Source organism: Lepisma saccharinum, chromosome 2, assembly GCF_977018435.1.
Source record: "Lepisma saccharinum chromosome 2, izLepSacc3.1, whole genome shotgun sequence".
NCBI lineage: Eukaryota > Metazoa > Arthropoda > Insecta > Zygentoma > Lepismatidae > Lepisma > Lepisma saccharinum.
In genome coordinates, this window is record NC_139230.1 from 135,715,240 (window position 1) to 135,787,328 (window position 72,089).

Here is a 72,089-nt window from a genome sequence, read left to right on the forward strand (position 1 = left end):
CAAGAATTAATGTATCAAAGATAGGCTTTTATACGGGTGGCGCGGAGCCGACTGACACATTTGATATGCTCATAGATGATGAAAGAAAGGAAGGAGAATAAGGAAAACCGTATGTAATGGTACATTGAAGTATGCAATTTTATTACTAACAACTAACAAGTTCATTTTTTGAAAATTACATCAGATAGGTGGCCTCCTTTGGCATGAATGCATTGTTGCAGACATCTCTGGAAGTTATCTCCGTAGTTCCTCATCAATAGCCGTTACTTCCTCAACAATGGCTTCTTTCAGTTGTTGAAGAGTCGTAATATGCCTTCTGAACACACGGTCTTTCAAGAATTCCCAGAGACTGCTGGCGTGCCGAGCATTGTGGACTACGTTCACTCTCTGCAAGTTCTCGGGCGTACGCACTGTTGTTGGAGCTCCATGTTTCACATCCAATACACTGTCAGTTTCTTGAAATTTCTTCACCCAAGGCAATATGATATTCCGAGACTGTACGACGTTACCATGTCGGCTAACAATGAATTGTTTTCTGAACAATTGCAGCACTTTAACCACTGACTTCGTTTCGTAATAACTACGAACACAGAAAACGCGATGTTCAACGCTCCAACGGTCCATTATAACTGTTGCTGTCTTCATATGAAATGGCATTATATCCTCTTCTCATTTCCTCCGCAATCCACTTCAAACTATCGCGCATGCGTAATATATTCAACTTTCAAATGTGTCAGTCGGCTCCGCGCCACCCTGTATCACAGCAGAAACAAAATTCCGTCTCACCTTGTATCCTAAATCGCCAATAGTTTACGACACTTACATAGCAATTTAAGTGTCGCAAAGTAACTGTAGAAGTAACTGTTAAAACGTTACTTCTATCGTAAAAAAGTAACTCAGTTGCAGTTACTCACTTTTAAAAGTAACTAGTTACAGTTACATTTTCTCAAAAAAGTATCTGTTACTTGTAACTAGTTACTTCCAAACACTGGTATTTCATACCGTAGTAGCATGACAAGCCACAGCCTGCGTTCGATTGGTGAAATCCTCAAAGTGACACGTGTCGCGTGTCGCTTGGCTGTGCAATCTTCCTGATATCGACCATCCCTAGTAAGGACTCGTTCGATATTTCATTACAGACATGATGAAGAAAAAATAATTATTACTTTAAAAAATAAGAATGGGGGCCATGTCTTCGATAGATTGAGTTGGTGTTTTAAGTCCACTTTATGCACAGTAAGGCTAATCGGGACTGGACCTACAGTTTAAAGTGGGATCCGAACCAGTATGTGCTTCCACCGGGTATGTAACCCGGGACCCCTTGATTACAAGGTGACGACGCTACCACTGCGCCATCGGGGAGGCTAATGGGGGCCGTGTCGCTTGCTACTTCGGTGTGAAACTCCTGATTCGCTTGTGACAGTCACTTGTCGTGTCGGTCCGAAAGCTTTCTCAGGAAGTAGTGTTGCCCACGGGACGAGACGGGACAGGCTTTTAAAAATTCGAGACGAGACGAGATTGATCATGTGTCCCGAGACAAACGAGTATTTTCGAGACGAGACAGCATTTCACAGCATTTCCATGTCTCGTGGGCAACACTATCAGGAAGATTAGGTATCTATCGCGACAAAATTATTTATTACATAATTATTTCCCCTGGAGATTCAAGAACTTGATGACGCTCCATGTGTGCCTCAATCTTGTGCATCATAAATATTCACGTAAGTACGGAATTAAATATCCAAAAGTGTGCTTAACGTAGAAGGACCAATGTAGGATACACATATCCTTGGGGGTTTCTAATTCGTTTCTAACGCCTCGTCGTACGATAGTTGGTTTCACATAACCATGAAACATCCATTCTTATGAATATCGTGGGAAAATTGATTGATTGATTACGTGCTTTAAGTCCACTTTATGCACAGTAAGGCTAATCGGCTTGAGTTACAGTTTTAAGTGGAATCCGAACCACCATGTACCTCCACCGGGGAATATCGTGGGAAAAGACAATTGCCCTTGCGTTGCAGTGAAGCACTGCATCGGGCTTTCAGGTAATTTCTTAGTTCTCAAACAACACTCATGGAGGGAAGGCATGTTCTTTCTCTCCTCTAAGCTGCACCAAATAGACAATTAAAGATTAAAATTGGTAAACGCTGTAAGTGCCACAATAATTCAAACACTGTTTTCCACGTTAAACTGTGAAATGTGCCATGCTTTATAATGTGGTAAACGTGAAATGTGGCTGGTAGCCCTCTAAGTAGTCCAAAGGGCGTGTACAGAGGTCACTAGTGTGCACGTTCTTACGGGCTGATGTGCGGAACGATGCGATTTTTCCAACACTTTCGCTTTTGGCACTTACAACGTTTACCACTTTTAGTCTTCAATTGTTGAATGTTGTTTTTAGGGAAACTACAGTCGTACAATATTTAATATATTGTCAATAAAGGGTCAAAGAAAGACGTTTTTTAAAAGAAGGAAAGAAAGGAAATGTAGGCTGAAAAACTATTCGACAAAGGGACCAGAAAAGCAAATGTTTCAAAAAAAGGGAAAAGAAGTGAATGTGGGCTGAAAAAGAGGAAAAAAGGGAAATGAAAACCATGTGATCTTGTTGGTGGAAGATTAATACTGCTGTTATTTATTTCATAATCCATGTTGAAAAATAAGAAAAATTGGAATTCCCTTTAAAATCCGGTCTCTAGTTATCATGAAGTTTATTGAAATAGGATTTAACTCCGCCTCGAGAAAGTAAATTACGAATATCCATATGTTTAGTATTTCTGCTATCGGAAGAAAATACAGGCAATACAGGGGTGCCCACAGGGTGCACTATGGTGCAGACTGCTCCATCGAGATTTTTGGGGGATTTTTTTCTTTTTCAAATAACATAAAATTCAACATTTATATATTTTTCTAAAATATATCTAAAAATTTTACACCTTAAATGCACCATATGTAATCCATTAGATGATTACAAGAATGTACTTAGGGGCAGGTGTGCTCACAGGTGGGTTTGTGGACGCCCGTTGCGTCCACCCAATTTGGGGAGGAGAGGATTTTTAATGGAAACTTGACGTGAACAATATAGCATTGGACACAAGTTACCATTGCTGCTATTTAAATAGCAATTTGTATACTTCCAAGGGAAATGTATAGGGAAATACGAATGTATTAACGGGAGGTGAGTGGAAGGAAATACCTAACTCTTGAATATCAGTGTTAAGTCTTAGCTTATAGAGGGAATTTTAGTTAGGGGGGATTGGGTTTTAAATTTAGGGGGTATCCAATTCTTGTATATTACTATTATCTAGATTGTTGCGTAAATTCTGGTGACTGAGAATTATTTATTTTGGAGGAGGCAACATCCACTCTTCAACATAAACAGTAAGTCTAAAATTGGCACGGAAATTTTGGTGGGAGGATTGAGTATCAAATTTAAGGGGGGAGATATGAAGCTCTTGATAAAGTGTTAAATCTTAGATTTTCAATGGATTTCTGTAGTGGGGGAGAGTTCGAATATTATAGTTAGCGATATGGTATCCACACGTTTTTGGCACCGAACGTGCGACAAGAGAAGCTGGAAAAGAGTAAATATCGCGGGGTCATAAGAAAGTATTGACATCCCATTAAAATAATATCTTGAAAGCCTGCAAATAAATGGATGTAAAAAATTTCTTGCTCGCTTCGCTGGCAATCTTACGTTACAGAAATGCGTGTTCCACAATGATTTCTTGTCATAAAAATGTGCTGTGTAAGCTGTGGTTCAATATATACGTGAGTAATTGGTTTATTTCTTCAAAATATAAAGTTTCTAGTTCTTACTAGGAAAAAAAAATTTACATTTTGTTCATTTTGTAACGAGTGCACTCACGGTCCCCGAAATGACGTGTCAATCATACCCCGGCACGGAGCCAAACGTCGTTATGTGTACGGGAAACCGGTCGTGACTCACGGTCCAGTTATCAAGTTCGGTACTGAGACGGTCGTTTATTGTCATACTATTGCGAGGCGGAGATTAATACCTTGAAATGTTACACTGTTTTGTTTACCTTTGATATGTAGATTCGAACATTCATAAAACACTAATTGCATAATATCTGGTACCTGAAAACGTCAAATAACAACACTGACGAACGGTAAAAAGTGAATATATATTGTAACAACAAAAAAATATTGCAATCAACAACTGTTTACAAAGCCTCCTCAAACGCTCTCTCATTCACTCTATCTCTCTTTCACACACATGAGGTATTTTTACATGTGAAGTATAGATACAAATCATGGATCTCATTAACATATCATTCCTTTTAATTTTAAACCTTAATGTGAATTTAGAGCATTTGTCTGCCAGCTCCTGTGCTCTTTTAAATTAACTTAAGTGCCAGCCCTCGGAAAGCGGTTAACTAAGACAATTGGGTCGGCGTGGTTAAATCTTTCGTTCGAATGAACGTATGCATCGAGTCGTAAGCACGACATTATGCAAGTTTCTCGGACGGGGGTATTACACACAAGCCTCTCTCGTCCAATGAGAACAACTACTCAATTACATAGTGATGCAAAAACTTAATTGGCTCCAGCTGCCGGAAATACACAAATCAATCGTCGGCGCGAGCAAAAATTACATCAAAAACCACTATGCAACAAATAATACTACTTCATGCGCACGACCTTGCAATAAAATTTACGCCTTCCACAATTAAACAGGACTCATCAGTCAAGTATCGACAAATTAAATGGCGCGACGGGGCGGTCGGTTACACGAGAAATGGAGCACACTTTGACAATTTATACTAAATATTAAAGAAATGAAATGGAGCTTCTAACCCTGAATGCAGACAATTAAATTAGAACATCTGAACATGAAATTACCCTTTTTTATAACAATACCAAAAATTATCAGACGCGGGGGTTAGGTTCGGGGTTTCCTGAGTAACTTTGCGAATAAGTGAGACTTCGGCGTTAACTGTACGGTGTTGATACTAACGACGCACGTTTACATGGACATGAGACCCTCTGAAGTATACTGTACCAGACTCTGCTACATGGCGTGGTCATTCATCTCTCCTGGACGCGGGACTTTCACACGGTTCCTTTGTGGCGAAATTGTCCTCCGAGGTCGATCGCGACGAAGAATAATTGCGACGATCTGGTGTACTTGCACCTCCTTAGTACTTCGGGCGTTCCTCTTGTCACTAGCGTCGGATGTACGTGGCCACGCGCCGGTCAGGAATCTCTCCAGTGTCGGGCATCAATTGGACGTCGATCTGCAATCATCTCTCTCTGGTGACATGCCTCGTTTGGGCGTCGTTCTGGAATCGTCCTTCCCTCTCTCTCTCTGGCAACGAGCTTCGGTTGGGACGTCGATCTGAAAGCGTCCTTCGGGCTTTGGGCAGTGTTTGGTTTTTGCGTCGTCTGACTGGCTTCGGCGTCGTTGCAGGCGTCAGGGGAGTCGACGGACTCCCTTCTCGATCTTCTTTAGCCCTCCATTATTATGTAGTCCACGCTTGGCAAAAACAAATCACCGCGTAATCTTCACCAAAATAAGGCGCGCACTGGTAACTCTCTATCTGCAAGTCGCTCACAGTACGTAAGGAAACGAAGTCCACGGACGCAAAACAATGATCACGCGAGAGTGTAGCGCGGAGATGCTCTCTCTATGAAATCCGGGTAAAACTGTGTCTGGAATCATAGCACTGCCTATATATAAGAGATTCGAATTCTTCCGTTGAAAAGGACGCTCTAGTGGCTTGGCTTCTGTTTCAGAGGGATGGAAATGACCTCTCTCCATTGTCTTGAAACGCGGTCAAGGGCGCGTCGTCGATCCTTGCAGGCTTGGGCTCCAGCTGATTTTCCTGGTCATCCGTGAACATGGGTTCGAACGCCTGCTGCGACTCAAGCCCGGTAGCGGCGAAAATAATCTTTCCTTATCTCCGTGTTGGTGCAAATATGTCATGTTCTAAGCTGAAAAAGGCAGTTCCGCTGTCACTCAAGAAAAACTCGTCCCCAACTCCCGACGTCTGGCTCGGATACAAGTTTATTCACAAAATAAATCAAACCTCACACTTTCATGTTTGTGCATAAAATGAATCAATAAACAAAAAATAATTTATATCGAACTGCGTTTCACATGTCACTAGATACCGTGACAATTTACATCTTTGAATGAATGAGCACAAGAAATTAATAGTAAAAAGTCAATACATGTCTTTACTAAAATTCATATAATTATAATTGCCTATTGTATTTCCAAATATGCAGCATATTCTCTCTTAACAGAACTCATATATTTTTTTTCATATAAATTTAAGCAGATTAAAATTCATAATGCATTTTACGGTGTTAAATATCTTAAGAGTTATCTTTATATCCATACCATGTAGTTTGATGTAGCAATTCATCTCTTATCCCCTGAATAATGGTAAACCTTGCTCATATTATACGCATAACAGATGATCGAGTCTCCACTTGGCACTACACAGTATTTAATGTAATAGTGACATGTTAGATATAGAAAAGGACGGGGTGTATTAAGTGAAGTGTTCATTAAAACTAAATAAAAAGAAATATATCCGAAAATATTGTCCTACGTTTGTGGATTATGACATGAACCTCGGGGGGGGGGGGGCGCTTCATTGGCTTTTGGGGAGAATGAGTCATTGGCTTTTGGGGGGGATTGCGCCATTGGCCTTGGGGGTATGGACAACCCTGAGGCAATATACTGGGTGCCCCACATAAAACTGGTAAGACTTCCGATTGGTATACGAAGGGCTACCTGTTATAACAAGTGTTGGGAGCGCCCTGCGCCGACATCCAGATATCACACTTCTCTGTCCCATGTCAACAGAAAAATCTGGTAACACGGACGACAGGACCGATTTCACTACCGAGGGAAACATTCGCCAGACCGTTGCGACACTGTCTAGAGAGACTGTACAGACGTGGCAACACAAGACCACGTGAACAACATCCTACTGTAAATAGAATACGTACAGGAAGGAGTACCGATTTTATGTGAGCTACCCTGTATTTTGCTATGCAAATGATAATTAATATGGTGTAAAGGACGTAAAATAAACTTAAAGAGAACATATACCATAAAATAAACGGTCTTTGTGATTTGATACAAAGAAGAATTATGCATCCCCATGGTGTTGTGATACCGCTGTCGTCTTGTAAGTGGGGACTCTACGATGGCGCAGTGGTAGCCTTGTAATCAAGGGGTCCCGGGTTCAATAGCCGGTGGAGGCATATAGTGTTACGGATCCCACTTTAGACTGTAGGTTCAGTACCGATTAGCCTTACTGTGCATAAAGTGGACTTAAAAACACCAACTCAAACAATCAATCAATCTAATCGTCTTCTAAGCGATGTGTCCTGGTTTCGACCCCAGGGTGAGGCGAAAGACCAAATGTCGCAATTCAAACTTTAAACTGCAGCTTGGCATATACAGTGGACTTAAAACAACCTTACAAACTTTTGAAAAGAAGAAATAAACATTTATCAAGATAATGAACCTCCATGTATACGTATTTGTTGGTGATTTTAGAATTAAATCTTGATATATATATAAGTCCACAAATTTCAACATGAAACTTTTTCGACGAGTTCATTTGAATAAATAGCTTGATTCTGCAAGTTTTGCTCAAGAATTGGTATGGGCTTTACTTATAACTATTTTTACGTTATTGTATGTTTTGAATAATACTATAGACCAAATTCCTATAATTAGATCAATATAAGTTGCATAAAATATTATACATTTTTGTTCGCGACCGTATGTTTATTAATAGTGAAAATGAATGCGTTTCTCAAGAATGTAATACCGATACTTAGAAGGAATATCATGAACGAAATTGTCAGTATTTTTATAACGGAATTCTGGAAATTACTCGAACCAAGAGTAATCGGAATTGCAGTGAAAAATGTACAGTGTTGTGGTTCGTCAACACTGGTCACTTGGTTCTCGGTAACGTCGATCTGCCACATCATTATCCTTGTTGTCAATTGTCACAATGGATTTTCTCGACTAAACAAAGCAACGCAGCTATGCAGGTGACGTAATTATTCTTAGGCGACTATTCACTGGTGCATAATAGAATGATCGAGATTTCTGGTTTCCATTACACCTTGGTGACTCATGTCAATCATTACTTTTGTACCTGTTATCAGGCCATACCTGCAGACGCGCACTCGCAGTTCTGAGACAGTGAGCGGTGGTGTAACTTGTCTGGAAGTGTCTTCGTCGGCGAACACAGGAGAATGGATCCACAAGGTATTGCTATTTAGTCTGTTAAAATAATTATGGAAGTTAAAATTCTATGGACTGCACTCCCAAACTCAGTAGCAAAATTTATTTTGATTGAGACATTGCAAAAACAAGTGTGTTGTGCTACAACAAAGACAAGCTACGTATAATCAACAAAGTTTTGAGACGACGTTATGTTGATATTCCTGTTCATTCCCTGACTGGAATTTCTTGCTTTGCGGTTTATACCGACGGAAGTGATCCTCCCATTATTGTTCAATATTTTTATTGTAAAACAAAAGGTATCCAAAACAAACTTATTGAACTAAAAACCACAACAAATGAAACTTCTGGAACCATTTCAAGATATGCTAACAGCTGAATATTTGCTTTCCATTTCAGTTCGTAATGCAAATATTGAAAGAGTATTTTGATTAATATCAGCACAATGGACTGATGAGAGAAATAAAATTATCGCAGAGTGTGTAAAAGTCTTAGTACTGGTTCAGTATAATTCCAAAGAGTTTGACTGTTCAGGTTTTTAAAAGTATATTGAATAAACCTGAAATTTTGAAAAAAGCTTGGGTCCTTTGAGAAGTGCGACTGAAAACACGAGTACTCACAAGTGTAATGTTTATAGTATTGATTTCAAGTTTGGGAATTTTGTTTTCGGTGAAAAAAAAAAAACATTATTTTTTAAAACTGAAAACGCGTCAATTTTACCTTATTTACTAACTTGTTCTAGTAATGTCTGTTATTTACTGTGTCTTACATTTTGTGACAGCTTTTCCTACTTTTCCCTTATAGTGATTTGGTAACCTTAACCCTTAGTTCGCCGCCGTAACACATATGTTACAAAAAAAGTATGTCTCTTGTAGCCGCTGTAACACATATGTTACAAACAGCTTTATATACAATTATCGAGGGTTTGACACACTTATATTTGTATATTGAGGTTGAAACACTGACAGTTCGTTCGGGAACATGTTTTGCAATCGTGTTTCGAATATTTCAAATCTCCCCCCTCCTTTCTCGGAATATGTCACGTGTTTGGGCTCACCCAAACACGTGTTCGCTCTTCAGTTGACAGACACAATAAATGCTTGGTATTTACGATGCTGTTTTCCTCCAAGCTTCCAACGCTGTCATTAAATACTGATAAGGCACACATTCTTCTTTGTGTTTAGACCTGATGATCCAGCTGAAGTAGTGGCGCGGGGGGGGGGGGGGTAGGGCAAGGAGAGAGGGGATTGGATGAGGTTTGACGGTGTCAGCTTTTTGTCGCCTCTATGTTAGAAATGCAATGAAGCATGACGATAGCCAGAGGCCAGAAGCATGAGTCTAAAGCGTGCGTCTATCCAGAAGTATAGACAAAACAAACGATTGCAAAGGCTCCCTTCCCTCCTCTGTTAGGACTAACAAAGGCATCACCATAAACAGTTCGTATCATATAACAGCTCATCGATTTCCCTAAGGCACAATCGTTTCCTTCCGGACATATTTCCACAAAGAGCCGAGTCAACAGGGAAGAAAGATTCACAGTAGCTACACAAGATGCAAGTGCGAACGAAAAAAGCAAAAGTTCTGGTTTTCTCCCCAAAGTAGCTGGAGAAGAGGGGGAAAAGTCCACATTTTTATGATTTTTTCATTGAAATTCGGGGGATGCAGCCCCCGCCCGTAAGCCCCCCGCGGTTGGGGCATCCAAATTTTACATGGTTGCATGCACTGATGTTCCGCCTGCAAAACAAAAGTTATCCGAAGTAGATCGGTCCCATAGTGTCAGTTATAACAATTTTATGAATAATATGCAAATTGGCTAAAATTCGCTCGAGTTTTACGTTTTGCCTTATTATTCAAATTGTATTGCACCCACGAACATGAATCAAGTTTCATTCTGTTGCGGAAGGTCCATTCTTTGAAAAAAAAGCAAAAGTTCCAGTTTTCTCTCCAACGTAGCTGGAGAAGAGGGGGCAAACTACACATTTTTATGTTTTTTTCATTGAAATTCGGGGGATGCAGCCCCTGCCCGTAACCCCCCCGCGGTTCGGGCATCCAAATTTTACATGGTTGCATGCACTGATGTTCTGCCTGAAAAACAAAAGTTATCCGAAGTAGATTGGTCCCATAGTGTCAGTTATAACAATTTTATGAATAATATGCAAATTGGCTAAAATTCGCTCGAGTTTTACGTTTTGCCTTATTATTCAAATTGTATTGCACGCACGAACATGAATCAAATTTCATTCTGTTGCGGAAGGTCCATTCTTTAAAAAAAAGCAAAAGTTCCGGTTTTCTCCCCAAAGTTGCTGGAGAAGAGGGGGCAAACGCCACATTTTTATGATTTTTTCATTGAAATTCGGGGGATGCAGCCCCCGCCCGTAAGCCCCCCGCGGTTGGGGCATCCAAATTTTACATGGTTGCATGCACTGATGTTCTGCCTGCAAAACAAAAGTTATCCGAAGTAGATTGGTCCCATAGTGTCAGTTATAACAATTTTATGAATAATATGCAAATTGGCTAAAATTCGCTCGAGTTTTACGTTTTGCCTTATTATTCAAATTGTATTGCACCCACGAACATGAATCAAGTTTCATTCTGTTGCGGAAGGTCCATTCTTTGAAAAAAAAAGCAAAAGTTCCAGTTTTCTCTCCAAAGTAGCTGGAGAAGAGGGGGCAAACTCCACATTTTTATGTTTTTTTCATTGAAATTCGGGGGATGCAGCCCCTGCCCGTAACCCCCCCGCGGTTCGGGCATCCAAATTTTACATGGTTGCATGCACCGATGTATTGCCTGCAAAACAAAAGTTATCCGAAGTAGATTGGTCCCGTAGTGCAAGAGTTATTACGATTTTTCTCCATTATGTATACGAATTCAAATTTCCCGCTCAAAGCCTCGGCGACACTGGTCTTACTTTCGTCAGACCGCGCGGCGTACTAAGGGCTAATCATGAATCGATTAAATAGATGAAGGAACAAATATATCCATATATTACCCAGGATTCGAACTTTGGGTTTCTACTTTCGTAACGCACTTTACTTGTCCATGGAGGCTGGCGTGTTAAAATAACACATTTGTATACCTAAGCTAATGGCGACGGTGAAGATGTAATTTAGACTGAAACAAGATGATGAGGCAGGTAAATAAATCTTTATTCGGTTAAGGAGTCACCTCCACCATGAAGATTTGTATACTTGGATTTCAACCCACCGATGAAGCGGCTTATATTTACAGCGGTTGGTGAAAATGTTTTTCAGGGCTCTGCAATGGTTTAGCGAAGGCTTCTTAAATGTTCCATGATCGTGGAAAATTTCTCGTGCCACCATCATTTTCGACAAAAGAAGAAGAAAAAAAATCTACACATAGTCGCATACTCTTCAATTTCATTTCGAAGAATGTGGTGATTTGATTTAATAAATCCAAGCGATGACTTACATCTCTTAGTACTATTCTCGTTGATTATATGAAAATAATAAAATCTTATAAAATTGCGACCTCCAAATGTATGCCTATTCAAAATTTTGTGCTTGGAAGAACGACAGATTGATGATGTGAGGCTGTTTGGCTGATTTATTCACAAAAAAATAATAAAATTATTCCAGATTCACAAAGGAAAAACCATTGTCTGTTCTCCGAGGCCCCACAGACTTTTCAGAACAGTTGATTTATAGCCATGTTATATGTTATTATTTTGATTGAGTTGGTGTTTTAAGTCCACTTTATGCAGAGTAAGGCTAATCGGGACTTGACCTATAGTTTAAAGTGAGATTTGAACCAGTATATGCCTCCACCGGGCATCGAACCCGGGACCCTTTGATTACAAGGCGACGACAATGTCATATTTTATATGGGACATAATAAACCGTGGCGCAACAGCCCATAAAACCAGGGTCTTTCTACCGACTGCCGGCCTCACTCCCATCTGCCGAGGTGGAAGATCATCCAACCAGATACAGGGTGACGTGTGGTCAGCACGACGAACCCTGAGTCGTTGTTGTAAGTTTCCGTAACCGTAGCTCCCCAATTTCCACATCAGCTAAATGTGCCTTCATGGCACGGTGCTATCTGAACTTGGAACTTTACCCTTCTTTTTACCTTTACCTTACCTTGTGTAAGGATGAGGATGAATGATGATGTGATGAAATTTATGAAGGGACACTCAGAAAGAACGGAACACCCATGTTCACACCAAGAATTGAACCCGGGAATTTTGGTGGTGAAATCGAGTCAACCACTTAAAGCGTTCGGCTTCCGAGCAAGATGTAGAAATTCAAGAACTCAGAAATTATAGTTTCGCATGACTATGGCACTTGCTATACGCCTGAAGTTGTATTCGTGTTTCACACTGCAACATAAAAAAGTAGAAACTGCAACTACAGTCGTACATACCAAAAACCTTAAAAGACGTGAAAACGTAAAACCTTTCGATTTCATTGTTTCATTGTTTGAACAAAGAAAATATGAGATTCGTTTTCACCAGCATCGGAACTATTCCATATTGATTAATTGCTTGATCGATGATCGATTTTAAGTAATTTTAGGTCCCTTTTATAGCAACGATTGGCTAATCGCGACGATGAGGATGAGTAATGATAGGATGAAATTGATGAAGGGACACTCACAAAGAACACCAATGCCCAGGCCGGGATTCAAACACCCGCCCCTGTCGCCGTAGCGCGCTGTGCTAACCACTCCACCACAGAGGTCGGCTTGTGTCATATTCATGGGCGTCCGTAGGATTCCTTGCAGGGGAGACAAGAAAATATGGTTGATTTCGTTTATTTTACTTCGCTTTTCTGCCACTCTTGGGTAATCCCGAAACTGAAGATGAATGATGAAACTTATGGATAGGAAGTCATACAGAACACCCATGCTGGAATTTGACCCCGTTCCCTTATCGTCGCAGCGCGCTGCTCTAACCCTTCCGCTACGGAGGCTGGCCAAGAAATTATTTATTTCCTAGGGAGTATTCATTTTACACGGGAGCACCGGCCCACTATGCTCTACATCCAGACGCCCATGCTCATACCATGAATTGTATCAGGGCTTTTCCAATAGTACAGATGCCACGCTCTTGGCTTGTAATCAAAGGGGTCCGAGTTCAATTCCTGGTGGGACCACAGTAAATCCTATTCTACTTTTAACTTTACGTACACCCAACTGCAAAATAATTTTTTATTCATTCTGATTTTCGCAATGTGGTGATCGTGATTTGAAACAGAAACGTCAATAAGCAGAGGACAACATCTGCTTCGCATCAACAGAATTCCATTCCTTACATACGTAGAATTCAAGAAGAATGAAAAAAGTGTTAGACAATTTGCCTACTGATATTTTTGCCCTTGGCTGTACAGTCGCAATTTGCCTATCTATGCACAAACTGAACTTAAACTTTGATCATATCACATTCACAAAATGTTAGCATGTCCTAACCCCATTTCTTTACCTTCAGGTGGAAACTCCACGTCACTCCCCGAAGCCCTCATGGGCCATGGACCAAGGATGAGCTTCGGAAGCCTTGCAATGTGGGTGGGATTACTGGTTCTTGCCGTCATCCTCACCTTCATCGTGCTGTATTTGGTTGGCGTCTGCGAACAGGTGTGCAAGTGTTTGTGCCTGAAGAAAAAGGTATGGTTTATTAGAAGCTTTAATATATGTACCCTTTATGAAGCGTGAAATTAAGTAAAAATATAACTTCGACTTTTACTTTGATACACACAAAAAAAAGTTTAAACAAAATAACTTATACAACGGCTGCATTGTTTCGCTTCAGATAAAGAGGCATATCCTTAGCATATGATAAGTTTTTCACAACCAGATACTTCACAGCCGATGCCAAGAGTGAACCAGAGTGGGTCACGGCCCACCCAAAATCAAGCTGTTCCATCAACCCCTCAAACCTATTATCATTCTGGATTCCAGAATGGTTATCCCTCCAATACATATCTAACTAACAACTAGATAACTAAAACTAACCTATAAACTAACTAAAAAATAACTCAAATTAATGTATACTAGCAATACGTTTAATTAAATACCTCTCAAACTAATACTCAGTAAATGAATAAACAACTGTAAAATCTGTTCTGGTCACCAGAACGGGTTTCTACAATACCTAATATAAACTCAAAATTATTAAATGTATGTATAGAATCTCCCTGTATTTTCTTTTCTTATTGTATTTGTATTTTATGTATGGAAATTGAAAATAAATACGAAAAGAAGGAGAATAAAAAATAAAAGCGGGAACCGTTTACATTCAAGAAACTGACGTCCTGGTTTATTTAAAGGCAACAGGACATAAGCGCATATCCTCGATTGTATGCGGATGGAGGCGGGCTTACTTCGGGGGTCCCCCTTCTCCCACCATGTCTCATCGGCTGACCTACCCTGTCAAAATATAATAGGCAAATTTCGAGACAAAAATAAAATTAAAGTGGCTTTGAAGATGTGGCTTAGTTAATTTTTGATAGCCATCCCAGTGACCAGAGGCGTATCCAGAAATAAAATTTGGAGGTCGAGCTATGGGTGCCCTTCCCTAATGCATGTCATAAGCCCCATAAAGTTTTAAATTAAGACAGTGTTATAACAGTGATATATTAAAAATACTATCCTATTAAATAATAATAATAATAATAATTACTAGACACGCACACACTGACAAATAGTGGTTTTTACTGCCTGGTACATAATGCAATATATTGTTTCTAGTATTTCACCACTGCATGTATTATTCTGACCAGAAAAAAACTTTACTTACTGTACCAAAACAGTTTCTCATGGTGGAGTTCGACATGGCTGAAGATAGGGCTACATTTACCGTATGACTGGCAGAGTGCGCACACATTCCGTTTGGGTATTGTTGATTTATTCATGACTGCACACCATTAAATCTGCCACTCACATCATAACCTTGACTCATGGATTTATTCATGCCAAGACCAAGTTTGTGACATTGTTCAAGAAGAACTGATTTTCAGCTGACATATCACTACACAGTGTGATACACAGGGGTGCCCCCACCCCCAAGGCAAATGGAGCTTCCCCCCCAAAATCATGTCATGCGTCCCCCCCACCCATCATATAATTTGTCCATCCCAAATCATATAATTCGTGCCCTGAAACTATATCGTAATCCCTACAAAGTAATTAATTACGACAGCGTGACTACCGAAAGTAACTTTTTCTTTAGCTTTTTGTTCCAAATGACGCACCTGCTTTAAATTAAGCAGTATACCAACACTAAGCATTATATTTTAAGAAGTGGTGTTATTAATGAATATCGAGAATATCGCTTTAAGTCTTGTAATGCAGCTATAGTATAAAACTTTACATTCACCTCAGTAAAACGCCAAATACAAGGTAACCAAAAAAGTTCTTGCCGTTTTAGACGTCCCATTAATCATGCGCTCACAGAGAGGAAACGAAATGACGCACGTGCCTGCCAAGCAATCGGGAGTTAGTCTGACCATCGACTGTCAGAAATACATGCACGTTGCGCACACACAGCAGTCATATCTCGTCCAGTGTCGAAGAGAAATGGAGGTATCGAAGTAGCTTGTTCGCGTGTGTTTGTTGTATGACTTTAAAGTGGGCCTGTCAGCTGCCACATTAAGTCGCCGCATTTGCCAGGCATTTGGGGAGAATGCCGTGAACGAACGCACTGCCAGGCATTGGTTCCAGAAATTCCGTTCGGGAGATGTGAGCCTTTCGGATGAACCTCGCAGTGGACGACCTCATGTGTTGGATGACGAGGCCCTGAAAGCAGACATCGAGGAGGACAGTGGTCTAACGTGTGATGAACGTGCAGAAAGGTTCCATATTTCCGTTGAAACAGTCAGACTGCACCTGCATGGGATAGGGAAGTCATACAAGTTAAGCAAGTGGGTACTCCACACATTGTCGGCAGCCAACAACGAGCGACAGCCTGTTTGTCCTTGCTCACTCGGCACCTGAACACACCCATATTTGATCGCTTGCTCACTGGTGACGAACCCAGTAGGCTTAAACAAAAGTATTTATTATGCCATAAAATTCTCGAACTGCATACACGAAATTTGGTCCTGGCCTAAATAATCACTCAAAACTTTGATTTTCAGTTGATCTGTGCATCTTATTTCTTATTTAATAAACCGCTGCAATACCCAGTACTGCTGAAATATTCACTTTAGAGAGAGACCTTCGATCTCTTCGGCCCTCGACCCGAACTACTCGTAGCACTACACCGAGGCTCCGGAAGTTCTTTGTCGTCAATGTCTTCAGCTTTGGGCCCGAACTGGGGCTAGTAGTAGACTTCGTTACTTTACGGTATTTAGTCCTTTTCATTTTCTAATCACTCAGTTTTTATAAAGCAACCAATGGACACTGACTGATCACTAATCTAAACCGATTCTGTTGTACAGTGTGTCTCAAAAGTTTTAGGACAACGACATTTTTAACTAGGCAACCCAAATTACGTAAGGCGCTGGTGGGTTGCGTGTAGAGTTAGGCTCAATTTCAGGGTTGCCATATGCACAATAGACATTTATGAAATACGCAAAATGAATAAAACCAAGTATTATTGTATAAAAATCTGGAAAAAAATCAGCATTACATTTGACGCAAATAAGAAATACTTTCTGAAAGAAAGAAAATCGATTTTCTAGTATTTCATCGCTGATGAGTCTACACATAGGAAAAGAGGAGAGAGGAAACGAAAAGGTACAACAAATGAGAGGAGAAAAGAGAGAGCGAAAGGGGAAGAGAAAAAGTGAAGGAGGGAAGAAAAGATAGAACAGATGTGGATAGGAGAAGTAATGAGAAGAAATGGAAAAGATGCGAGGAGAGATGAGGAAAATGGAGCAAAGAGGAGGGAGAGAGATGAGAGGAGAGGAGAGGAGGAGACAAGAAGAGGGGAGTTGATAGTAGAGTAAAAGACAGAACACGAGAAGAACGAAAAGAAGAGGAGAAGAGTGCAGTGGAGTGTGAAATCTAAGACAGGAGAGGAGATAAGAGGAGTGGAGAAGAATGGGATGGAGACAAGAGACGAGAACAGGAGGGAAGGCGATATGACATAGGAGAAGAAGGGAAGATAAGAAGGAGAGAAGAAGAAGAGAAGAGAAAGAGAAAGAGAAAGAGAAAGGAGACGAGAGGAGAGATGAGGAAAAATATCGTCTCAGCGTCAAGAATTGATCCATTGATCAAAATATCGACATGAAACATTCAATAATATTTTAAAATGAACTGGAGAATGTATTAGATCGGAGCGAAATGCCTTTTGGCTGAGTTCAGAGCGAGACAAAATCTGCCACGTAATATCTTTGATTCTACCTGCGATTATACCACTAAAAATATGAATGTAATTTTCATATTTATAAGAATTATCCAATTCTTCTCCACTTCTCAGTTCCTTGAAATTGAGGTTTTGTTATTTAACATTTTCCCTCCCCCCATCGTTAATTCCAAACAGAATCATTCCGTTTCACACTGCGTGGACAATGAACGCAAAGGCATATGTCTAAAACTTATGACAATTTTCTGCCACCGGAAGGGTTTGAACCTACGACCATCAGGTTGGTAATCTACAACGGCAACCACTACCCTACAAACTTTCTTTATTGACAATAGCTAGGAGGGGTAGACCAGTGTGAAATGTAGATGCAACTCTCTGCCTACATGTAATGTGCAAAGAATACTTGTTTGTAACAAAGGAAACGAAGGTAGTACAAATCGGCTTAAACATGTAATGGAGAATCGAATTTTTTTATTCGAAGGTAGCTGCTAATACAAGAAAAGCAAATGAAAAAGTTTTCATAATGTTCAATTCTCCATTAAATGTTTGCGCTGAGTTGCATCTACATTTCACACTGGTCAGCTCCTCCTAGCTATTGTCAATAACGAAAGTTTGTAGGGTAGTAGTTACCGTTGTAGATTACCAACATTCCGCAGTGTGAAACGGAATGATTCTGTTTGGAATTAACGATGGGGGGAGGGGAAATATTAAATAACAAAACCTCAATTTCAAGGAACTGAGAAGTGGAGAAGAATTGGATAATTCTTATAAATATGAAAATTACATTCATATTTTTAGTGGTATAATCGCAGGTAGAATCAAAGATATTACGTGGCAGATTTTGTCTCGCTCTGAACTCAGCCAAAAGGCATTTCGCTCCGATCTAATACATTCTCCAGTTCATTTTAAAATATTATTGAATGTTTCATGTCGATATTTTGATCAATGGATCAATTCTTGACGCTGAGACGATATTTTTCCTCATCTCTCCTCTCGTCTCTTTTCTCTTTCTCTTCTTCTCCTCTCCTTCTTATCTTCCCTTCTTCTCCTATGTCATATCGCCTTCCCTCCTGTTCTCGTCTCTTGTCTCCATCCCATTCTTCTCCACTCCTCTTATCTCCTCTCCTGTCTTAGATTTCACACTCCACTGCACTCTTCTCCTCTTCTTTTCGTTCTTCTCGTGTTCTGTCTTTTACTCTACTATCAACTCCCCTCTTCTTGTCTCCTCCTCTCCTCTCCTCTCATCTCTCTCCCTCCTCTTTGCTCCATTTTCCTCATCTCTCCTCGCATCTTTTCCATTTCTTCTCATTACTTCTCCTATCCACATCTGTTCTATCTTTTCTTCCCTCCTTCACTTTTTCTCTTCCCCTTTCGCTCTCTCTTTTCTCCTCTCATTTGTTGTACCTTTTCGTTTCCTCTCTCCTCTTTTCCTATGTGTAGACTCATCAGCGATGAAATACTAGAAAATCGATTTTCTTTCTTTCAGAAAGTATTTCTTATTTGCGTCAAATGTAATGCTGATTTTTTTTCAGATTTTTATACAATAATACTTGGTTTTATTCATTTTGCGTATTTCATAAATGTCTATTGTCTGAAATTGAGCCTAACTCTACACGCAACCCATCAGCGCCTTACGTAATTTGGGTTGCCTAGTTTAAAATGTCGTTGTCCTAAAACTTTTGAGAGACACTGTACAGATCAACCGGGAAATTGAAGCCGCGTATTTATATCCTCATTATATAAAGGTAAAAGGTAAAGTGCTCCCCTGTGCATAGCACCACGCCATGAAGGCGTATAGGGGGTGTGGGGGTAACGCCCCACACTTTCTTGATCCGGTCGTGAGTGGGGGTGATGTGATCAGCATCACGCCCCTGACCGCCTTTACCCCCCAGGGTTTCCCCCAGGTACCCATGTTATTCGACGCTGGGTGGGCGCCGGAGCCGCTTCCATCGTTAGAAAAGTTCCCGGATTTGAACCGGCCGGGGATCGAACCCGGGACCTTTAGCATGGTAGTCAGACGCGTTACCGACTGAGCCACCGCGGCCACCTCATTATATTCTAGAAGGTTCTGCAAATAAAACGATTCGTAAATATTGCCAGTAGTTCGAATCCTTCTCTTATTAAAAAAACAAGGGCTCCCGGGTTCGATACCCGGTGGAGGCACATAGTGGTTCGGATCCCACTTTAAACTGTAGGTCCAGTCCAGATGAGACTTCTATGCATAAAGTGGACTTAAACACCAAATCAATCAATCAATCTTATTCAAGAGCGTTCCTTTTTGCTCTCACCCCTTCCAGAGATTAACAATTACAACGAATCGCCCTACGTATGGCGCCACCTTTGTTGTGAAGCTTCCAAATGCTGACAAGTCTTTACATAGTACTCACGTTAGCTGCTACAACACCGAAAGCGCAAGAAAATTTAACGTGCAATATTATCAACAACAGGGTTATAGAACATTCTCCGTCTTACCTTGATAAGTATTTCTCTCTTCAAATTATCGTCACATTATTCAAGAACCTAATTTTATCTAGCATAAACAGATTTTTTTTTGAAGGGGGGGAGGCTCGAGCCTCCTGATCCCCAACTTGGATACGAGCTATTAACAATAACAGGGTTATAGAATATTCTCCGTCTTGCCTCGATAATTATTTCTCCCCCTAAATTAACGTCACATTATTTTATTTCACACCACAAGAAACAAAAAAATCTCATTTTATCTAGTGTAAAACGAAAACTTTCGGGGGGGGCTCGAGCCCCATAAGCCCCCTTTTGGATACGTGCCTGCCCTCCAGAACCCACGTGTCAATTAAGGCGTAATATGTAAGAGTTTGATATCCCCCCTTTCGATAATGCCCTTAAACACTTTCTTTTCTTTATCTAATTGATTAAATATTGTGTACTTAAGTTGTAAAATTTTTACATATATTTTGGAAAAATATATTAATGTTGAATTTTACATTATTTGAAGGAAAAAATCCACCCAAAAAATCTCGATGGTGCAGCCTGCGCCATAATCCTCCCTGTGGGCACCCCTGGTGATACATAAGAACATTTAGTGAATAAGAATTTTTTTCATCCATTTATTTGCAGGCTTTCAAGAATATTAATGTAATGGTGTGTCAATACTTTCTTAGGATCCCCAGGTATTTAATCATTTCCAGCTTCTCTCTTGGCACGTTCGGGGTCGAAAAGGTGTGGATACCATATCGGTAAATACAGTCTCCAAAATTTAATGTTCGAACTCCCTCTCTACTACAGAAATCCCTTTACAATATAAGGTTTAACACTTTATCAAGAGCTTCATATTTCTCCATTTATATTTAATACCCAATTCTACCACCAAAATTTCCAATTTCCATGCCATAAACTAAGACCTAGAGTTGAATACTGCCCCCCCCCCCCCCCAACGTTTAATTCAGAATCCCCTCCAGAACCCACGTGTCAATTAAGGCGCAATATGTAAGAGTTTGATATCTCCCCTTTTTCGATAAGGTGTCGCGAAAGTTCCGCTCAGCAAAATATCCGCTGAGTGAAATATCCGCTCACACTACCAAGAACCATTAATGACCCTTCCCCACCCTAAAAAGAATCAAATATTTATGTATTATATTTATTTATGATTCCAATCACACTTTTTCCAGACTGTGGACTGGCTAAATAAGTGAAATATCTTGCAACTATTTAGGCGTGTTTAAAATCTGTTTATAAAAACTTCGTCATTATTTTCTTGCTAGAAAGCTTCAACTATTTAGGCGTGTTTAAAATCTGTTTAAAGAAACTTCGTCATTATTTTCTTGCTAGAAAGCTTTGTCATATCATCGGTTTATCGAGTTTACTGCACCTTTTGTAAGAATGATATCGCTCTGAGACACAATGTAATGTTGCCTGTTTCTTCGTACCTCTTTACTGTGTTCTCGATTCTTGCATCCAGCTTTTGGTATGCAATTTTATTTCTCTTTCCCTCAAAATTTAACTGTGATCTCATGTATACGAAGCCTGAATTTACCGCTTCTGTCTTCAAGCAAAGAACCACGTCTCTGATCCTGGTATTTGGTCGTCCAAGTAGGTTGTTTAGACGATTATGCCATCCTTCAACAGCATTCGTAGTTCGGTGCCGTCTCTTGCTATTTTTGCAATTTCTGTAAGTGGCAGGAGGAAATGTAAATTACGTACTAGCTCACCTGATGTAAACTCTTCTCTACTTCGAGGCGCGCTTCATCCGGGGCTCCACATGAATGTTCGGTGACACTTAACACTTCACTGTCCCTACTTTTCAATGTCCCGTGACACTTCTTCGATTGCTCCCGGAGACATTGCCAAGTGGTGAGGCCGTTTCCTGTACTCCTGGGGCCCGTCAAGCATCTGAGTGACGCTCGCTGAGCAAGATGTTCGCTCGTTGAGCAGACAGATCATTTATTTGACGCTGTTTGCTCATTGATCAAAATATCAGTGCCTTTGAATAATCTGTGATCAATGTGGCTGCGTCGAGTGGACAAGATTTCGGTGTTTGAAAAGCTGTTAATTATGGAAATAGAATAGTTGATGTGAACAAAACTGTCGAAATTTTCATTTTCACACCCTTGCACAACTTTCAAAAACTACGGTGAATATTTAATATCTATTATTTGAAATAAACAACACTTTCATTTTAATACCATTACAAAAACTGGAATTTTACATCACCTTCTGTTACTTGATCTTCTTCTCTAATTACGCTATATCGCAAGCCGTTCATCATAAATATTTCCTCATTGGTCGCCACTCGCAGCTTGCCACTCCGCCATCCTCATACGGTTTTCCTCTTCTTCTCTTTGCCTCACGAGATCGAAACACAAAAACGATATATTCTGTGGCGAGCAAGGTTCAAGTTCGCTCAGCGATCAAGTGAGCAGCGCTCGCGGAGCAATGCCTATTTGACCGTCAAGTAGCTGAGCGATCACGTTGTTCGTTGAGCGCTCAGATACCTGACGCGCCCCTGTACTGCCGGTACGCGTAGCCTTCATAGTTCGTGCGAGGCTTACCCTTAGTAGTTGTAAGAATCTCCACAGTGCATCACGCAAAAGTCACACCTGAAATGAAATAAATAGTTGGTGGCGAAGGGCTACATGCTCTCAGATGTGAGTCATACGCAGGTGCGCTTCTTTCCTCCAGGAACCTGAGCACAAATTTCGCAGCATTCAATTTGAGCACATTTTTCACACAATCTTTCGATAATGCCCTTAAACACTTTCTTTTCTTTATCTAATTGATTAAATATGGTGTATTTAAGTTGTAAAATTTTTACATATATTAATGTTGAATTTTACATTATTTGAAGGGAAAATGCCCCCAGAAAATCTCGATGGCACAGCCTGTACCATAATCCCCCCTGGTGATACATAAGAACTTTTAGTGGATATTATTTTCAGAATCCACAAACAATACACACAGAGAGAATTGTTCTGTATCTGCTACATCATGTGTCTCATCGAGAAGTATTATGAATCAACCATAGTATTTTCAATATTCTTTTGGGAGGGTGGTCCGGACCCCCTGGATCCACCCCCTGGATAAGTCCTTGCCATTGACCCACCCATACCAGAATGTCTGGTGTCACCACTAAGTTACATAGACTAATATATCTTGTCCAATTCTCTACTATTTAGTTTAGAAGCATAATTTAAGTACGTACAATAGAACCTACTAAATAATATTGCTAGGAGGTAACACGATATGTGTAAAATTCAGCGGAAATACCACACAACCGCCTACTCGAAGCAAGACAAGGAAGAAACGTAATGTTTTGTTTTAATAAACCACTTGTTTATTACTTTTTCGTGGTATATAATAGCAAATTAAATTTGGACAATTTGAATAAGTCTTGAATCCCATTATAAAATTAATTGTGCAATAATTTATGAAATAAAGACTAACTATATTATTCATCTACAAGAAAGGGACCGCATTCGACAGCAATTATTACTTGAATATTAACAATAATAACCCAGGTATTAAACAGAGTTCTTTACAGTCGCATAACAACATTATCTTTTCCAACAATGAGATCCCACTTTAAACTATAGGTCAAGTCTCGATTAGCCTTTCTGTGATAAGTGGCTTAGAACATAAAATCAATCAATCAATCAATCACTTTTCCAACAATGTGAATATAACGAATTGCATATTTCGAATGATTAAAGAAGACTATCTGAGTTTGTTGCTAACATTTATTTCTTGATAAATATCTGAACGAGCTATTCATCAGAAGCAACTAGTGTTTCGTATGAACTATAAAAGTAAGGGAGTACTTGGCAACAAAGTTTCCAAACAAAAACAAACAACATCAAAAAGAAATTAGAGCGTGTTAGCATTTTGTTACAGATATATGAGTTTACGTGCCATAAGGGAGGTGAAGTTTTTCTCCCTTAGGCCTTAACCCCCCAATTTTCTGGTGTCCATGGCAGTATTCGATGCAAGTTTGCTTAGGAAATAGGAACCAACCCCAAATACTCTAAATATACTGACTACATTTTATGTTGTGCGCAATAAATCTAATATAATGGAGGGGAGGGGTTGTATGGTGATTTTAGAGTACGAGGGGAAGTCAGTAAATAGGTCACAAATTGATATGGGGTAGCTGAAAATAGTGGTGAGTAGTTTCCAGTGATTAGAACGCTACATTTTAAAAGTAGCTTCGCTACAACTACAGCTACTCTTCCAAAATGTAGCTTCGCTACAGCTACAGCTACATTTACCTAAAAGTAGCTCGCTACGCTACTCCTGTGCGCTACTCGCTACTTCGCTACTTTTGCGCTACTTCTGCAAAAACTTGAAAGAACCACATGGATATTCAAAAGAAGCCTGTAGTATGATAGTTGTACTTACTGGAAAATACGTAGATTCTGTTATTTATTATCATGATTCCCGTCATTCGATAATTTTGATAGCATTCAGTTACTTATTTTTACTACAGTGTTTGAGAATAACGTACCTATGCAAGTGGCGTTACCAAAATTAATAATTACAACTATACACAAATAAAATTTGGTAAGATTGCGTAATTATGTTCACAAATCAATATATTTTTCTTGAGAATAAATATTTAATTTTTTAAGAGACTGATATGAAGGCAGTTTTGAATGAAAAGTATCCTGGGCTCTTTTGTAATCACAGGGCCGCAGGTTCGATACCCGGCGGAGGCACATAGTGGTTCGGATCCAGTCTCGATCAGTATATCTATCCATAAAATGGACTCAAAACAAAAACTAGGAAAGACGCCAAGTTGGAAGGATAGGATCCTCCTACTTCTCCATTCGCCACACTGTTCATCTTTCATTATTCTTCCTCATGCTCACAATTAGCCGAAAGTGACAGAAAGCAACAATAGATAAAATAATAACTAAATAAACCATTTATTCTCATCGTCATGATTAGCGAAATACATAAATTTAGCAACTGAACATTAACTAAAGAAAATTGTCATTTCTACAGGAAAGTCAATAACTTGCACGTAGTTTTCACAAAATCATAAAATGAGGAAACTGACTTGCAAACCCGAGTGTTCTAAACGTATTGAAATTTTAAAATCTGTGAACAAATATTATGATGAAAATAACTGTAACTCAAGAAAGTGTATGTCTATCGTTCTTGTAACAATAATTTCTTGCTGGTGAGACCCTTATACACTGACAAGTATCAATGCTGTTAACGTACTGAGCCATTGATTGCTGGCACTATTGCTTTGTCATTGTAGTGGAAAATGGATCGCTCGTCTTTGCACTGCAAGTTGTGTTTTAGACAATAATTAATGACATTTTAATATCCACATGATTTGTTCCAGGGGTGACGCAAATGAGACATTTTGTTTTCCAGCGGTGCAACAAACGAGGCATGTTTCTCCCCAAAATAGCGATGCAACTCAAAGAAACGTATCTGTTAGCCGGAATATATTCATATATGTCAGTTAGTTACTTGAATATTTGAATTATTTAGATACTAATGAAATATATTAAGCAGATATCTATAATCTACAATATCAAGATATTTATAATCTAGATTATCCGAATTTCCATGTAATAGACTGTCTTTGTGAACCTCCTGCAAAAGTAAGCATTATTGTCAACTTTTTTTACGCTTTTGCCACTTTCAAAATTTACCTCAAAATGCTGAGAAAAAATGTAGCTGTAGCGAAACTTTCACTACAACTACAGGAATTTTGTAGCTTCGCTACAGCTACAATTTTCAAAATGTAGCGTCGCTACATCTACAGCTACAAATTTTGTAGCTAGCTACAGGTAGCGCGCTACTTCTGACAATTGGTAGTTTCTGAAGCTGTCATTCGATGGCAGCACAATCCAACTTGATGATATTCAGTTAGCAGTCGCTAGATAGCAGAAGCACGCCGCTTGAGCAGCTCAGTTTAAAAATAGCGACAGTTCTCGAGGAGTGTGCGTGCAGGTGGTGCGGGTGTGAGGAGATGACTCGAGCCGACAGGCGAGTGACGATGGACAGCATAGCAATTTCAAGAATTTCCGAAAAGTGTCCGCACGGTGTCGCCAAACGTTTCGCGGATGATGAAAATGTTGAACGTGAGGTTAACCTGTTGTTGGGACAGCAGCCCAAAGACTTTTATGCAGCCGGTTTTGGGGGACTATAAAGCGATGTATCAATGTTGCAAAAATAAAAACGGTTTCAAGTTGTTATCTTACTTAGTATTTTTTTTTTTTTTTAAATAAACTTTCCTGACTTACCTAGGTATATTGGTGCTTAACATTTTGTAATCGTTGCCTATATGGCGTTGGTAGAGTGTTTCCTTACTAACTCCCGTGGTCTGTATAATATTAGAAACAAATAATTTTACGTTTACTTGAAATTCAAACGCGTAATTTTGCAATTTTCAATATTGCGTTCTGTTTGTAACATTTTTGTTTGTGCATACTTTGGTACATAATGTTACCATTTCTATGTAAGATCGCCGGAAGTGAGCCGGACCCTGTGGCCGAGTGGTTAGCACATCGCGCTGCGACGCCAAGGGCCCCGTGTTCGAATCCCGCTCGAGCTTGGTTGTTTGTGAATTTCCATTCATCAATTTCATCACTCGTCCCGATCTTCGCAAATTAGCCAAGAGCCACAAAACGCGAAGTAAAATAAACTGAATCAAATAAATAAAATAAATCATAGGAAGTGAATTCCCCCTTGGTATTTGTTGCTTGTACCGGGTGGTTAGAATTCAAGTTTTCCGAATCAGAGTCCTCTGGAGCACGTTAGCTTTCGAAGCAATGGACTGTGGTGAAACTTGGTAGCGGGCGGAGCCAAGCGCGGCAATAAACTATCTGAGAACGGCACCTTTACAAGCGCGCGCTTTTCAAACTTGCCGCGAAGTAAAAAAAAAAAAAATAGTAGCTCGAAAACTAATTGCCGTAGAAAGATGAAATCAGTTTTTTTCTTTGAAAATGGCATGGTTTTCAGCGGAAGTGAAATTTGTACATTGTGCCTCCCAATAATGACTGCTAAAAAAAGGAGGAAGAAAATTGATTTTTTTTTAAAAAAAATGTCATTCGGCACACTCGCGTGGCCACCACAATAGACCGAAGTATTTACTTCGGTATGTAGCAGTATGTGTCCTCCTCCGTGGCCGTGTGGTCTAAGGTACCTTGCTTTGGACCGCGACTGTGGGACGGCATGGGTTGGATCCCGGGTTCAGTCTCGGGAATTTTCGACCTGTGTATAGGGCCGGTGGCAACCCACCATCGTAAGGAAATTGGGCAGCTTCGAATGAGTAAGCGTAATCTCGTCGCGTAGACCTACTATAACGACTGGGGATACGTCGGGCTGACCACCCGACTATTTCAATACTGGTTGAAGATCTCCACGTTAGAGGTGACGAAGGAAAGCGTGGGAGGGAGACCGGCAGTCGGTAGGTATGCCTAGGCCCTTCATGGGCTGTTGCGCACAGCAGTATGTAGCAGTCATACATTCTTACAACCATGCAAAGTTAGATGAAAATACACTGTAACTTCTTGGGGGGGGGGGGGTAATAGTAATAATCCAATAACTTTATCTTTTCCTTGAATAATGACCGACAAAGCTTCATGAAGTACTCGAAAGTTACTGTACTCATTCTAGAAAATGTTTGTGGGCATGCAGTTTTCCAAAAAAAGTGTATATAGGCTGGCTTCCAGAGATCTTGCTGCGATTATTGAATGCGCCCAGTAACGTCCTTTAAAACGGTTTTAGTAACGCCGAAGATGTAACAAACTCAAAAGATTCCGGTCAGGAGCCATCTCCGCTTTCAGGCTTTGTCCAGCACTTCTTGCGTCCACACCAAGGTATCGGTGAGAACTCCAATTTTATCTGCGCGTGTGCAAAATTAGTGTCGATGTCGGTGCCATTGCCCATAACTACTCTGACAAAATATAGGTACGTGTGCAAGCGCTCTTGTTCACGGCTCAGACGAGAAGTTTCGCACTGCACGAACGGGGCCCACGAAACCTCCTGCCCCGCTCACCACCTCGTTTTTGCCCTCATACAACCTTACAGTGCCGCTGCTCGCCCTGCAGACCACGCGTGCATATTACAGGGTACTCTTTCAAAATTACAACACGTTGATTAGGCCTTTTTTATACGTTGATCCGAACAACATTTTCCCGCAGGCTTATTAATATATTCTTCATTTTCAGGAGAGAAAATTCGTCGAATCAGTGGACGACTTCTTCTACGTCTTTTACAAAGCCAGAAAAAGAGTCTGGAGTCGAAGTACCATAAATGAAGAGGACACTGAAATTTGTGAAGAAGTTTGAAGTTCCTTCAATGTTAAAATGTATATATTGGTATAACAGCATTTCAATTCAAAATTTGTAGTAAAAATGAAATGATGATGTTATTGTACCTGTGCTTTTTTGCTGCACTTGTATCAATCTAAATAAATAAAATAACATTGACATATTAATTTGCTTGATGACAATTCCTATATTTATTTTAAAGGTACGATTTCCTTGCTTAAGATTATACTTACTAAATCCAAAGAGTGATTTCATCACCTTTACTTGTCCGTAACCAAGAATATATAACCAACGTAGTGTAATATAAACATAAATGATACTTCAGTCATGTCATGCACGGAAGAGCAAAAAGATTATAAAGTCTGTGTTGTAAAAGATGCAGGTAAAAGACCTCAGAAGACCACGACGAAGGTGGAAGGACACTGATGATATGATCTGACAAGGATCGTAAGAATTGGATCGCTGCGACAATAAAACTACTGGTTTAGGCATGCAATAGAGTCAATTAGTACGTTGACAATTAATACAGTGAAGAATTCTTATCTTGTACGTACAGAGTAAGGGCCCCCGTTTGGAAATGTTGAATATGAATGGAATTCCACGTTAACAAAACGTTCTTCATCTAATAGTGGAGGCGAATAACCGAAAAGTATGTGTTTGTTTGAGTTTTAAGTCCACTTTATGCACAGGTAGGTTAATCGGGACTGGACCTACATTTTAATCTTGGATTCGAACAACTATATGCTAAACAGAGTATCAAACCCTGACCCTTTGATTACAAGGCGATGACGTAACCACTACTCCATCGGACAGGTCCTGAAAGAATTGTGTTTAAAAAGTGTAAGTAGGAGGTTCTGAAGTGAGGATGATCGGCCAGACAGCTGGCACAGACAGTCACCTCTTGAGGAATTACTCAACAATCAACATTGAGGGTAAGCAATGGTGCGTTCCCAGCTCTCGTTGTGGATCCATTAACTAACCACTCTGCCACATAGGCTTTATGAATTGTGTCCTTGTTTCTATTATTATGATAGAGAAATAGATTTCACTCCTTTGAGGCATTATTAGGTCAATCAAAATATTATTTTAAAAAAATTCGATAGTGAACATCTCCTTCCACCTACATGCCTTTAATCTATTGTCTCTACAATCCGAACGCTAAGTCTTTTAATCCATACATCAATATAATCTATATTACTTTTATCATCGCATCGATGATAATGGGGACTAGGAAATTAAACAAATGGACGAGAGCAAATATCACTAACGGGGCAGCAAAATATTTGCATGCATTAAGTATTTAATGTTTCCCGGATGGCGTAATGGTATCGCTGTCGCCTCGATCCCGGTGGAAGCGCATTGTACAGTGGTCTGGTTCCCAATCTAAACTGTAGGTTCAGTCTCGATTAGCCCATCTGTGCATAAAGTGGCCTTAAACATAAGCATTGAATACTTGGATAGACACACTCTGGTAAGTAAGTCTGCAATCGGAATCTAATTCCACGTAAAATGTATTTTGTTGTTTCCATATGTGTCTCGAAAGTTGGGACTGAGAACCATAACAGATACATCCAGATTTCTTGATTAAACTGAACCTTGCTCTGTAGCATGAGTGTATATTCTAAGCTATCTACGAAGTCCAAAGTCTAGAGACTAAAATACGAAATAAAAATTGATTAGGAAATGTGTATAAAATTGTTCATTTCGATAAGTTGATGATGCTTCACGAGTTGGCAACATGTCTTTGGGACCTGGTAACCTTTTTCGGAAATTTGCGAACAATCACAAGCCCTTCCCCATTCTGGCCGCCGTGGGTATTTGGTTGACTTGTCCTCTCCTTAGCCTGAGAGCTCGGACGTACAGCAACAGCGTATCCAGCTCTCGTAGCTTGTTGCTAAATTGAATGAAAAGAGGTAGGCTTCTGCAAGAGTGGAGTAAATGCTTACAGACAGATAGAAGCTCGATGGAGCAGACTTTTATAGGCACATATCCTTGAGTGTTGTATGGAGTAGGGTGTTAAATGCCTACTTCGCAGAGTTTGTGGATAGGTGACACGGTTCTTTTATGGCTCCCAATGGAGACAATGAAGTAGGTGGGGGATGCCTAAACAAATTATCCTATACTGTGGCCCAACTATCTCTGGAGTAAAACCACACGGAGTGGCAGAGAAGGGGGGAATCGAGTGAGCAGAGCGAAGCAGTACACACTGCTGCGAAGGCTGGTAAATGCAGTCGCTTCCCCCTCCACGCAATCCCATTCCCTCTCACGTGTTCATTAGTGGAGCCGGCTCGCGTGACTACTTGCGCAGAGACTAGTTTCCGTGTGCTTGCTCCAGAGATACCTGGGACAGAGTATATATGGAAGGATGCTTTACGCAAATTATCTTAACAGGGGTGATGACCTCGTGATTTATGATTGACTGATTGAATTGTCTTATTTTACTTCGCTTTTTGTGCCACTTTTAGCTAATTTACGAAGATGGGGATGAGTGATGACATGATGAACTAGATGAATGGACACTCACAAACATCCATGCCCAGGCCGGGATTCGAACCCGGGACCCCTGGCGTCGTAGCGCGATGTGCTAACCACTCCGCCACGGGGGCTGCAAAATATTTAGGTTCCGTTTTGGTAGGAGCGGAATCGCCTCAGAACAGAGAAAACAAAACATTAAGTGACAAAGTGACAAACAGTTTTTCCACTTCTAAATAAAGTTGCAAGTTTTATTATTTACTAGCTGATTGCCCGGCGTTGCTTTGGTATTTGTTTATCCCAATCTTCTATTTGACAGGAAAATAATGAATTCAAAACTATAGTGTAAAATGAACTTGGGGTTGAACGGCATTGAGAGTGTCACTATTCATCTTAGCGAACCCGAAAACTATGGATTCCACACTAATATCGGTAGTTTTACATGTCACCCCCTTCCCACCCACACCCCTAGAGGTGCCAGGGGTGTCTTGGAGTTGAATGGCATTCGGAGTGTCACCAGCCCCGGCCCTAGGAATTTTGCCACCCCCACCCCAAAATTCGTACAAAGAAAACGTAATGTATGAACAACTAAACTTGTTATCCGTGGCAATTTTACATGGTATAACCAATTTTTAACATAATAAAATGAAAGAATACATAATGTGAGAAGATAAGTTATTCATAAATAAAAAATAATATATATTTAAGCCAAATAATAATAAAATATCTGTTGCATTTACTCAGCATAGTTTCTGCCGACGTGCAGAACTCTCAGCTCTCCTGTTTTGTTTCACTATTTCTTCATGACTATTTATACTGTACATAATTATGTACATTTTCCAAAACGTTGTACATGAAGTAACGTATCTTCACTTCATCACCATTTACAATATACTATGTATGTACAATTATGTACGCCTCGTAAACCACGATTACTTCATGATTACACTATTCACTTTGTACCTTTTCCCCCCTAAGGCGAAGGGGGACAATTAGAGACTCGACGAGGTTTCTGGAAACACTGCACAAGGCGGGGCGCTGGGAAAGTACGCCAAGTCCACAGCTGCCTCCCTCGTCCACTTAGCAGCCAATATCATGACTGTTGATGGGAGCGAGGTACACCCAAACAAGTCCTCGGTCAACTTTCTTGCAATCTGAGATTTAGGAAGGAAGCCACCAGATGGGGCCAGAGAGAGAACTTGCCCTGAGATATCTGGAACAAGTTCATGAAATTTAAATTTTGAATTTGTAATGACATTTCTAGACTTTCGTTTGCGATATCCAGAAAGTGCAGAAATCATTTATGGAAGTCGGAAACTGACTTTGACAATACACGCGACGGTATTTTCAATTACTTTTTTTTCTACAGTATCTTTTGGCGCGTAAAATCATGCATCAGGAATACCATGAAGGAGAGCAGAGAAAGTGATCTCTGTATGTTTTTCTTTTATAATAAGACCTCGATTCTTTTATAATAATAATGGACTCAAATATGAACTTGTCAAGAATAAAGTATTATGAATTCAATTACAATTTTATGATTTGTGAAATAATAGTATTAATATACGTAATATATATTTTCTTAACGACTAAAAGTCAAGACATGGAATCTTACTCTGCGTCTCCTCCCTACGCAGAAAAATCCTTCGGGTACCCTAGGTCGTCTGAGGAATGAAACTTTACTCCTATTTTTATGTGATAAATCAAATAATAATGTATTTATGGTTTTGGGTATTGTTCAAACGACATAGCCTACATTACAGTTTACCAAAGTCTCCATCGGGGAGACATTATCGAACAGTAAGTCTCCGTCTCGTCTCGATTTTACAAAGTTTGTCTTTTTCTCGGTCCTGTCTCTATTTTCAAGAGTTTTCTCATTAGAATTTTGAATATTAAGATTGGTCCCTTCGAGTTCCGAGATCTCGTGCGACTTTGGTTTAGGTTAATTTTTCAAAGGCCACACATTCTGATTGACCAACTATCCAACGAGACGAAGCACGTCTCAACTTTGGTCTCGTCTTGGAAGTCAAGGAAAAGTTCCCCGTGCATGTAGCACCGTGCCGAGGAGGCACATTTAGTGGATGTGGGGGATAGGGCTCCACATATTCTCGATCTCGGCCGCTTTGGAGGTGATGTTATCAGCATCACGCTGCGACCGCCTTTACCTCCCACAGTTTCCACCAGGTAACCACTGATTTGAGGCTGGGTGAAACCGGATCCGTTTTTAAGTGGGGACAAGGCCGGAAAAATTCCGACCTTAATCGAACCCGGGTATCCCTTGTGGCAGTCAGATACCATACCAACTAGTCTTGAAAGTCAGGTATCGAATATCAAACAGCCATCTCAGTCTCGATCGACTAGTCGCCAAAACCTGTCCTTCAGTCAAGCGGTAAACGATCGTTTTCTACCGAATTTTTATTTTTCCTGTCCTTCTCCAACAGTGCTGATTTGAAAATCGCAATCTAAAAATGTGAGCTACGTATAAAGAGCGTCCGAAAAGTAAAAAAAACAGCCAAATGCGAAGAATACACACACACACACACACACACACACACACACACACACACACACACACAGAGAGAGAGAGAGAGAGAGAGAGAGAGAGAGAGAGAGAGAGAGAGAGAGAGAGAGAGAGAGAGAGAGAGAGAGAGAGAGAGAGAGATGTGTGTGTGCGTGTGTACAACCATTATATATATGCATAAATATTATATATACATACATACACACACACACACACACACACATATAGGGTGGACCAAAAGTCGCAATACATAGGAAAATAACATTTTGTTTTTAAGTTTTTCTATTTATTTATTTTTTAAAGTGTTCTTTTCTAATGAGTGTTCATCAAGAGTGGAAGAAACGTATTGCAAACCAATGGTAACCACGTAGAGGATATTATATGAATACATTGTTTCTTATCACAACATATGTATTTGTCCTCTGTATTGCGACTTTTGTCCCACCCTGTATATCTATATCAGGCACATATCTAGAAATATGTTTCGGGGGGTCCGAACCAAGTGTCTCAGGAATAATAATATTTAATAATAATGTTTAAATTATTATATAAAATTAAATTAATACTAATTAAAATATATAAATTAATATTATATTATTATTACACGATTAGGTAAAATGACTATAAGAATAAAGATATAACAGCGCATATTCATTACGTAGCTTATCTGTAGTTAAGATCGGAATAATTTACATAAAAACAAGTAACCTGGCAATGAAATTATGTCAAATAGATAAATAACACTGTGTAACAAATTTACAACTTTTTTCTCTTTCCGAAATGAATGCAACTGTTTCCGATAGAACTTGTCACGCTGATTACAGTGGTGTAACTGAAATTCCTGTATCAGCCTCCGATTTCGAGAAATAATATTTGAAAATTTTATTATGTAATGTAAATGCTATGCTATTTGGAGCACTGCACGACATGGGATGTAACGAAGAATGAAACTAAAAGTAATTCGTTTTTGAAATTACACAGTACAAGAAGCAAAGATTATATGACGACAATGCTATCGATCTACATAAATACCAGTACCGGTACCGAAATATATACCCTGCTCGACCCCTGTCCCACATCCCTAGCTGCTCCCTTATCCCACCCTGAACCAAAGGTACCTACGTAAATGCCTAAATGAAATTAACATCAATTCAAGAACTACAAATATATATTATGAACAAAATATGTTATGTATTATGAATATGTTATGTATTACACCAATAGGTATCAGAAGTAACAATACAGATCAAATTATGTAATGTACATACATCCAAGGATGGAAAGGATGATACATAAAGTAACATGTATAAAGATGTTCAAGGTAGTCTTATCGGCGCTTCCTTTTGCACTGAGCACGCTCGTTTTCTCGTTTCAAGCTCCAACAATAGTCAGCTAACATAGTAATCCCACACTTTTCCTTGTACCTTTCTTCCAAGACACGAATGGTCTGATGGAATCGTTCACCATGTTCATCTGATACTGCACCTAAGTTTTCTGGAAAGAAGTCTAAGTGACTGTGTAGATAATGAAGCTTTAGGGACATGTGACAACCCATTGCATGAAAGCTCAATAGCAGTTCTTCTACAAGTTCGGCAAAATGTTCAGATTTTCGGTTTCCAATGAAATTTGTTATCACATTCTTCAGTGCAACCCACGCTCTTTTCTCGTTTTCATGCAGGATTTCGTCGAATGTTGAATGTTTAATGAGTTCTCTAATCTGTGGTCCGACGAAGATTCCTTCCTTTAACTCTGCATCTGTGATCTGTGGAAATATTGTCTTTAGGTACTGGAAACCACCACCCTCTTTATCTAGTGCCTTCACAAACACCTTCATTAATCCTAATTTTGAGTGTAATGGTGGTAAGTACACATTTTTTTAATCAACAAGATGCGTGTAACTAACACTTTTCTGTCCAGGAACCATCGACTTTCTTGTGGGCCAGTGTTTCACACGATAGTGTTTCTCTTTCGCCCTGCTATCCCATTCACACAGAAAACAACAGTGTTTTGTATATCCTGACTGCATTCCCCAAAGCAGACCAAGAACCTTAAAATCAGCACAAATGTGCCAAGGATGATCCGCATACTTCATTCTGTCAAGCAAGAGCTTCATGTTTTGGTATGATTCTTTCATAACTACAGCATAGGCGACTGGAATATCAGGGTGACTGACTATTGCCATTGTGTAATAACACAGCTTTAAGACTGAATTTCGAAGAATCAATAAATAAACGCAATTGATTCATGTCATACTCAATGTTTAATGCAGACATAAGTCCACACACATCTGTACAGTCCATCAAACCTTCCTGACAGCTGAAAAAATTCAGTAGATCACTTCCACGACAGCGATACATTGTTGCTTTTGTGTCCTTTTCCAAAAGGTTCCAACCTTCTGGTCTGGAAGCTAATAGTTCAGCCTGTAATTCGGACAATTGCAGATCTCTCATGAGATCATTTAGTTCTGCTTGGCATATTATATGCAGTTCCTTTGCGTTCCACACATACACAGGATCTTCACTTCCTTCACTTTCGGATTCACGTTCAGTATCACAGTCACTCAACGTCCAAGCATTTGGTAGCACAGAAACAGGTAACTCATTGCAGTGTGAAACAGGCCTAATAGCAGAAGGTACACATGGATAGTTGATTGACTTGTTTGTTTTTGCGGTTATTCCACGAACGTTTGTTAAACAAAAATGACAGTCTGTGGTGGTCTTGTGGCTCACGCCACACCATTGGCAAGGCAAATGTCATTGCCTTGTGTGTTCCGTTCAACCATCCCCGAAGGTTCACAGCACAGGATTTACAACACACGTGCAGAGCCCATTTTTTTATCCCGGTCCCCGACTTTGCAGGAAAAGTACAATTCATGAGCCTTTTTCACAGCAGGTGTCAGGTGAATAACATTGGACTTAACAGTCACTCTACCACATATGTAACAGAACTTGTTTGGGTTATTTACACAACTTCTTGGCATGATTTACAGTAAAGATACATCAAACAAATATAATGTCAGAACCGGAGATACTTGTCACATCCGAACAGGAATATCTAACAGTCACACGTAGCAACAAACTGAAATCTTTGTGCTGCAAGTCCAGCTTTCAGTACCTTCTGAGCAGTACATTAAAACTGTGTGAACGCATACAAGAGTTCTCGGAACAAACATCCAGAACAACAATGAATAACAACACACAAACACACACTCAATAATGTACCACCGGCTTCTGATACGGATTTTCACGCAGTGTTGCAACTCCACAAGGGGAAGTGTTGTCACCTTGAAAGAGGGAAATTTCGTATTTTAAAAATCCCTTTTTTCCCCATTTGCGGCAAAATGGAGGCTGATACAAACAAATGCACTAGTGCTCCTACATCAGGGTACCAAGGGGAATTATGGTCACTACATACCATCCAGGAAAGAAAACCTTTGTTACACAGTGTAATTGAATATTTATCGAATAACAAAAATTATGTTACATGTAGTTGGAGAAAAGTAAGTTTCTGATTGATATTTTATGCATAAATTATTTTGAGTAGTAGTGCACATAAATCTTCTTTGTAATGTCAATCAAACCCGTATGATCCCAATATAATCCTTGCCTTCTAAAAAGTTCAGAGGAAATTAATAACCATCGATTATTCAACAAATGCTAATATTTTCATTACTTCATTTTAGTACTTGGTAAAGGCTCCCAAGGCGTCCAGATCACCCCCCCGCTAAATACGTCCTTCCTGTTCTTCCAAGCCGTATGATCCCAATATAATCTTTGTCTTCCAATAAGTTCAGAGAAAATTAGGAGCCCAATATTCAGGAAGAAATTTTACAGTTAATTGTTGGAGATGGTGTGGCAGATTGGATTTTAACGAAGTCGAAGTTCCTGTCCACTGTCCGTTTGGTCCTGAAGTGGCAGCCGCTCCCCCCCCCCCCACATCACAATGAAATATTTTGATGCAAACCTACAAAAATAACATGGATAATTTTTTTTAAGATTTTGCAATAATTTAGATTTTCTTCTTGTATAAATGAATAGGTTGTCTCTGGAGAGAGGCAGATTCCAGAAGTCTGCAGTCTACTATATTTAGTAATTTTAGTTTCTTAGTAATTTTGGTTTTATAACAATTTATGCGAAGCTACTAAATGTTCCAATTTGGTCGGGACAGTTCACCATATTTACTCCCTCTTTTGACTTTTTTCAAACTGCAGTCTTCAAAAAATGTTCTCTTTTTGTGGTTAATTCACATTCAGACATGTTCTTCATTATAAGGATAATTCGATAGTTTTGGTGGATACATGGAATAACAAAGAATGATGTCAGCCTGTGTGTGAATGTTGCATACATCTCTTGCTCTCTCTCTCTCTTTAGGGCTGGTAACAGCATTAGGTAAAAAAAAGTACTTCTCCAATCATTGATAAGACTTTAAAATTATATCAAATTGGACAAATAAGAAATGGAGCTGTAGCTGCGAAGGTTGTTGTCATGGTCACCCTAGGCCCCTGGATCATAGAAATTAGACCGACCTGCTATTTCTCGTACATTTCTCACCTCCCTTCATCTGGAATAAAACATAGCATTTACAGGTTAATTTAATAAGAAACTAATGTCTTTAAAGTTTTTTTCATTTTTTGTACCTCCACCTAGTTATTTTTAATTTGCAATCGATGTTGCAGATGTGAACAATAACACACACTGCTTCAATGAAGACTGTCCTTCTATTAGTCACATTTCTTGATGCTATGTTCTCTTTTCATCGAATTCAACGGAAAAGAGTAGGTACATAAAATTTCTACAATGTCTAAGTATTCCAGCTACATCTAGGTAGGGGAGGGTGCAAATTTGGTGCAGGGGGTGTGAAAATCATTCTCGTCCTGGACGCTGAAATCTCTAGCTACAACTCTGATAAGGAAATATTTCCTTTCGAGAGACCATTAATAGATTTACACCATTATAGAAACATAACACAATAAATGTATGAACATTTAATTATCATTTTAATAAAAAGCAATAATTAAATAATATCTAACACTTATTAAAAACATGTCACCTATCTTCTAATTTCTTGACATTTTGAACCAGTCGTTAAAGGAATAAATTTGCTAGTTTATAAATGTACCAACGTAATTTTGTTTATATATGTTTATAAATATAAATATATAAAATTAATTAATTAATGATATTAATGATTTAATAATTGACATATATTTCATGACAATATATATATATAACCAAGGTTTCGGACTTGGCTCGCCTCAAAAACATCCCGGGTACTGGCCTGATCGCACCCCCTAAATTTCTTTCCGCACCCCTCAGCACCCCTAGATGATAAATCCAGGCGCCGCCGCTGCCTTTCCCTCCTAGTCCCGATCTCTCGGCTGAAGATCGAAATGGACGCACTGTATATATATATATATATATATATATATATATATATATATATATATATATATATATATGTGTGTGTGTGTGTGTGTGTGTGTGTGTGTGTGTGTGTATTTTATATATATATATATATATATATATATATATATATATGTATATTATATATATGTATATTAGCAGGTAACAATATGTTATAAACACAGTCTTACTTTCCAAAGAAGCGCTCATGTGGGATGGTAAAACGGATCCAGATCCGAAAATTCCGGATCTGAGAAATTTTTGGATCCGGATCCGCTAGGATCCGAATCTGGCCATCCTTACTCTGTAGTAGTATGCTTGAAAGTAGGAAATGTAAAGTATTTTTTTAAAAATTTTTTTTACGTTTTAAACATAGTACGTTCAGTGTGAAATTCACATTCAGTAAAAGCAAAATAAACATTCAATACACAAAAACCTGTCTATTTATCGTCCGAAATCAGAGAGCATCCCAAAATTATCCGAACAATTTGTTCAGGGAGAATTTTCTTTAAAAAAAAAGCCCTGTGAACAAAATCACACAGTTTTATTTCCCACTCCAGCACTAATAAATCATCGTTCTTGAAGCAGAGATGAGCCTCCCCTATCGCGCAGTGGTAGCGTCGTCGCCTTGTAATCAAGAGGTCCCGGGTTAAATACCCGGTGCAGAGATGTCCCAAAGTTTAATATATATTGTGCGGAAACGAAAAATTGCAATGAGGAGAAGTACAAGTTACAGTAAAACAATAGTTAAACAATGGTAAACCAAATAAACATGGATATAATGTAAATATGTACTGTATTTGTTCGGTTACATATATATTGAGACAAATCCATTAAGAATTACATAATTATTATAGTACGTTACTGCATATTACAAGAAACTGTATAATATCTTTCCTGCTTTTCTACCAGAAATCTATTCCCTGCTGTCTGCTTTTGTTTTTCTACCGTTCCTACTTTCCAGAGCTTCCAGGGCCTTCTTGCCAAACATACCTTGGGTCGACGTATGTCAAGTGGAAATCGCCACATATTAATAAATTATGAAATTATATCTCAGACGTTTGCACATCGTTAGCACATGAAAGCACACAAATATTAATGAAGATATTAATGAGTTTATTGTGGCGATTTTGGCTTGATATCAAAATAAAATCGCCACAAATCAAAAAAAAATATTTTTGAGAAACCAAATTATACTGTCTTTTAGGCATTCGTTAGCACACGAAAGCACACTATTTATTTTAATACGCACGCAAATATTAATCAAGATATTAATGAGTTTATTGTGGCTTGATATCAAGATAAGATCGCCACAAATCAAGAAAATTATTTTTGAGCAACCAAATTGTACTATATTTTAGGCATTCGTTAGCACACTGTTTATTTTAATAAATACACAAATATTAATCAAGATATTAATGAGTTTATTGTGGCGATTCTGGCTTGATATCAAGATAAAATCGCTACAAATTAAAAAAATTATTTTGAACAACTAAATTGTACTATCTTTTAGGCATTAGTTAGCACACGAAAGCACATTATTTATTTTAATACGCACGCAAATATTAATCAAGATATTAATTAGTTTATTGTGGTGATTCTGGCTTCATATCAAGATAAAATCGCCACATATCAAAAAAATATTTTTGAGCAACTAAATTGTACTTTCTTTTAGGCATTTCCTTCGTAGGAAGTGTAGCTACGAATTATGTACCTTTGATAATATATATATATATATCTTTGTATGTACAAATGCATTTTTCGTTTGTTAAGATAGTCTCTGTTATTCAGTGGTTTTTCAGGTACTCAAAGGGTAAAGTTTTGAGATCACTGATAAGGCACGCTATATGAACGTTTGAATTAAGTTCCAATTGAAATGCAACATGAAACTTGTGGAACGGTTAGGATAATGTGTTGTGTGTGTCTTCCATAACTTTAATTGTTTCCCACTGCGTTATATTTTTACCAATTTGTCCCATGAATGACTATAGCTCTTGTCCAGTCTTACGACGGGCATCTCTACATACTGGCTAAGGACGTGGGGATCGGGGAAACGACCAATCCAGCGCGATAAGAAACTATGCAGCCTGTCATATTTTGCAATTAGCTAAATAATTTAAAAAGGTGCAGCAACAAAGAGACACATACTGGCCATTTCTTCTACAGGGTGTCCAAAAAGTCAAGCAACCAAGACTGAATGTACGTTACTTTTGTACAAATAGTTATAGAGACATGAATCTTCAACTAGGTATTAACTTGTCCATGTGGATATTTTTTAAACATTACATTAGGAAATTGTGCTGTTCATGAACATTCAGTATTGGGGAAAAGTTACTAAGGTTTAAAAAAAATGTACGAAGAGAAAACGAGCATGGATTAATTACAGCTATGGAGTCGCTTGCAAAAAGTTTTCAATATGTACCGTTGGTCTCTGGAGATATTTACCGAATTGATAAAAAAATGTCAAAATGAAAGAAATATTTGAAATTTTTTGTATGATAAACTAACCTACCTATCTTTTGTACAATATATTTCAAATTATTTCTTTCATCTGGACACTGACTATCATAACCAGATGCCAGGCACACCTACCTGATACTGCCCTCTGACCCAATCAATGTTGCCAGTACACCTCGTAATTTTCTAAAAATGCTTCTTCGTGAATGTCATAATTACCCCCTAAATCGTCTGTAATGCATAAAAATTTATTGTTCTTTGATGAATTCGGTAAACTACCCATAGAGACCATCGATACACGTTGAAAAGTTTTTCAAGCGTCTTCACAGCTGTCTCTTATCCATGCAAATTTGATTTGCAGCAAATTTACCTTGATATCAAGCCAAAATCATGGAAGATTCAGGTATTAATGTCAAAGATGTTGAATACTATTTGTGTTCTAATTTAAATGAATAGTGTGCTTTCGTGTGCTAACGAATGCCTAAAATAAAGTACAATTTTTTGTTCAAAAGTAATTTTTTGACTTGTAGCAATTTTATCTTGATATCATGCCGTTTTTATTAAAATAAATAGTGTGCTTTCATGTGCTAACGAATGCCTAAGAGATAATACAATTTAATTGCTCAAAAGTATTTTTTTTTGACTTATAGTGATTTCATCTTCATATAATGGCGGACTTAATTAATATCTTGGTTAATATTTGCGTTTTAATAAAAATAAATAGTGTGCTTTCGTGTACTGACAATTGCCTAAAAGATAATAAGTACAATTTAGTTTCTCAAAAATATTTCTTTTTATTTGTGGCGATTTTATCTTGATATCAAGCCAGAGTCGCCAGGATTAGTTCATTAATATCTTGGATAATATTTGCGTTTCAATTAAAATAAATAGTGTGCCAACGAAGGCATAATACAATTTTTTTGCTCAAAAATATTTTTTTCTTATTTTAACGACTATCATACTAGAGTTCATTAATATCTTAGTTAATATTTGCGTTTTAATTAAAATTAATAGTGTGCTTTCCTGTACTAACGAATGCCTAAGCTCTAGTACATTTATTTGCTCAAAAATATTTTTTGATTTGTGGAGATTGTATCTTGATATCAAGCCAGAATCGCCACAATAAACTCATTAATATCTTTATTAATATTTGTGTGCTTATTAAAATAAATAGTGTGCTTTCGTGTGCTAACGAATGCCTAAAGGATAGTACAATGTGGTTGCTCAAAAATATTTTTTGATTTTTAGCGATTTTATCTTGATATCAAGCCAGAATCGCCACAATAAACTCATTAATATCTTGATTAATATTTGTGTGCTTATTAAAATAAATAGTGTGCTTTCATGTGCTAACGATGTGCAAACGTCCGAGATAAAATTTCATAATTTAATAATATGTGGCGATTTCCACTTGACATACGTCTTGGGTCGAGAATCCCACCCTGCAAACTTGTTTACTCTGGAGGACCCTTCAGAAATATTTTTCCTCTAGAACGAACATGTGTTTCTCGTTCGGTGACCAGTAGAGAGACCTCTTCTCGCCCCTCCCCCACTACCCTCCGCGGCGAGCCTCGAGGGGTGACTGTATGAGACAGGCAGAAATTTAACATTACGCATATGGGAGAATTACTTTATTCGTTCTCTTGGGAATATCAAACTTCCGATGACGAAAAAAAACATATGATGGGGTGGAGGATCCATTCAAGATTATATTTGTTTTAGGAAAAGTCAAAACTCCCATTGGTTTAGCCGTAACTTGAATTTAAAGTTGCTCCTCCATAAGGAATACATGGGATTCTGTAAATACTAATTCATCATATTTCTCAAAGACCGTATAAGGCGTAATAATCAACTTATGAAACCGCTTCCACTTGCCACATGGGGAGAAATTCATACTCTTCATTTCTGTTTGAGATCTCTTTAGTAGCATTGCTCATTCCGACGATATTGGAATAAATGCATGCCTGGTGCGTGATTGTCCCTCTTCGCCTTAAGGTGGAAAGCTTACAAAAGAACTTTTCTATTTGCAAAGTCGCGAATAACACAACCATAGTCTAATTTTTGACCAATTTCATGTTCAATTGAGATCATGGCCAGTTCCTTCTAATCGCGATTCGCCCATTGTTGAACGTAAATAAGTTTTAATAAGCTTCAGTTTCGAAAAACTACGTTCACCACTTGCAAATGTTACCGGCAGAGTAAGCAGTATTCTCAAAGCTACGGCTACATTTGGAGCGAAACAATTGTCAATAATGTAGCGCAACACTTCAAATGGAGGCGAATCATCTTCTATTAAGTCTTCTATATCATCTTCATCTCGTTTGCGTTTACGATATTCTGCACCCTAGAGTTTTTCCTTTTATCAGTCATACCTTAGTTTACAATTACAAATGCAACAAATAATCTTTAAATCTCTTACGACTTGACAAACCAGTTGTTTTGATGACAGCACAAATACAAAAGTCTCTCAATACATTTTCACACTCAAACGCGCACGCGCTCTTACACACGACATACACTAACTGCACTATCGTTACACCGTCAAGATCGTAAATGAGGTGGAACCAGCAACGACAAAAACAGCGGATATTCGTACTTAATATTGCGTCTTGCGCGCGCGATCAACACGTCAAAGAACAAAGCACCTCTATTTCCGACTACCGAATGCGACAAGTCAGTTTAACTCAAACCTAGATAACAGGGGGCGGGGGCGGAGGACTGGCGCACTAGTAAACAATAGATAGCATTGTAACTTGGCACCACACACGCACAGTAGACGTTGCTTACCATTTTCACGGACAAAACAATAATAGCTGCTTTTGTAAGAGGACAACTAATATAAACTTTCGGCACCGCTTTCTTTCGCAGTTACTCTTTGCTCTTCTTATCCATTTCTGCTTTATACTGAATATTAAAATGGATTTAATTTGATTTTTTTCCGCCCCAAGAAGATAATAATGCAGCTTCCATTTTTTATACATTTTGCCGCCCCCTTTAGCTTGCCGCCCCGTGCAAATGCACGTGTTGCACATACGGTAGAGCCGGCCCCGAGTGTCACTATTCATCTTAGCAACCCCGACAACTATGGATTCCACACTAATATCGGTCGTTTTCGATTAATATTACATGTCACCCCCTTCCCACCCCATCCTTAGGGGTGCCAGGGGTGTCTTGGAGTTGAACTGCATTGTGAGTGTCACTATTGAGCTTAGCGACCCTGAAAACTATGGACTCAACACTAATATCGGTCGTTTTCGATTATTTTTTTACATGTAACCCCTTCCCACCTCCACCCCTAGGGGTGCCAGGGGTGTCTTACCCCCACAGTATTTTTTTCCAGATTGTAAGTCGTATGTGTACGAAGTTTGGTCATCGTGAATGTCACCAATTAGCTTAGCAACTGCGAAAACTATGGATTCGACACTAATCTTGGTCATTTTTGACATTTTAATTTTCACCCCCTCTCACCCCCTATCCAGATAAGTGATGAACTTGGGAGTTGAACGGCATTGGAAGTGTCACTATTGATCGTAGCGACCCCGAAAAGTATAGATTCAACACTAATATCGGTCGTTTTCAATTATTTTTATACGTCATCCCCATCCCACCCCACCCCTAGTGGTGCCAGGGGTATCTTATCCCCACAGTATTTCTTTCCGGGTTGCAAGTGATAAGCGTACCAAGTTTGGTTGATATCGCTCCAGGCGTTCGAGAGTTATGCCGGAACAAACATACACACACACCCACACACACACAAACATACATCCATTTTTATAGATTTATATTTATTGAACTCAACAGGTACATACCTAATTACAGAGCCCATATAATGGATACATAGTGAATACAGTTATATTTCTGTAATATAGAAATAGAATTATATATATATATATATATATATATATATATATATATATATTAAAATATACATATATACAGGATGTCATTTTAATGGCGCCCACGGATCACAGAAACGTATAGAGGGAATCAAAACAAACAATTTTTTCAGTAACATTTTTCTCGTTGGTGCGTCGTTTCGGCGCTACAGTCGTTCAGAAAAGTCCGTTTTGCCGCCTGTATGCTGGCAACCACACACAACATTTGATCGTATCTGTGACGTCATTTTCTTCGGCAAAACAGTGTACGGCAGTGTTGCAAGGAACACCCAAATTATCTGAAAAATGACAGACTAGCAACTACATTATGAGCTGTAAAACGTAGATAGGAACGCGTCCAGTAGACCGAACATCTAGAATAACACGGCCTACCAGCCAGAAGACCAGCAGTCATTCCAGGGAAAGGAGAAAGTGAACTTACGATACACAAAATGGTAGAAAAACAACGTATTCAAAATAAAGTGCCAATACCGAATTTTGTCCCTTAGCCTACATGTCAAATATAATCATCATTAACAACAAATTTTATTGGACTTACAGTTTACATTTGGCTGTTTACGCCCAACTATATGTCAAATATTTGCAAATCTCGTTGCAAGGTTGATATCTACAGGTTTGTATATTCATTTGTCCTGATACATGCGTTGTGGTATTGTTATGATGATAACAAAAGTATCCGAGGTTCACGTTGTTACATTATGGCTAAAACACGTAGAACCACAGCAAACAACCTAATCATGAATCAGCAGGGAATGTACTTCCATATTCACAATTGCAAACTATTGCATGTGTATCTTGTACGTAAATAAACAGTCGTCGGAGAGCTTGTTTTACTACTACTTATATCCCTCCATTTTCAACCATTTTTGTCCATTGCTGCATAATGCCGTGAATATAATTACATGACATTATGTGTTACTTACCTTTGGAATTTTGAGTTCTTTCATTTCTATTTTGTCAACTGTTCAGTGTCACAGACAACGAGTATAGTATATGGATATACTAAATTGTAGATGCTATCTTGGCAACGATATTTGCAAATATTTGAAATGTACGCTGAGACAAAATTCGATATTACCACTTCAATTTGAATTCCTTCCTTTCCTACCATTTTTCGTATCGTTTGTTCACTTCCTGTTGGGTTGCAGAACGTGTTTTCTCGCTTTCTTTTACGGTAGTACATAATGTGGCTGTTTGTAGCTGTGTAATTTTTCATAGAATATGTGTGTTCCTGCCAACCCTGGAACGCATCGCTTCATGACAGGAAATTACGTCTCAAATGCAATCAAATGTTGTGTGTGGTTGCCAGCATTCAGGCGGAAAACGGTTTTTTTTGAACGGCTGTAGCGCCGAAACGAGGCACCAACGAGAAAAATGTTACTGAGAAAAGTTGTTTGTTTTGATGCCCTATATACAGGGTGCTCGGAAATTCCCCTTACAAACTCCTAGGGCTAGTAGACAATAGTTGGAATAGGAACCCATGTCCGGAAACGTTCCGTTTCCGTGCTACAACCATGAGAATGTGTGGGATGTGCCTGTGTTGTATATATGGATGACGAAAATGTTCTTGCGCGACGGGACGCATCTATGCACCTTCCAAGTTCACAGGTTCTGCAACCACAGAAACCAAATCCCGTGTACGCCAGTGATCCTTCGTGTCGCGACTAACCAAAAGTGGAAGAAAATCTACGCTAAATAACAAAAATCAAATCAAATCGTATGCAGTATCATATATAGTTTAGGTTGGGACTATTGCTCACTCAAATTAGACCTTTTCTGACAAGAGAATTAGCATCCAGTCTCATACATAAATGTAAGTGGATAAACATACACATAGGTATATTTATGTGTATGTGTGTGAGAGAGAGAGAACTTTGATCGAAACTAATGGAACTTCGTTAATTTGTTGCTATGTAAGAAATGGAAGCAGTTTGTATGATTTATTTAATACAGATTTGTTCTTCTTGAAAGAGTGTATCTCTCTAACAAAAGAAGAAATTTTTGCAGTGTGAGGAGGTGCATATATATTTTTGCAATAAATTCTCAGTAGATAAAATGTAATTAAATCAATAACTGAATACATAAGGGAAAAGTAAAGAACCACGAAAGTAACAGCAACAAAACACTGCAGGCAGACACAAACTCGCGGGTCCCGGGTTCGAATCCTGGCCTGGGCATGGATATTTGTCTCCATTCATCAATTTCATCATATCATCACTCATCCCCATCATCGCAAATTAGCTAAAAGTGGCACAAAAAGCGAAGTAAAATAAATCAAATCAAACTTCAACCCGCCACCCCACCTCTCTTTTCCCTTCCTTCCCCGAAGACCAAGAAACTAAAAAAGTGAGAATCATAGAACTTAAGACCTTCTGTAAACAAAAGCACGTGTAGCCTAACAGTGTTGCAAACTTATGAAAAAATAATAATCCACATAGCCTACAAGGTTTAAAAACTTCCATTTTCAACAGATGCGGAATAAGCAGTGTATCACTGATGACCTGTTGAAAGTTATTGAATATATGTAAAAAAAATGTACATCTTGCCTGGTGGCCGACTTTCAGACTCATCACCGAAGTTCCCTCGCTCGAATCCCGGCATGGGTGTTATTTGTGAGTGTCCCTTCATCAATTTCATCTGACGATCAGTCATTCTCATCGTCGGGATTAGCCAAAAGTGGACGAAAAGCAACGCTAAATAAAAATAAAAAAATCAAATTCAAAATTTACATCTTATCCCCCAGGAGTGAGACGGTTCCGTACCAAAGGATTAATTTTCTCTCATATTTTACTAAAAAAACCTTGCTAGAAGAATGTGGCACATTGAGATAAATTACGTTTTGAAACCGGGGTTTCTTCATTAAATTTATTTGATGTTTGAAAGTGTTATGATTTATTATTAATTAGATAAAAATAATGGAAATAACTCATTTGGTTTGATTGATTTGCTTTATTTTACTTCCCCTCTTGTGCAACTTATGGCTAATTTACGAAGATGGGGATGAATGATGATGATATGATGAAATCGATGAATGGGCATTCATAAACATCCATGCCCAGGCCATGATTCGAACCCGGGACCCCTGGCGTTGTAGCGCGATCTGCTAACCACTCCGTCACGGGGGCGGCTAAGTAATTTGGAATTGAATTCAAATATCACCTATCCCTCATCGTCTCGTAACTAATGACAAATGTGCGTGTCACAACGTGGTCGATGTCACACATTCCAGTATCCTCCAGAGTGTACTTCAACATCTCTAAAGTTACTTCATCCAAAAAAACACTCGTATATCCTTTTCATCCCGTTCAAAAATGCTGGATTATGCATCAAAGACACCAAGGGAAACTAAAACGGCAACTTAGAGAAGCATAAAAGTGGGGAAAGAAGACTGTAGAATACAGAAATATTTTGAGGCAGTCATATTTTATTGTACGCTACATATAAAATGAAATGCATATTTGGGGGTGAATTTTTAAATATTGTCACATTTTTCTTCTCTTGTTGTGAGGTGTTCATTTTAAATCAACCTCCCTCACCCTACGGCCTGCCCTCCTTCATCCGCAAAAGTATTCCGGAGTGTGAGGATGTTACCATCCGGATGGTGAACACCTCTGGATTATAGATCGACTCCTGCGTCCCACCCCCTCCCCCATCCGCGGAGAATCGTCACTGACAATGTGAAATCACACTATCATATGCCGCCATTCCACATACCACTTCCGTTTCTGTACTTGACTTAGTGAGAAGTATTGAGGTTGGCAACAGCCTAATAACGGATTTCTTCAGCATCATGTAGTCTGTTCTATGAAAGTACGCTAATGGAAGAAAAACGTGTAAATTACGTTGGATTATACATTTTAAAATATATTTTCATTAAAGGTTTCTGTTTATAATAATAATATGTGATTATTGTATAAATTACAATAGATCACGTGAACAGCAAGAAAATAGCGCCAGTTTCGAACATGGCGACTTCCATGCGTGCAGGAAGGTCTCCAATGTTTTCAGAGTAGTCTTTCGGAAATACAGCCGTTTGAAAAGTGGCAAGAAGCAGGTTGTTCTTAACGTTTATGTGACGTTGCGTCGGTGCTATCCTGAGCAAGCAGTGAAGCTGGTGTCCAAGTGTAATTGTGTGTCTGCGTCTTTGTTTTTTCGGTGTGGTGAAAGAAAGGAAAACGACCGGTCAAGTTGCGAGTCCCGCGAAAAAAAACACATTGTTGCTCGTATAAACAAGTACACCGATTTTGAGATAAGTGCAATACAACGCGAGGTGCTTTCGAATTCTTTCAATCAAAGAGCCGTCCTGTCCACTGTGGGGAAGATGTTGATAGTGATGATTGATGACGATCTCCCCAATTTTAGCAGTCGACGTTAAATCGCCTCTTGTACCACGTTGAGTTCCTTTTTGGGAAGCAAATTTGACAGACCGTACTCTGACAGGGTGATGTCTAGCGCCGAAAATACCTCAAGTTCAAAAAGGAACTGCTGAATCAAGGTAAGAAAATACATTACTTGCATGAGACGTGCGTAAATAATGTGCTTATTATCATCTTCTTGTTTTCTAGTGCACGAGAAATCGAGAGAAAGATAAACAATATTTTTTTATTAACCGGCTTATCTTTGTTTAGCTTCTGCTAAAACTGGCGGCATATTTGTTGCACAAAGGAGAAAACAATGTTGGGCAATAATTTGGTGGAAGAGGAAGCAATAAAACCAAAAGGCTTGAATTTACTGAAACGAATCTCTCACTCTCTTGTATAACTTTGGCGCTGTCATACTGAGAGAGGAAGGGGATCTGTTAACCCAGTGTCAGATAAATGGGACTTTTGGCGTAGAATAATATGTTCATTCTTGAACAAGAACACGTATTTAATCACTTGTAGAAAATTTATTATACTTCAATGTGTAGATTATCAGTTAAAATAAGAATACGTTTTTCCATGTTACGTAAAATTAAAGGTTGCGAGTGAGCAGCATATGATGGCCGCACCATTCACGAACAGCTGGCGCGGAGTGATACGTTACTCGAAGTGAGACGGTTGTTTACAGAAGGTCGGAAGGTTCGTGATTCTTACTATTCGTAGTTTAAAAGCTTCTGCTCGGCTTCACAGGGCCGTGGGGGTCGACTTCACGTCAGTGCACGTGACTCATGCTCTTCCAGCATACCTTGCAAGGCCAACGTAGGTTCATTCCATACCTGTGCTAGTTGCACGGACATGCCAATTTCGCGGAAAGTTAAAAATTGTCTTTTGTAATTGTGTTTTAGCTACAAAATACGTAAGAGCATGAGCCAAAGTAAAAATATGCTCCCATTTTTTTAAGATGTTTGGTTTAGGCACAGACCTTAATACCCTTAGCGATTTTTTGTTCAGTCGTTTTTAGAAGGGTTATTTTTCCAACCAATTCCTTAATGCCTGTTGCGAGGTAGACACCGAATACTAAATCACTCCAAGTCAATGGCGTATCCAAAGGGAAGGTCTATGCCTTCCGAAACTGATAAAATTGTTAGCACCGATACTCAGCATCCACTCTAATTTGAAGCTTGAGTAATTTCAAAGATATTGCAACATTAAAAACTTATCGATTTTTGACATTGTTATTTTACTGTCATAGAGAGACGGGCGGGTCATTCGAAATATTTCATGTCTTGTTAAACTACTATTGCCTAACGCTTAAATTACAGAAACTTTTAGTACTGCACTTTTTTTTTCTTGTCGAGATATTGACAGGTCACTCGAGATCAATTGTTGCCTCTCACTATCAGACAGACGGGTTGATCCAGTTTAATTATGACGCCTTGAGCTCTTATTTGTTAGGTCTACCAGTTCAGTAACATTTTGTTATTTTTGAAATATTGATAGTTAATAAGGAGGATGGAGGGGCAGAGGGGCAGACACGCAAGATATGATACACGATCATGGTGATTTTTTAAGGTTGATTCTTATTCCTAAAAAATATTGTCGGAAATTTCAAATTTGCACATTCTCTGCGCCTACCCAATAAGAGACCAAATCAAATGCGATTTACCTTTGCAGATTGCGAGAATGTTTAAGCATCACAATCAATCTATTTATGTATTTTGTTACGGAAAACCACAGAAGATATTGACACCTTGTCAATATCCATAGAGGTTGCACTGGATCGTGAGGTAATGTTATCAGAGAAAGCCTTGAGCAATGAAGGATAATTACAGGACAAAACAATATTCCAGTGAAGTGTTACTTTTTTGCTTCGCTCAAGAAATGGATATTCCTAAAATCCATAAAGTTTCCCACGTCACTCACGAACTTTCAATTTCGTTCCTAAGGTAATTTCTTTTTCTCTCCCGAAATTAACATTTTGGACAAATATTTATTCTAAATATCCCCAATAATTAATTTCTAGGGGATACGGCACAAATTGGCAAATAAAAGTATTACAAATATGTAGAAACGAAAAATCCAGGTGTAAGTATATTTTACGGCTTTTGCGTGACGTTTGAAACATTGCACATTAGTTTTTCACTTGAGTGTAAAAATAACACTCTGTAACTACCTTCTCGCATCGCCGTAGTGTTAGGCAACACTCATAACGCCATGCGGGTTGGCGAGCATTTCAGGATCTAGGTGTCATTTTTTTTTGCCGGTGGCTGTACTTTTCCCATACAAAGAGAATATCATGGTTGTGATGTACATAAAACTTTCCGAGTACACTGAATTTACATTAACTTGGTCAGGATGAATGGTGGCTGATATCACCCTTCACTCTGACAATACAATTAATTAACTTCCCTCATATTGATAGTTCTGCCGGTAAGTAATCAAAGGAAAAGTCTAGGCAATGATACTTCTCCCTGTCTATGGTCGCAGCTTACTGTACAGAAATCAAATGTGACAAACAAATCCCGCTTACTTGCCAATAAAACGATTGTATTTCTGATTATAATAAGACGATAGATTGATTTGTTTCGTTTTACTTCGCTTTTTGTGCCACTTTTGGCTAATTTATGAAGATGGGGATGAGTGATGATATGATGAAATTGACGAATGGACACTCGCAAATATCCATGCCCAGGCCGGGATTCGAACCCGGGACCCCTAGCGTCGTAGCGCGATGTGCTAACCACTCCACCACGGGGTCCGGCTATAATAAAACGAAACCACCATAAAACTCTGCTCTATAGTTTCACTGTATGCAACCAGATCAGATGTGGAATGACCTGACGTAGAGGCATAACTAACTCAAACTCTCTAGCCTTCTTAAACCCGAAGGTTCATGGTTGCAGTAACACATGCCTTCCATCTGTCCCTATCCTCACCAAGATCTATCCACTCTTTTCCATCCCTACCGATTTCCTTTATGTCCAGCTCAACGTTACATCTCCATCTTCGCCTACCTACTGGTCTCTGACCATCATTTCCTAATAAGAATCATGTAAACTCTTTTTTCGTCACCCATCCTTGCCACATGGCCTGCGCACCTAAGTCTTCCCGATTTAATCATTCCAATAATATCTGGACATCAATACAAATTATGTAGTTCTAAATTTTGTAGCCTTCTCCACTCACGTCGAGACATAGGAAGATAAATTAATAAAAATATGACCACCGATGAAATACTATACTATTTGGAAAACAAATGCTACGGCCTTTCAGCTTATACTTTATACGTAAAAATTTGTGAAGTGACAAGTTGTAAAATATTGTTTACACTGTATATTTCGAGACTCTAGCACGGGACTGGGGGTGAGATAACAGTTTCTTCAAGGAAGAAATTCATCTGACAGATATGAAATATTTCTAAAAATACAACCTTGTATTTTAAAAGTTTTACACTTCTACAAATGTTAGTTGACCAGAAGAATGTAGTTGGAACAGATGAAACACGCCGAGAACGATTTAAATTTCAGAGCATCTCGTGACATAAAATGTACTCAAGTTTTAGGGGATAAGTTAGAAATTAGAAGTAATAATGATGTATAATATAATGGAAATGTAACCTTTACCAACCCCATGAAATACGCGTATTATGCAGTTTTAAATACTGCAACATAAATTCTTACATCTTGAATTAGATCTCGCGACAGAATAGAAAAATCAGAAGTGTCTTAGCGAAATTTAAGTTCGCTCCTGTTCACATAGTGGCACAGATTACAAGGTTGGACAGTTGAAGCATGTGCTGAATAGAGTGTACACCCAACGGCAAAAGAAACAGTAGGCGAATTGTCCATTTTTTTCATTCGATCTGTATTACACAATGTGATAATGAATTGAAATAATGACGCCAATAAACAGAGGACAATGCCTGCTTCGAACCAACCTAGTTTCACTCCTTAAAACAACATAGCATGTATAATAAAAAAAGTACTGAAAATAGCGGTGGACAATTTGCCTACCATTATCTTTGCCGTTGACTGTACAATTACATGCATGATAACGTAGAAGCTTGTGGAATGTGTATTTTGCACGAGCTGTATAAAAAATGTGCTTCGTAGACTTTTTAATGAAAATCCTAATATTACCTGGTTCTTAATTTGACGATGGAAGAAGTTAATTTCCATCTCTGTTATATTGCCATCAGTTCAACGTTCATCTTCATCGTAGTTATTGACTTAGTGAATTAGTCAAGTGGCCTTAAAATGAAAAAGATAATGCAGCAATACGTCATAAAAGTTGCTTTTCATACATACCTATGGTTATCCTTCATGGAGACCTCATTCAGCGGCTGATTAGGTTATTTCTTTAATCACCTGTTCATTAGTTTTTGTTGCATTTACAAACGACAGAAAACAATTAAAAAGTGATTTAGCAGAGCAAAGATTTTAATGAAGTTCTTCAGCATTGAATTGCGAATGTGTATCAAAACATGTGTTTGTATCTCCGACGGCATTCGTAGTCGCCTCGTAATCAGCGGGTCTCGAGTGCGATACCTGGTGGAGGTAGAGTGGTTCGAATCCCACTTTAAACTGTAGTTGCAGTCCCGATAAGCCTTCTGTGCATAAAGTAGACTTAAGAACAATTCAAACCATAATATTGTACCTACAGAGGGAGGGCTGGACAAAATACAGCTCCGCCCTCAGTTCTCGGATACGATCTGCCGTCAGGAACTAATATCTTAGTCCTAATACTATCACCATTTAGTCTTCCACACAATTGCGATCAACCCAAAGTATTGAGTTGGTGTTTTAAGTCCATTTTATGCACAGTAAGGCTAATGGGGACTGGACCTACGGTTTAAAGTTGGATCCGAACCACTGTGCCATGTGCCTCGACCGGGTATCGAACCAGGGACTCCTTGATTACAAGGCGGCGACGCTACCACTGCGCCATCGGGGAGGCCTTCAACCCAAAGTAGTAAAAAACTTAAGAAAAATTACAAAAGTATAAAGTAATGCCACGCTACGCCACTGAAAGTAACAGCCTCTCAGCTAATGTGGTTTTATTTTCATCTTCTGTTCTTTTATCCTAACAATTACTTTGGACACTGCTGTTTGGTGGTGGCATATTCTGTTGAAACAAAATTGTGGAAACTGGAATATTAATTGAAAATTATCAGGATTAATACATAGCCCTCACATGCGTTCCAATTCTAAAGCCATTGGCTCCAAACTTTCCATTTGATAGAGTTCCTTTCATTTCGTTTTCATGTAATGTTAAGGTCATCTGAAGATGTGAAGTTACTAAGAGAAATATGCATTGTCATGGATTTTTAGCTAACGAAATAAGCAACAAAACTATTACACTAGATCATGTGTCATTAATTAATTGTATGCGAAATAAGTTTATCATAGTAACAAAAAATTTCTAAATATTTACATAAATCCTACTTTTACTTCCTATTATGGTATCTGAAACTTAATCTAATAGTTGCTACATTAATTAATTAATAAGTTGTCCATTCTGATCGAAAATTTAAAACATTCTTAGAATGAAACTTTCTTCCTGAAGCTTGCCCAGAAATAATATCAGGACAGATTTTGGGAATAATTTGCTCTAAGCAGTATATTGTATTACACACAAAATATAGTGCGCTTCTCTTCTGACTGTACAGTCATGGAAAAAAGTTCTTCCCCATAAGGCTTTAATAGGAGCAAGTAATACAGGAGGGTAGGCAACACATATCGCACCCTTCGATGATCGGGTGATTTTGCCTGTCTTAACACCGAGAAATGTGTTCACGCGAAGGTCAACATGACAGGAAAGCAAAGAGGGTCACGTGACTATTGGTTACGTGGAGTGTTGTGCTTCTCCACGTCCCCAGTTCTTGATCCACATTGCAGAAAAAGTAGAGCTGCATGCAATATGTGAAAATAGGTTGTTTTCAACTACACGCTTAATTATGATTTTCCCAATTGTAAATCTATCAGACGTGTCTCCCTATTTAGTCGGGACAGTCTTTTACTTTGAATTCCTGTTCGTCATAGGCGTAACTTGACGGGAGCAGAAAGGGCATTTGTAACCCCCCCCCCCCCCAATCAGGTTTCTTAAAGCTGCTAAAACAGGAATTAAATACTATGATTTGACGCGTCCAAAAAAAGTATTATATTGAAAGATTTTTCCCAAATACGTAGATAGCAATTTAATACTTTGAAAGTGTCTCAGATTTATTTATTGCCACAACTTAGTGTGGCACAGGTCAACTACAAAAGTGGAATTTCGTAACAGAAATATGAACCCACTCCTTTTATTTCGTAGCCGATTTCATCTTGAAACTGAAATTAAGAATATTAGTTAATATTGTCATTGGTAAACAATAAAAAAAATGTGTTAGACCCAATTCTTTAATACCTTACCATAATCTTTATCGCAAGTTGAAATTTTGTTGTAAGTCCACTTTATGCAAAAAAAAAAAAGGTAAAGTTCTCACCTGTGCTTGGCGCTACGCCATAAAGGCGTATAGGGGGTGTGGGGGTAACGCCCCACACTTTCTTGATTCGTTCGTGAGTGGGGGTGATGTGATCAGCATCACGCCGCCCCACACTTTCTTGATTCGTCCGTGAGTGGGGGTGATGTGATCAGCATCACGCCGCCCCACACTTTCTTGATTCGTTCGTGAGTGGGGGTGATGTGATCAGCATCACGCCCCTGACCGCCTTTACCCCCAGGGTTTCCCCCAGGTACCCATGTCATTCGACGCTGGGTGGGCGCTGGGGCCGCTTCCAACGTTAGAAAAGTTCCCGGGCTTGAACCGGCCGGGAATCGAACCCGGGACCTATAGCATGGTAGTCAGACGCGTTACCGACTGAGTCACCGGCACAGATAGACTAATCTGAAGTGCATACAGTTTAAAGTGGGATCCGAACCACTATGTGCGATCACCTGGTATCGTACCCCAGACCCCTTGATTACAAGGCCTTACCACTACGCCATCAGTGAGGCGCGCACAATCTTTGTATTTCGACCTTTGTAAACCTATATGTATCATATAAGAGGTTGTTTAACGTTGCTATGCCTCTATGGATTATATTTAGCCAGTATTCGGGCACATAGCGTCAGGTTTCATAGAATATAAGCTTCTCTTCCATGTTTATGGTTTTCTGTCTGCAGTAAAAAAACTGGCAGGTTCCCATAGCTTTTCTTTCAATAGTCTTCCAATGGTTGCATATCATATCACTCAAATTTGATTCATTCGTTTCGAACACAATCCCCGATGGCGCAGTGGGATCGTGGGCGCCTTGTAATTAAGGGATCCCGGGTTCGATACTCGGTGGAGGAACATAGTGGTTCGGATCCCCCTTTAAACTATAGGTCCATTCACGATTAGCCTAACAGGACATAAAGTGGACTTAAGACACCAAATCAAGCAACTAACACAATCCCGTTATTGTCCAGATTATCGAATCCAGAACCTTCGTCGCGAATAACATAAGCAGGAAGACAACATGAAATAACCGAACAGAAACAGAACCTAAAACCTACATCGGATAGATTGGATTAAGTCGACGATACAGCACGGGTTCTGAAATGAAAAAGAATACGAAAGTTGAAGGACCTCTATACGCACCCACTTTTCCTCCACTCAATGGGGAAGATATCCTTCTAGCTGAGAAGCCTTTACGTAGGAGTGCCCTGAGGGAACTTCAAGGCCACGACGATAAAGTGTTCTACGTGCAATGACGGGACCAAAACATACGGCAGATAGCTGTGTTCCTCCTTATTTCGTACGCCATTGATAACTGGAACACGTGACCTCGTCTTTGGTAGAGCAGAAGCCTGCTTGCTTGCCACCACCCTTTAGTTCAGTGACCTTCGCCCGTAGTCAGCAAGAGTGAATGACTCACCATATACTTGTTGTCTGTGAGGCTACACAAGAATAGATATTTCGTTAGTGGCTGTAAGTATTGTTTCATCTGCAGTTATATCAGTTACCATTTAAATAGTTTCCTTCCTAATGGTTACTTTAGTGATAAACATGTAAATTAGTTCTCGAGAGTGAACGTTTTATCTATTTTAACGGGGGATTTTTATACAGCCTGCATGTATTATTTTTTCCTGAAACAAGAAGAAATTCGAAGACGCAAAAAGAGTTGTATAAGAGTAGTTAACAAAAGGAAAAAATAAGAAGAAATCGAAAATGTAAATGCTGAAATAAATTATGGTAGAGATCGAGTGAATAACATTTTGTCATGGGGCCTCCTCGATGGCGTAGTGATAACGTCGTCGCCTTGTAATCAGTGGATCCCGGGTTTGATACACGGTGGATGCACATAGTGGTTAGTATCCCACTTTAAACTGAAGGTCGAGTCCAGATTAGCATATCTGTGCACCAAACCAAAACTAAGAAAGAAATTGTCACAGTGTAAGAAAATTTCATGTTCAACCACATACGAAACACAAGGGAATAATATATTGCAGTTTGGAGTTCACATCTGTAGCATCTAACCAGCACAATTATGAATCGCAACATATCGTATCAGATCCATTTTTATTATACATGTATGATAATATAAGAGAAGTAGAGGAAAGAGAAAACCAAGCGAAACACGGACGCCTTCTCCAGAATTTCAAATCTCGTTACATAAGGTTCTGGGTTGGAGTCCCGAACAGGCATGACTTTCTTGTTCTTGCCCTTTTATCTGCTTCATTTCATCATAATTCATCGTTATGGTTTACCTGCAGGGGAAGAATACTGGCAATAATTGCCAATACAAAGCCAATGACAAACAGAACAACTCGATTACGGAGGTGCCAAGAAGAAACGAGACTTGACAGTTTATCCGTCTCTCGGTTTGTCGAATTGAAAATTGCTCTCCCGTTCTCGGTCTCGATTAGTTAAATATAGAAATCGAAAATGTATGTGAATGAATATACATGTATTTTATATATTCCGGTTTTGTAGGAGATTTCGTGAGAGATGAAATAAGAACTCTTCCATCGTATTTATTTTTATAATTTTTATTCCCTGTTCGATGATCGCGACGATAAGGACGAGTGACCATTACATGAAATTGATGACGAAATAGTCAAACACCCCCGACAAGGACGGTACTCAAACCCGGGAACTTTGGCGACGATATCGAATGTCAATCACTTAATGAGCTTGACCACCGAGCCTGTTTAATGTTGTTTCTGTCAGGTAATTCGTAATAATATCCCACATTCACTATCATTTGCTTCATAATTTATCTTATTGTTGTGATTAACCTGAATTCAAAGAATTAGTTGGAAGGCAAAAATGCAAGATTGAATGTCTCTGATGTTACTTCGTGCCGAATAATATGACGTGGTATTATGATATGAATTTATTAATCATATAATATGCCTATTCATTCCATTGATTGATCCCAATTGAGCACACAAAATATGCTATAATGTCCACTCCATGGAGGAGTGGTTAGCACAGCGCGCTACGATGCCATGGGTCCCTGGTTAGAATCTCGACTTGGGCGTGGGTGTCCTTGGTAAATGTCCCTTCATCAATTTCATCATAGCATCACTCATCTTCATCGTTGCTATTTGCCAAAAGTGAAAGAATAGCAAATCTAAATAACAAACATCCAATCAAATCGAACATCTCCACCGATTTAATTCTATACGGTACCAAATTCCCACTTTATTACTGCATCTTAAGTCATTTTACAGCATCTCAATTGTTTTCCGATTCGAAAACATTTGGAATGTTGTTTTGTGCAGTTGATTGTGCATTGTTTCGTTGTTTGGATTGTTTAATTAACGTCGCATTAATTAGTTTTAGACCAATCGTGACAGGGGGAAGCAAGAGCACAAAGGAAGCGAAAAAGACAAGGAAGAGACTACGGCTTTCTTTAAAGATAGCATCCCGTGAATACAACTCAAGTGACTGCAGAATATTATGAATAAAATTTATTTCGCTTTTTCCTTTTATTTCTGTTTCAGTTATTTTACTTTGCTTTTCTTCTACCACTCGCGTTACTCGTGTCGGTGAGGAAGAATTATAAACTCGTGAAATGGACGATGGTACAAAAAAATATATGCCTCTCCCACGGTTCGAAACAGTCAGTACAAAATATTGTCTTATTTTTAAAATTTATGGTTTGTCACGTAGCAATTTTCGCTTATCTCTTTCTCAAGGGGTTACATTGCCTCTCTGATGTCGTAGTGGTAACGTCTTCGCCATGTAATGAAAGGCTTCCGAATTGAATACCAAATAGAGAGGCATTTGGTTCGGATCCCATTTTAATCTGTAGGTCCAGTGCATGAATTGGACTTAAACAATTAACGTGTGGCATGTGGTCTGTGATGAGAACCATCATTTCAGCGAACCTCTTGACAATGACTCTAATATCACTTGAAAGAATAGTATTTCTTTACGAGTAGCTCTTGTCAAGAAACCAGTTCCTGAAATGTTCTTCTGGAGGCAACGTAGCACCCAGCTGTTTGTTGTGGCTGGGGCACGAGTCATGTGACTCATGCTATCAAAGCTCAATCCTTCCCGAGAACTCAGAATCACCAGGCAAACTTAAGCGAATATTTTGTTATTTGGGTTGCATAAACAACAGGCTTTAAGACGTTACGAAATTCTACGTCCCGTGGCCCAGGTATTTTTTTCTAAGACTGTACACTACGTAATTCGGCAGAATGAGTTATTTTCTCATAACATTTTAGCGTTTTTGTAAACAAAAATTTGTATAAATCTACGATAATGTATAAATATATATTTTTCTTGTTCTTGCGTTCATCATCATAGCAATACTATTGTGTACTTATCACAAGTCCGCCCCCCTCCGGAAGAATCACAATTGCATTTTTGGAATTCTATAGAGTACCTTAACTTTTTGGAGTCAAGCTCAAAACTAAAAATATATCGAACAAAAAATACACCATTAAGTTTCCATTTTTTCATATTGTGACCACTTTGTCTACCACGTAATTCATGTCTAGTAGTTTAAGAACATTGCAGAAACTGGCAGATATTTATGAATGCATAACTAAATAATAGACACAAAGATAATCGGATTAAAGGTCGGATGTGTTATTATTACATAGGAATAATCCTTGCGTGGTTCCTAGAATTAATATTTTCATTTTTTTCTTAATCCATTGAGTCTTCAACAACTTCTGTCGCTGCTTTCTACCTCGTATTTTACTAAATCTAAGTTATGAAAGTTTGCAATAAAACTAATACATACCAAGTAACAACTTCTTTGAACGAAATTTTACTGAATTAGTCTTAAGGAACATTCATGTTCATGAAGTCACTTTGTAATTAACAATGTCATGAAATTAACAACTAACATGTTATCCTACGTATAACTTTATTTTAAAAATTCAGAAAGAAAAATTGTAATTAGAAATTACCACTGGGATATACAAAATACAATGTTACAAAATTCATAATCTCTTATGGAAAATAATTCTCATAATATATTCTAATAATTTCCTTTACTGTAATAATTCAAATTCAGAAAATTGATTCTTTTGATGCAACCCACGTTAAATTATTCATGTAATATATGTAGTTGTCACTGATTTGAGAAGTATTTTGACATTTGTAATATGTACAAAAATCATTAGTATACAATTTGATACTTACAAGTAGTTTATTTAAGAACAGACTTCACTCTATGCTTAATTTTGAAATTTGTTAGGCCTCAATTATTTACAGAAACTAAAATATTAAAATTCGTCTCTGTACATATGTAGGCTAGTTCATTAAAGGAATATCTTATGAACAGCATATTTACTTATGTAACTTCGGCATTGCGGACACACGGTATAGAAGCGTTTTAAGAATACCGTATCTAAGCATGGTTTACAGAAAATGTGCCCGCATGACGTGGACATAATTTCATTTTTATTGAGTTTCATATCGGCCAGGGAATCCAAACATATTGGGCATTGGGTAAGATTTGAAACAGCTTCTTTCCCATTACATTTGGAAGGAGAGTTTTTATTTGTTAAAATTCCTCTAGTGAGATTTGTCGGCTTCCCGTCCATGGATGCTGCAGCAGCAGGCTTACCGTCACTTGATGCAACAGCCGGCTTCTCGGCCCTGGATGTCGAAGTTGCAACAGCCGGCTTCTCGGCCCTGGATGTCGAAGCTGCAACAGCCGGCTTCTCGGCCCTGGATGTCGAAGCTGCAACAGCCGGCTTCTCGGCCCTGGATGTCGAAGCTGCAACAGCCGGCTTCTCGGCCCTGGATGTCGAAGCTGCAACAGCCGGCTTCTCGGCCCTGGATGTCGAAGCTGCAACAGCCGGCTTCTCGGCCCTGGATGTCGAAGCTGCAACAGCCGGCTTCTCGGCCCTGGATGTCGAAGCTGCAACAGCCGGCTTCTCGGCCCTGGATGTCGAAGCTGCAACAGCCGGCTTCTCGGCCCTGGATGTCGAAGCTGCAACAGCCGGCTTCTCGGCCCTGGATGTCGAAGCTGCAACAGCCGGCTTCTCGGCCCTGGATGTCGAAGCTGCAACAGCCGGCTTCTCGGCCCTGGATGTCGAAGCTGCAACAGCCGGCTTCTCGGCCCTGGATGTCGAAGCTGCAACAGCCGGCTTCTCGGCCCTGGATGTCGAAGCTGCAACAGCCGGCTTCTCGGCCCTGGATGTCGAAGCTGCAACAGCCGGCTTCTCGGCCCTGGATGTCGAAGCTGCAACAGCCGGCTTCTCGGCCCTGGATGTCGAAGCTGCAACAGCCGGCTTCTCGGCCCTGGATGTCGAAGCTGCAACAGCCGGCTTCTCGGCCCTGGATGTCGAAGCTGCAACAGCCGGCTTCTCGGCCCTGGATGTCGAAGCTGCAACAGCCGGCTTCTCGGCCCTGGATGTCGAAGGTGCAACAGCCGGCTTCTCGGCCCTGGATGTCGAAGTTGCAACAGCCGGCTTCTCGGCCCTGGATGTCGAAGTTGCAACAGCCGGCTTCTCGGCCCTGGATGTCGAAGTTGCAACAGCCGGCTTCTCGGCCCTGGATGTCGAAGTTGCAACAGCCGGCTTCTCGGCCCTGGATGTCGAAGTTGCAACAGCCGGCTTCTCGGCCCTGGATGTCGAAGTTGCAACAGCCGGCTTCTCGGCCCTGGATGTCGAAGTTGCAACAGCCGGCTTCTCGGCCCTGGATGTCGAAGTTGCAACAGCCAGCTTCTCGGCCCTGGATGTCGAAGTTGCAACAGCCGGCTTCCCCGCATTGGATGTTACACTTGCAGCAGGAGCAGTATCAGCCGGCTTTCCGGCCCTGGATGTCGCAGTAGCAGCAGTAGCCGCCGGCTTCCCGGCCCTGGATGTCGCAGTAGCAACAGTAGCCGCCGGCTTCCCGGCCCTAGTTGTCGCAGTAGCAGCAGTAGCCGCCGGCTTCCCGGCCCTAGTTGTCGCAGTAGCAGCAGTAGCCGCCGGCTTCCCGGCCCTAGTTGTCGCAGTAGCAGAAGTAGCAGCCGGCTTCCCGGCCCTGGATGTCGCAGTAGCACCAGCAGCCGGTCTCGCGGCCCTGGAGTTTGCAGTAGCAGTCTGTGCTTTCCAAATGTTTCCGTCTGTTACCAAACTTAAAGTCTCATCACTGGTTCGACTGGCAGATAATGATATTCCTTGGTTTCCATTTACTAGCAGATGACTACTGGCACTATGCAGATCAGCAGGAAACACATGCAAGACATTTCTGGGGAGGCTGTCAGAAGTTCCGTGTATACTACCATTTCGTAGAGTGACTAAAGATCTTGTGTTACATCTCGATTCGTCATCAGCAAAAGATAAATTAAATTCAAATACTGTTGTCCTCGTTTGTGCCTCATTTAATAAGGTAGACATATTCGTATCTGCAAAGAAATCAAATTCAATATTGTGGCTGGTAGTTAAACATTTTTATTTTGTAACAGGCTTTCTAGGGGGTGTTTTTTGGGGGATAGTCTATAAATTTCGTAACTAATATGTTCATGGTTGCGAATTAATTGTAGAGATTTCGGGGATTCTCCCCTCCCGTTAGGTTTTCTTAGTACTTTTTGCAATACATAAGTAAGGTTTCTTTTTTTCGCAATTCCTTCAATTGTACATATTACGGTTATTTAATGCAGAAAGCATACTTAAAACTGTTTCAATTATTAAGAGCCACAACTGCTGCAGTTTTATTTGATACGAAATTTGTGCACAGCTAACTACTCCCCCACGACTTGACAGATTCACGTTCTACGAACCTTAATCCACCTTCATTTCCAAACTCTCATATATGTTGCAAAAATTATCCAGTATACATTAAGTCCGGCCCATTATAAATTGTCAAAATTGGCAAGGCCAAGTGGTGAAATTGCATTTCCATATTTTATTGGATTCTTAAATACACGGAGAAAGTTATATAAAACCCAGGGACAGCAACAAGCACACCATTTTAATCTGCTTTAAAGGGTTTCATTTAGCTGTATAACGGAAATGTTTATCACTTACGTTAATCACGACGAAGAGGATGAATGATGTTTAGACGAAATAGAAGAAATAAATGAAATAACGATGTCTGGACGGGATTCAAACTTAAACGTCGCAGCTAGATCGTAATTCAAACACTCAAACATCAAGTACAGAAGCCACTCTGTTCTGACACCAATCAAAAATAAGTTTGCGAAGTTAATAACGATACAACTTAGAGTAGAAATTCCCAAATTATTTCAGTGCGCTACCCTTTTATTTCCTCGTTGCAATTTATTTCATTGCCTTCTTGCTTCCATGTGCTAATCTCAACTTTCTTTAATGAGGAACCACGAAGCAAGCCCCGCCTCCACCCGCATACATTCGAGAGTCTGCGCTTAGTGTTCTGTGCCTTAAAATATACCAGGACGTTATTTGCATGAATTTAACTGTTCCCCGCCATACAATTTCTCTCATTTATTGATTATTTATTCATACAATATACATGAGAAAATAAACATAGAATAATACACATAGTAAATAAGAATAAAATTACAATAAATATTGCATGGTACATAATTTATAGTAATTGTTTATTTTTGCCGTTCTGGGTACCAGAACGATATTAAGTAGTTCGTGAGTGAGGCGATCGATTATTGCAAAATAGATTGAGGTCTATTATTATTTTTATTGCATAATTATTGTTGTCATTAAATTTTATATTTATGTGTTGTGATTGTGTCGGCAAATTCAGTGTTATCAGAAAAGGTATTTGGTTTGAAGCGAGTTTTTTGTTTCCCTTATTCTGAAGCCCAGAACAATTAACTTGAGTTTTTAATTAAGTGTGTGCCATGTTACAATGTAGTTTGAAACTGATAAAATGTATGGAATTTTGTTGTGATGCGCCGACGTCGCTCGCCTCATTCCGGTATCACGGAACAGGGAGCCCCTGCACGGCCGCAACCTGGCTGCCCAATTAACAAGAAATTCCGTTTGTTCGCTTGCTTTCATCGGCCACCACAGATGCGTGCGAAACTGCTTATCTGGCACGCGACAGATAATATAGCTGTGTTGGCATTCTTCTAGGGACAGCGATTGCAACAGTGCAAGGTGCATTGTCCGAGCAAAGAATTGCTCGTGGCTCTAGTTCTGAGAGCCGGGAAAAATAAAACATTTCCGACACGGTAAACAATGGAGTGGTCCAAAAGTGTGGAGACACCCGAATAAAAGTTGAATGACATACTCTTCTGCAAAACTAACATTGTAGGTTTGTAATAGGGGTGGGGGAAAATGAAATAGGGCATATGACGATGACGGCCGCCATCTTGAAACCCGCAATCTTGAATTCAACTTCAAAATTTTAAATGAGAAGGAGGTGATATATCAAATTAGGCTAGAATTTCACGAGAAATGTAATGGTGAAGGTTTTTTCGACGTTATCTTTAACCAGCAAAACGTTATGACTGAATTCTTGTACCAATTTGCTCCTTTTCTGGGTGTCAGAAAAAAGCATTGAAATTTGTTTAGCCCATCGGTAACGCATCCGAGATCAAAGTGACGTATAGGGAGAGAAGTTCGCATGCCATTGCAGACGATTTTAATCTGATACATCCACGAAGAACTGCGCATTATGAATGGTTCTCAAACAATTACAGTGTGATGCTTCCATTGAATGAAAAGGCCTTCACAGTGACGAGGCCAATCTTCATGTTCATAAGAAGTTCATAAACAGAATATTCGATGCTTTCCATTTGATAACCCATAATGGTTAATGGTGTGGCGTGCTGTGTGGAACACGATTGGTTAGTCCATTGTCGGAACCTTAAATGCTTAGGGCTACTTGGATTTGTTAAATGAACAGGTTTTTTCAGGTTTTTTTGTTGTTTTTTTTGCAGTAAGGCGGAACACCAGAACACTATAGGAACGTTGTGAGACAGTTTCTGTCCAAAGTTAGTTATAGTATGACAAAGGTCGCATATTCTGTTTATTAACTTCACCATGAACATAAACATTAGCCTTGTCACTGTGAAGGACTTTTCATTCGATGGAAGTGTCACACTGTAAATGTTCGCGACAACCATTCATAATGCGCAGCTCTTCGTGGGTGTATCACATTAAAATCGTGTGCAATGGTATGCAAACTTCTCCCCTATACGTCACTGATCTCGATGCGTTACCAACGGGCTAACACATTAATGATTTTTTCTGACACCTCGAAAAGGAGTAAATCGGTACGTACATTCAAGAATTCAGTCATAACTTTATTCTTGTTAAAGATACGTCCAAAAAAAACTTCCCCATTGCATTTCTCGTGAAATGCTAGCCTGATTTGATATATCATCACCCCCTTCCCATTTAAAATTTTGAAGTTGAATTCAATATGGCGGGTTTCAAGATGGCGACCGTCATCGTCATATGCACTATAACATTTCCCCCACCGCTATTACAAACCTACAACGTTAAGTTTTGCGGAATAGTATGTCATTCAACTTTTATTCGGGAGTCTCCACACTTTTGGACCACCCTGTAAGTACTTCATTGTACCGGCAGAAATTTCAGATCGGTCCATGACTACTAAAGTATTTTGTCTTTCTATCAGAATAATTTTTTTCTTGAACAATTACCAGTTAGTGTGCAACTACATACTTGTTTCAAAGCAGCACTTTACTTTTGTCACTAAGGCAACTTACTTTTGCCCTCACGTCGACCCCTTGGGGATTTGACTTCTTCCTCAGCCATTGAGTTCAGTTGGTCCTGTGAAGAAAATTACTGAATTCGAAAATTAATAGTATCTTCTCCATGTGAAGAAAAATTTAATACAAAAAAATTTAAAAGGAAATCGCACACACACATTACATATTGTATTATACAGGGTGACTGGTAATTAGATGTATTCCCTGAAAGGGGTTAAAGTAGAGACAATTTGCAATAAATTTGAACATATGATATCCCGTTCGAAAATTAGTAGTTTTCGAGATAATAGAGTTTCAATTGTTTTTTTTTTTTTTAAATGACAATTTTCCACATAAAAAGATCAATTGAGAAAAAACTGCTCATTGTATGGAACTAATTTCAGCGTTTTCTGATAGCTAACAAATAAGTGGTTCGTTGAAAGAAAAAGTTTTTCCCAAATAACAATCACATGTAAGTAACGGGTGGGTCTAAACTTACAAGTGATGATAAAAAAATGCACTCTTAGTTTACTTGGCAACGTATTAATAATAAAAATGGTATGACACGAAACGTACAAATTACTTAAATTACTTCCTTGTGACATCTGCTATCCAACAAAGTACAAATGTTGCTAACATTCACATTTGTGTACAAGAAATAATACTTCATTCATCTTCATGTGAATGGAATCAATGAACAATACAATTAAGGAAAATTACACGTCTTGCTCAAAGTGGGCATCTCCATTACGAATGCAGGCACACAGGTTTTTACGGACATTTGGTCTCTTAACTCGTGATGTGATGGTGTCCTTTATGCGTTGACCAGCTGTTAAGATTCTCTCCCTGAGCTGCTCTTGCGAGTTGACCGGTGTCTTGTCATGTGGCTCCAAATGTAAAAGACGCAAGGCGTCAAATCGGGGGATCGGGCCTCCTCGGCCAATCCATTTCTTTGGGTAATTTTTATCCAGCCACTGTCGCACGCCCAGGCAGAAGTATGGATGGGCGTAATCAACAATCATTTGATCGAGCCATTTTTCCTGCCCCAAATCTTAAATGGCATCACTTATGAACATTTTTTGAGGAACGGGATGGCAATGTTGTTGGAGGATGTGCCTCTAGCTACAAGACGTGACATGATTTTTCAGCATGATGACTGCCCAGCTCGATCCCCCGATCGATTTGACGCCTGGCGACTTTTACATTTGGAGCCACATGACAAGACGCCGGTAAACTCGCAAGAAGAGCTCAGGGAGAGGATCTAACAGCTGGTCAACACATCAAGGACACCATCAAATCACGAGTTAAGAGACCAAATGTCCGTATAAACCTGTGTGCCTGCATTCGTAATGGAGGTACCCACTTTGAGCAAGACGTGTAATTTGCTTTAATTGTATTGTTCATTGATTCCATTCACATGAAGATGAATGAAGTATTATTTCTTGTACACAAATGTTAATGTTAGCAACATTTGTACCTTGTTGGATAGCAGATGTCACAAGGAAGTAATTTAAGTAATTTGTACGCTTCGTGTCATACCATTTTTGTTATTAATACGTTGCCAATAAACTAAGAGTGCATTTTTTTATCATCACTTGTAAGTTTAGACCCACCCGTTACTTACATGTGATTGTTATTTGGGAAAAACTTTTTCTTTCAACGAACCACTTATTTGTTAGCTATCATAAAACGCTGAAATAAATTCCATACAATGAGCTTCTCAATTCTTCTTTTTATGTGGAAAATTGTCATTTTTTAAAAAAACAATTGAAAACTACTAATTTTCGAACGGGATATCATATGGTCAAATTTATTGCAAATTGTCTCTACTTTAACCACTTTCAGGGAATACATCTAATTACCAGTCACCCTGTATACGTATAACCTTGTTCCCAAGGTGACCCATATGCAACGGTTTTGAAATTCTTGTTTCTTTTTAAAGTTAAAGCAATTTTACAAAATAACCATTTGGTACACGTTTCAATTAGTTGTTGGAGTTATATCTTTTAATTTCAGAAATTTATCTCTCACTAGAGGTTTGTAAATTGCGCTAGAAGCTTAACTATGGCCACCTTTGGTCACGAAAATTAATTTTCAGGAACCGCCATTTTGCGACCCGAAAATATCAACAAATAATCGATATAGAGAAATTTCTCTGGCAGTTTCAAGCCCAATGTAGTTGTAGGACTGTTCATGTTTCATCCCCTTACCGAAAAGCAAAAATTTCTGTTTTTACAGAATTTTTGGCATTCTGGATCACTATGCACCAGTCTCATATACACTGCCCGAAAGCTCAGGAGAAACTAAGTGCGCGAACACACACACACTATATATATATATATATATATATATATATATATATATGTATGTGTGTGTGTGGGGGGGGGATATGTACGAGAACCAGGAGGTTATAATTCAAGTTCCCCTACTCACCTTCTGTAGGCTGTTCGAAGCAACGGATTTAGGTGAAGCTTGGTATGAATGCTATTCAGACCACTGGGAAGGGAAATTCAGAAGTAAAAAGTCCAAATATTCGCCGCCGCCGCCGCCACACACACACACACACACACACACACACACACACACACACACACACACACACACACAAACGTCGTCATTTTATTTACGAATCTGAGAATTCTGCAGTTACTTTCACTTCAGAATGCAATTTTTCATCCTTGATATCTACGACCTTACGAGTTACTTCAGCCTTCTTGGCGGAGTAATCAGGATAACGTGTTACGATGCTAGATGCCCAGGTTTGAATCCTAGTGTTTATCCTATCGCGATTTTAAAAATTCACACTCGTCGTTGCAATTAACCCAAAGGGGAGAAAGGTGACGTAAAATAACGAATACGAGCATCCATACTTACGGAAATTTATGTATTGAAAGAAGAACTTTCCAGTCTAAAGTGCACTGAATTTTGAGAAAAATTTCCACTTGGATGCGGTCTGTGACAGCGTTCTTCTCCCCACACCACAATTTGCTGCTTAACCACCACGTTGCCAACCACCTTCTAAAAAGGAAGAGGGAATTGAGGTTCGAGTTATGATTACATACAATTTTGGTAACAAATAAATAGTTAGTTGTAACACAATGTAAATTGCCAACGGAACAGATATAAATGTCTAATTTGCGAACGTTATGTTGCAGGACATTTTCAAGTTTTCTAAAGTCGAGACAAAAAGATTTGTTGTGGAGGAGCAGCTTCTCACCACGGACACAAATATCTAGTTACAGCTCTGGATACAAAGATGATCTGCTATAATTACGATTAACAGAGCGTTTACTCTTAATTGATTCGATTTTTTATATTTTCCCTCCCTTTCCTCCACTTTAGTCTATCACAACGATGAGGACGAAATTGACATTCAAACCCGGGACACCCTCCGTTGCAGCGTCACGGAGGTTGGCTTACACTGCTTCTTAAAATTCAGCGAATTACCAATTTGGAGGAAGGTGAAAACGGATTCAAATTTCACGTAAAATTGTAAACCCAGTCTCGATTAGGATATGTTCATCAAAAAAACTAAGATTACATAGGTATACATTTTTTCTATCCATTAACCCTCGTATATTTTGCACATTGACATATAGTGTGGGTGGGGTGAGTCATAGGCTACGGAGAAATTTAATATTTCTCCGCGTAGGAGCGAGACTACCTAGGTATATTGCTAAGAGCTATACTATTGGGTAATAGCACCAAACCTGAACGCCTAACCTACTCACGTAAGCATATTGGAGATATATGCAAAAAATTGCTCTGCAGTAAAAACGCAGCAAATATTTAGAAAACCTGTTCAGTATGTGCATGGAATTGTATTCGTGTAGAGGACGTGTGTGTATAATTATATCGGAATTACACAATCTAAACATGGGCCATTTTCTGCAGAAAAATACAATTTTCTTGGTTGTAGAGAAAGGAGTTTGTAATTTGTGCGCTGGGGATTACTTAAAATCGAGTGTCTCAAGTTACAGGCATGTGAATTTCTCTTTCATCCAAAATGGATTTCAAAAAAGATGGACACGTACTAGAATGAAAAAAATCTGAAAAGCCAATGATTACGATGTGCGCGGTGACGTGAACAGCGAAGCTTGAAATCTGTAGTCAATCGTTATGAAATGGATAGCAAGTAAAAAATAGATTATAGATCATACATTCATACGCAGCAACACTATTGAAATATATTATTTCGGGTGGTTTTACACCGAGGCAACTTGTAAAATTATTAGTTTGCTATTTGAAACTTTATCACCCATTATCGCATACAACAGGTCAACAATTTCGTCGCATGCCATAAACCATTTATACCAAGACAACCAGTTGCTTTTGTATCTGATATAATGTGAATTGAATTAATTTTCTAAGCAATTGCTGCACTCCTCTGTAATAGAGAATGCAATTCCTTTCAATGTGATAAAGAAGGTTTGTTATTATTTCCCATTCAAGACTTAGGAAGCAGTTTAATTTTAATACTGAATCTTCCTTCAGAAATTTATTTTCCAAGAACAGCTCATAACCAGAGCTAATCAGCAATACGCTATATTTAACAAGGATTACATGATTTTTTCGTTTTATGGTCATAAGATACGTAAATCCCGTTATGCAATAATCAAATCTCTAGGATTTTAAGAAATCCTGTAATTCATATCTCATCTTTAGACTACAAGCACTTTGTTATTGATGGCTTCACTTAGAAGACTAATGCGACCAACTGAGTTTTCTCCTTCACTCGGGGAAACCAAGCAACTGCTGGCAACAGATCTTGCAACTTCTAGAAAGCGACACAAGAAACTCTGATATCTTGTCGCATGCAACAACTTGCTTTAAAGCCACGTTTTGTATGACTTATTATGTTTATACAAACATGTACACAATTTGCAATATTCAAATAAAAAAATAATTTCTGCAGATCTTCTCTAGATTCTTCCATAAAATTTTATTATTTTTTAGTCTAAGTTAAATGCGATCGACAGGGTTTGTCCACTTTTCTCTGATATCAAACAATTGCTTACCATTGACAGTTTATTAACATTTCTTTGCATGCGATTCAAGTAACTCAGTCGCAGGCAAAGGGTTGCATTCGACTACGTAGTTGCTCAGTTGTCAGTGTGAATCCAACTTCATCCTACAAATTTGCAAAGGAGTAGATTAACTTGTGGATGTTTCTTCTGGCAATAAATGAAAACTTTGCCGTGACATAACATTTCAAACTGCAGTGAGAATTGTTGAATACAAAAATCCAATGTATTGAAGTCAGACCACTTACAGGTTAATTTTTTTTTCTACATCTTGCTTTAATATGATTAAGAGCTCTCTTGCCGACGCAGAATGCAAGCACATTCTGTTTCTGATATTATACGTAGTTTTTACCGCTCGAGTTAATCGCGACGATGAGGTTAAAAGGAGGAAGTGGATTATGGGACAAATACACTCAGGGTTCGAACTTTGAACCCCTGGCTATACAGCACGTTACGCACAATTCCGTAACAGAGGCCGATATCCCCAAACAGCAGCAAAGTAGTTGCTTACCTCTTCATAAAGAAAATATTAATCGCAAAAGACGATAAATTTACGATAAACTTCTTTATGTAAATACAACGCGGACTGAAAACCTACGAAGCCA

At 39.1% G+C, this 72,089-nt stretch overlaps 2 protein-coding genes across 7 annotated transcripts in view; one reads left to right on the plus strand and one right to left on the minus strand.

Moving 5' to 3' along the window:
• The first annotated feature begins 8,172 nt into the window (after positions 1–8,172).
• Positions 8,173–28,291, plus strand: LOC145983658 (uncharacterized). Its single transcript, XM_083116716.1, has 3 exons — positions 8,173–8,269; positions 13,692–13,867; positions 28,172–28,291. The coding sequence occupies exons 1-3, from the start codon at positions 8,257–8,259 to the stop codon at positions 28,289–28,291; spliced, it is 309 nt and encodes a 102-aa protein (XP_082972842.1). The 5' UTR covers positions 8,173–8,256.
• Positions 28,292–60,716: 32,425 nt separating this feature from the next.
• Positions 60,717–72,089, minus strand: part of LOC145984512 (uncharacterized) — a 12,767-nt gene continuing 1,394 nt past the window's right edge. Inside the window, exons 2-4 of one of the 6 annotated variants that reach the window (XM_083118162.1) lie at positions 69,335–69,478; positions 66,479–66,542; positions 60,717–63,208 (exon numbers count right to left, since the gene is read on the minus strand). In XM_083118162.1, coding sequence (XP_082974288.1) covers positions 61,131–63,208; positions 66,479–66,527 — 2,127 coding nt within the window. In that variant the 5' untranslated portion in view covers positions 66,528–66,542; positions 69,335–69,478 and the 3' untranslated portion in view covers positions 60,717–61,130. Of the gene's footprint in view, positions 63,209–66,478; positions 66,558–69,334; positions 69,479–72,089 lie in introns of all 6 variants that reach the window. The other 5 variants (XM_083118161.1, XM_083118163.1, XM_083118164.1 and 2 more) reach the window with 5 other exon arrangements.

Coding starts and splice junctions, on each gene's coding strand:
- LOC145983658 (XM_083116716.1), top strand. Junction 13,868..28,171: donor GTTTGTGCCTGAAGAAAAAG/GTATGGTTTATT, acceptor CTTCATTTTCAG/GAGAGAAAATTCGTCGAATC.